This window comes from Phymastichus coffea, unplaced genomic scaffold, assembly GCF_024137745.1.
Source record: "Phymastichus coffea isolate CEN01 unplaced genomic scaffold, Cenicafe_Pcof_1.1 PCOF00042, whole genome shotgun sequence".
NCBI classification, from domain to species: domain Eukaryota; kingdom Metazoa; phylum Arthropoda; class Insecta; order Hymenoptera; family Eulophidae; genus Phymastichus; species Phymastichus coffea.
Window position 1 is genome coordinate 2,126,621 of NW_026706853.1, and position 72,089 is coordinate 2,198,709.

Sequence of the window (72,089 nt, forward strand, 5' to 3'; positions counted from 1 at the left end):
TGTTGCTGTTGTTGATGCTGCTGCTGTAACTGCTATCGCAGTTGCTGCTACTGCTATTGCTGCTGCTGCGGCTGCTGCTGCTGCTGCTGCACACCTCACCCACGCAAGTCACAATGTCAACGTCAAGCAAACGAAACAAAACTCGAACGGCTCGGAAACAGGTTAGGCGCACGAATTGACTGAGTGGCACAGTCATACTAGCGCTCGGAGCCTCCCCTCCCGGTCATTGCCCCTTACGCGCTCTCTCTCTCGCGAACCGAACGCGGCTCACCTCGCTTAGCCGCTCATTACCTCGCGCGAGTCCTACGATTTTCGGCAATCGTTGCAAATTTTAACCATGATAAGACATCAGAAGAAATCTGAGTATTGAAAATTCATTCATTTTATTATTATTTCAAAGTAATTTGTGTTTTCATATAAAACTGAATTTGTGCTGTAATTGCTATAGATTTATTATGTCAAAGAAATTAGTTTCATTAATGTATGAACATTTTATTATAAAGCAAAAAATATTTTGATGTACTTTTAGATAAATAATGTAATTTTGAAATATAATAACTGCTGAAATTCGAGATGTAAATTAAAAAAATATGTGAAAAAATAAATAAATTTATTAAAATAGAATGAATTAATACAATTTCAAAAAAATACTCTTCATTTTTTTTTCAAATTTTAGTTAAAAAATCGTCCAAACAATAACAAGTCCCCCGACCCCCACACCGCCCTGAAGCGTATTTCTTATTTAAAACAAAACAAAGCTCTCGCAGGATTCAACGAGTTTGTGTCGTCGAAAGCCACTAACGTTTGTTGATAAAAATCATGGAGGAAATTGACGAATTCCTAGGTATAAAGAATCGAGATCAAGAGCAGGATGTAGAAAGTAATTCATTTTAAAATTGATCATAAAAAATGTGTTTACTTTATGCAAGCATTTTTCCGTCTTCTAAGATTTGAACATGGAGATCGATGTAAACGATCTTTTGAGGAGGAATGGAATTTCTAGCGGCTCTGGTCAAAGGCAGCAAGTGCAAAATAATCCACCTCAAGGTATTCATGAAGTCTTTTTATTTTATTGTTATGTGAATGTTTACTTTTCTAATTACACGATATGGAAATGATGTGATATATATGTATATTTATTTTTGTGTCATAAGCACTTTTATTTTCTTAAAAGCAAACATGAATGGGAACTCTCGACAACCTTTTTTTCAAACTTTAATCTAAGAAAGTATCATTTTTTTAAACAGTAGGTCAATATCACAATAACCAGCAAGCCAATCTTCATGCTCAGCCACCAGGTAAATATGTTTTTCTTAATTTTTTATTTTAGCAAATCTTAATATAAAAAAGTATCATTTTTTCAATCCTAGGTCAGCGTAACAATAATAATCCCAACCAGCAAGCTAATCATCACGCTCAGCCACCAGGTAAATATGTTTCTCTTAAAATTTTTTGTTTTTGCAAATCTTAATCTAAAAAAGCATCATTTTTTAAAACCTATAGATCAGCATCACAATAAAAAGCCCAACCAGCAAGCTAATCATCACGCTCAACCACCAGGTAAATATAAGTTTCTCTTAACTTTTTGTTTTTGCAAATCTTAATCTAAGAAAGTATTATTTTTTTTAATTCTAGGTGAGCTTCTCAATAATTACAATCATGGAGCTGATGCTAATGCTCAAGCAGCAGGTAAATATGTTTCTTTCAATGCTTTTTTTCTTTTACTAATCTTGAAGTCCTGTCAATGTAGCAAATCAAAATCAAAATATTCAAAATGTTTTTCAAGTTCAAAATCCTTTAGTCTATGGGAACGCCCAGGAATTAGGACCTGGATATGTTTGAAAAGTTTTCAGTTTCCTAGTATTAAGTTACTTCTTATGTCAGTAGTACAATTATTATGAATGACATTTTCATGATTCAGTTATTTTCATTGAACTATGTCGACAATATAATTCACTTTTTTGTGTCTACATGTTAAAAATATATTAATGATGAACCTTGTGAGTATTAAAATGACTTATTAAATTGTTATATTTATTAGGAGTTGATGGAGATTAATCAAAACAATGCACTACGTTTTGGCAATATTGGATCAGAAGCTCGAAATCGTACTTCTAGGCGTAAGTTGCAATGTACTATTAATATATTGATTATAATTTAAGCTGATAAAAAAGGTGTTATTTATTTCAATTCAATATTCTATTTTATACAGGCAACAATCCGTACAACCGTATTGGAAAAATTAGGCAAAATTATTATAATATGGCATCATTTCTTTGGACTCTTGCTAAACAAGGTGCTCATATGCCCAGAAGATTTGACAACAACAGTGATGATGAAAATAGCTCAACTGTTTGAACCGTATTTAGTATTTGGTGTTACAAGAGAGGAATGAGGCTCTGAACTTTTTATATATAAATACACATGTCTGAAATTGGCATTTTCAAATAAATTAAAGGAAACCCTTTATCACACAATTGATTTTATTTCATTTTTTATTACACCATAAACACCATGTTATCAAAATCAACACTTGAAATTTTTTTTTTTAGAAATTGTAAATTTTGAAAAAGTATATTGCAACAAAAAGAAAGAGTTCTATTATTTGACCGTAAACGTTTTATTAAATGTAATTGTAACAAATTATTTTGCACTATTTTTTTTAATGCGTTACAATTTATTCTGGTGTTATAAAATCAGCTGTTCCACTGGACTGAACTTAGGTACACTATTGACTCTGATCCCCTTATAAAAAAGTGATGGAAGCCATGTTGAAGCATTTTATTCGTGATCTGATTGGTCAAGGCGAAAACAGGAGGGTGAATTCAAATTTCAAATTAAGTTTAGTTGAGATAAATTCAAATTAAGTTTAGTTGAGATTGCTAATTTTATTATTAATTAAATTTTAATTAAAGTTATATAATTTGAAATATTAAAGTCGTAAATTTCAGTAAATTAATTTGTATGTATACATTACATAGTTTTCATTCGATAGATGTCAGGAGATTAGAAAATTGCGATAGTGCGGTGTTTGTATGCGGTTTATCGTTCATAAGTGTCATAAGTGTCAAAAGGTTATGTAGTGCCCTGCAAGCGAGTCCTTAAGCCTAGAAGAGCTGGAGCTACTTTTTCGTAAGTAATAAATAATATCCATTTCAATCCGTGAGAGTTATTGTTAAATAATATATTCTAAACATCGGAAATCAACCAAATATTTATAATTATTTCATAATAATATGTATTTTTTAAGTTAATAATGAAATGTGTTAATCCTTTTTTATAAAAAAATGTCACGTGTTAAAGTCAAGGTTATGTCAGTATTATTACTACGTGTTAAAATCAAGATTATTTCAGTATCATAATTTCACGTTTTTACAATTAAAATTAAAACTATAATTTCCGTATAAAAAAATATTTTTTTAATAATAGACAAAAGTAGTACAAAAAATATTATTTAGTTTAGTATACTTTGAAGGTTGTGAACACATGCATAACTTTGAAGATGAGCATATTTTTTGTGATACTTAGTTGATCAAATTATACTCATTTAATTAAATCTATTATAGATTCTGGTGCAAAACACCTCTCTTACCAACATCTACTTTTATACAAAAAAAATGATGGATCTGGAAAAAGTTGAATATTCTCCTGATGAAGTTTTTACAAACTTCATCGACAAAGATAAAACAGTGTATGTATAGATTTTTTTTCATAACAAATATTTATATTATCAATATATAAATAATTATTATTTTGTGTTTTGCAGTGAACTAATTGGCTACGTTGATCAAATTTTTGCTCCAAGAGACGTGGGACGCAAATTAGAATTTAAATTATTCAAGTTTGTGCTCAGCAATGGTATTAAAAAAGTATCCTGTGTTGTGTGGAATGATGTAGTTGGAAAATATGAAGCTGAAATTAAAATCAATCGGGTAAGTGTTTTATTAATTTAATTAAAGAAGATAAATAATGTTTGTAACCGTATTATCACTGATATAATTTAATTATATATGTAATTCTTGTGTAGATTCTACACATTACTGGAGGCATGTCCAAAAATTGCCAAGTCTACGTGAAAAAAGAGGAGGGATTTGTCGCCTTTGAAATCACAATTATGGACAGCACTACAGTAGATTATATAGGTTACCATAATTTTCATGATGTAATCAGTACAGATAAAGCTGTAATTGTTGATTTCGATGACATTAGTAATTACCACGGTCAAATGATAAGTAAATTTTACTTTTCTTTATTTGAACTTTAATACATAAGGGGATAATACTTAAATTTGAATTTATATTTTTTTCCAGCTATAGCTGGCTATTTGAAACAGACTTTCCGAGTAATTGAAAGTCGGTTTGGTAATATGAGCTATGGGAGTGCGGCAATTACAAATTGTTTGAAATACTGTGCGCATGTGCGCGGGCGCTCACCGCGGCGCCTTCACGTTGCTGCGCTGCTCTGCTGGCTGGCGCTGCCATTCCAGCTATACCATTCCTACAACGCGGAGCTCTTCAACTGGACTTACTTATCCTTTTGCTATTTTTGAGTTGTATCTTAGTTAACATTAGATTAGAGTTTATAATATCTTTAGAGTAAATCATTTGTACAGTTTCACTTATATATATGTATTCAATTAAAAGGTGTTTGTTATTTCGATTTATCCTAATATTCCAACAGGTTATCGGCCCTGCCACGCTTCCACTGCGCAGCAAAAAAATTATATAGTAAATCATAGAGGTATGTTAAAAATTATTAATGTGAGCTGAAAAGAATCTACCTGAGCAACACGAGTTCGCGATAAATAACAAACAAAAGCAAAGTGAGCTAATAAGAACACGGAAAGTGTCGCATTCCGAGGACGCAAAGTATTCGAAGAACAAATATTTTTTATTTATCACTCAGTCAGCCGTAGACTAATAAAAATATCGAGCGCGCAGTCATTAGAAAAGAAACGGCATAATATATTAGAGCGAATTAATAAGAGAGGACTGGAACTCTAGAGTAAATTTACGATATGAATAAAATTACAGAATAGTGCGGTTGTTCTGTCGCGTTTTTCCTTTTATCATGCAGTGCCGTAAAGGCATAGCTCGGATCAAGGTTAAAAGTAACAGTAACATTAGATTTCTCGCGAGTGACATAGCTTTGTTCGTGATTGCTTTGACGTGATGCAACATCTAATAATAATAACACTAGAGCTCCTGAATTAACTGATCGAGACATTGTAACTAACCCTGATGCAACGTATCCAGAGATCAACCGAAACAACCTTACTACCGATATTAGTAACCAAATAAACCAGACCTTTGGTGCATTAGCCAAAACAATAGAGAGTACTAACTCCACATCCAAAGCATCTTTTAAAAGGGATTATACCCTTACGTCCAAGGCTAATATAAATGTATGGTTGGATCGATTGAACTCTGAATTATCGGCAAAAGAATTATTAGATGTCATAGATTCAAACACTAGACCCAAAAGAATCTTCGATGTTGACGAAGTTGATAAAAGAAATAGATTAGTTAGAGACATTATAATAAATCATCTAGATGAAAACTATCACAAAATAATTCTTAACATAAATGACCCTAAAGAAATATTAACGAAAATTAGAGAACACAGAAGAATAGAGGCAAACACAGACGATGCTAAAGTGAGAGAGGAGCTGTACAGTATTAAAATAAATAAACAGGATAAAGTTTCAGTATTCATAGATAAATTTGATTCAATTATTAGAGAATATGAACTATGCGATACAGCCATTCCTCTCACTGACGCAGAGAAAACGTCTGCCTTTATGAAAGCTGTGAAAGATACATATCCACGGATCAGAGAAATGGATATAATTACGAAACAGACCAAAGGTAGAGGAATGAACTTTGAAGAAATGAAAAATTTCATCCGACAGCTCGAAGCCGATCTGCGAAGTTCCGGCGTTGCGAAGGGAGCCTCCGCTAACGTGGCTAGACCGGGTGCTGCAGCCACGGCCGGTGCTGGTCCCAGCGGCAAGTGTTTTAGATATGATCGATTCAATGTCGATCACGTCTCTGACTCTTGCCCGCTGATCCAGTACAGGCTGTGGTTCTGCTATATATGCAGAGACTTTGCCCATCACACGGGCAGAACCTGTCCACGTGGAGACGGGTCGCACCGTGGTGGAGAGTATGTTGCAAATAATAATAATGATAACAATAGAGAGTCAAAAGAATCAAAAGGAAGAGTTAATTACAGAGGTAACAGGGGAAAATATAATAGAGGTAACGGTAATAGTAAAAGAGGCAAAGGTTATTACGTAATAATAGAGATAACAAAAGTCGTAACCCTAGAGGTCGCAATAACGGTAGAGTAGGCAAACGTGGCGCAAGCAGAACCTACTACCCAAGTGGAGACAAAAATAAACAGAAACTGGCGAACGCTGCAGTAGCACTTACTGAAGGTAAGAATATGGGACTCACATGAAACATGAAACATGGGATTGACATCCATATTGGACATAGTGAGGAAATAATAGCGATATAAATATTCATTAAAATAAAGATAACAATTAAGGACTGGATAAATACAAGTAAACATGATTTGCTACTGAAAGAGAATCGAATCACTCCCGGTAACTGAGAGAATTCGTTTATGAGAAGTTCGCAGCAATAACTTATTGTAAAATGCCGCAATTACAACGACGAGTTATTAATCAATTTTTCTGAAGTAATGGTAAACATTTACGTAAAGAATATCCTCATCTGTCTAGTTTGCTATTTTTACAGTACAAAAAAGCTGTAACGAGGTCGAGTCTTATTAAACTTTAAAGTCTTTAATACAAGATGAACTAAAAATACTTATTACCTCGACGAATGTACCATTTTATTCGATTAAAGAAATGAAAAAAAATTCAGTAGAACATACAACCAATAGAACCGTATTTGATATACGAATAAAGTATAACGCTAAGCGGTTGTATTTAACTCCAAACGTCCTATCTAAGTGTGGAAATATTTTTTTTTAACACTGAGGTTTTTTATTATACACATATTATCTAATTGGGTTGATGTAATAATATTTGATATTGACAACAAAGTAATTCAACTTCAATAAAATTCAATGTGAAAATTATAGACTGGATAAATACAAGTAAGCATCATCAGCCTCTGAATGATATATCTTTTAAGATCAATGAAACTGAATTTATAATGTACTGAAATTAGTTTACTTGATAGTAGTAAAAAAAGCAATGTAAGCGCTTCCTAGTGGTCAACGAAATCAATAAATCGTTCTCTCACAATACTCTGAAAAATATGTAGATGTTAATGAGATGCCAATATCTACTCGCCTGCCGGTTTTTTACCTTTCTGGAAAGGTGTGTGGAGTGAGGGCCAAAGGTATGCATTACGTAAATGTTACAGGAATATCCAGGATGTTAATGAAGCTTTGAATAATTGTGATTTGGATAAATTGGATGATATTGCAACGAAAGCCGCATCAACGTATTCAGTATTTCAATGCAAAAATACGGATGAAATGTCATTAGATGAAAGTGAAATATTAAAAAAACGTCATGAAGGCGTTAAAATTTATTATAACACTTTGAACAATCTTCCATTAAATATTTGTTTTTCTTGCGAACGATTATGTTGCAATAAAAGTATAGTCGATGTTAAAAATAATGAACCAAATGTTGCATGTGAATTATTAGGACTTACGAATGATGCTTGGACAAATTTAAAGCAATACTATCAAAACAATAATTTGATAGGAGCATTTAATAATGGTAAAATTTGCAAAACTTGTTTGGAAAAACTTAAAAAAAATACTATACCCCCTACGTGTCTTTTAAACAATCTTTATTTTAAACCTATTCCTGACGAAATAAAATGTTTGAATATGTATGAAAAGATTTTAATCCAGCGTGTAAAAGCATTCCAAGTTCTCCAGAAAAAAAGTACTGTTATGAAAAAAAATCTACCTCATTACGCTCGCCATGACAAACTCGTGGGGAAAGTGTTTCATTTACCTCTATCTTTAGATGAAACATTACGAAAATTGTGTAAAGAAACCGATCCGTTGAACACTGCTCATGAGTTATATATATTGGTTAGAAGTATTCCTACTAAAGGTAAGATTATTTAGGAAGAATACGTAGATGTAAAAAGAATATGGGATGCTTTGAAATGGCTCAAAGAAAACAATCAACTTTATTCTAAAATTAATCTTCCTACTAGTCCAGAAGATTTATTGACTGAACTCAAAGATACAGATTTAGAGTATGTTGAAGAAAATTCTGTTGACAAAGTCGATGAAGACAGTAAGAAAGCTGGTATTTCTAAAATGGAGCCAGAAGCATTATTGACAGCAAAATCGCAATCGGACACATTTTACGATGAATATAAAATACATGCTTTGCATGTAAAAAAACCGAATAAATCAGATACAAAATTATATCAAATGAAAAAAATTTATGAAACTCCTTTGGCTTACAATGAGAAGGACTTAGATTTGAAATGTTTTCCAGACATCTATCCCTATGGCGAATGTGGCCAACGTAGTCCCAGAGACATCAGATTACGAGATTCTGATTTTATTAAACATATATTAACATCTAAACATACGCTATTTAGAGAAAGCAAACAATTACTTTTTTATTATCTACATGATAGCAATATGAGAAATCTCAATGCAGGAATTTATCACATGTTACATGTTTTGGATACACGTTACAAATATACTGCAGGGAGTTTCAGGAATCAATTGGACGAAAATGTTTTAGAATCAAATCTTTATTCTATTTTTTCTCGCTTAAGAGGAACTGAAGCATACTGGCGAAGACCAAGAAGAGAACTGAATTGTATGACGCAAGAATATGGTCCAGTTACATTTTTCGTTACGTTAAGTCCGGCAGAATGGAACTGGCCCGATTTAGGGGAATTCATACGAAATTATCAATCGCTGGATAATGATTGTAGATCTAACAGTCAACTTATCGTGGACTATCCTGTTCCAGCTGCAATTTCCATCGAACAAAAATTTAAAGCTATAATGGCTTATTTGCTTTCTGACGCAAAACCTATAGGAAAAATTGAGCACTACTATTATGTTCGTGAGTATCAAGGTCGAGGATTACCTCATTTTCATTGTATTTTCTGGATAAAGGATGCTCCAGTATATGGCATATCTTCGAATGAAGATGTAAAAAAATTTATAATGCAAAACATTACATGCCGTATACCCAATAAATATACATCTCCAGATATATATCGTAGAGTTATGGAATATCAGCAACACAAACATAATGACTACTGCATGCGTAAAAATAAAACACGAAGTGGTTTTATAAGTACTTGCCGTTTCGAATTTCCGCGAAAGATAACAAAAGAGTTTATTTTACGTGCTGTTATCATGGCTATAACAAATCGTAGAAAGTTGAAGAATAATAGTAGGCTTTATGATTTGCCTCGAAATTTCAATGAACGATTTACAAATGATTATATACCTGCTATATTAGTTTTATGGGAAGGAAACACTGATGCTCAATTTATTGGTGAATCGACATTTCTTTTGACACATTACGTTACATGTTATGGGACAAAAGGTGAAAAAAGTAATATTGATCTTTCTGATATAGCATTGAATAGATCTCTTGCTAGTAGACTTTGGACCATAGGTTTACGCGGACTTACTCACAGAGAATGTGGAGCTATCGAAGCTGCTGATATTTTATTAGGCCATCCACTTCATGAAACTGATCCAAGTACTACTTTTCTATAGGTTGACGTTGGTTTTGAGAAAAAGAGAAAATTAAAACAAAAAGATGTATTGGAGCTATTGCCTGAAGATTCAACTGACATTTTTTGTGATAATTTAGTAGATACGTACTATCCAAAGCGTCCTAAAGAGTTAGAAACTATGTGTTTATACGATTTTGCTAGATTTTTTGATATATGGAAAAAAGAGCCAATTCGCAAAGCTGAATTTTATAAAATGGACGAACATTTATATTGTAGAAAAAGAAAACAAGCACGTTTAATTCTTCACATGAAATACAATCCTCAAACACAACCTGAACCTTATTATTTTTCTATACTAATATTATTCAAACCATGGAGAAAAACTGAGGAACTAAAAGGAAAACAAGACACATATCATAATGCTTTTATTGAAATAAAGGATGAATTATCTGCAGCACTTAAATATCATGATAAAATGCAAATGATTCAAAATGCCATGGATGAGGCTAATAAATTAATTGAGCAACAAGAATTAGCAAAGACGTTGACCCAAACGTCAGAACATCTGGAAAATACTGATCCTCTTGATGCATTACAAGTTATAAAAGATGTTCAAGATTTGATTGAAAAGGTTTGTGAAAAAGAAAATGATAGTGACTTAGATGACTTAGATGAATCTATCAAAAATTTCAATAATGATCAATTGAGAATATTTAATACAATTACATCTACAATATCATCCGGCAGTAAAGTAATGAGAATGTTCGTTAGCGGATTTGAAGGTACTGGTAAAAGTTATCTGATTGAAAACTTGGTTTTATGGAACAAACGAAAGAGAAACAAAAATACCGCTGTTGCGGCTCCAACAGGTATCGCAGCATTTAATATTGAGGGATTGACAATCCATAGATTATTACAATTACCTGTAGAGCAAGGAGGCACGGCAAAATATAAATCTCTATCCGTTAATACGTTGAAAAGAGTACGGCAAAGTTTTAAGGATGTAGACTTTATTATCATTGATGAGATTTCGATGATATCAAATATAACCCTTATATATATCCATTTACGTCTGGTAGAGATTTTTGGTACATCGGACAAAGAAGACGGTTGGTTTCGTAAAATACATATTATAGTATTTGGAGATTTACTGCAACTACCACCTGTGCGAGAAGATTTTGCTTTCATTACACTTACAAGATCGCAAATTGAAAAATATATTAAAGGAATGTCGTCATTTAATTTATGGGCCTTGTTCGAATGTGAAGAATTGACTATAAATATGAGACAGAAAAATGATAAAGATCACTCAGAAATTTTAGCTAAATTGAGACTAGGTTATTTAACCAACTCTGATATAGAAATATTACAAAAAAGAAAGATTTCTTTTTCCATTCATACTCCTTCAATTTCTCTTCATGAATTGTGCGAATATTTGAATAATTTACCTAATGATACAGTATGCTTGATGCCAACTAAAGATATGTGTACAATACTTAATAAAACCATGTTGGATAAGTTACAAGCAGAAGAGATAAAGTTAATTGCGAATGATTCTTACAAGTGCCCCAAAAGATTAGAAAAAAGGGTTTCGAAAATTTTAGATCAAGGCGATGACAATGCATGCGGTATTTCTCGAGTGATCGAAATAAAAATAGGCTGCAAAATTATGATACGAAGGAATATTGATGTTTCTATCGGATTAGTTAATGGAACGATAGCAACAGTTATTGCAGTGAGCAAAGGAAAAACAGGTATAGATAGCGTTACCATTAAACTTCAATCGAATCAAGAGTATTTTATCAAACGATTACAATACCCATTCCAAATAATGGATCAAGTATTCATTATTAGAGAACAGTTTCCTTTTTGTCTCAGTTATTGATCCATACAAAAATAATAAAATATTTGACAGTATATGGTCTGTTTCACGTCATGCAGATTCAAGCAGACAATCGTAATAGTATTCTTGAATGCCCATTGAATGACTTTATTATTAAAAGATAAAAATAGCTTATCTTATGCAAAATCATGTGTTGTGACGGTAAACGTCAAGTTAGCGCTAACTACGTGACCTTATCGTTGTCCGTGAGGGCAGCACCTTCCGGGGGGACAAAAATATGTAATAAAGGAATTCGGCACGCGAGCAGACGGAACGCGCGCGAACGAATTTGAACCAGTGAAGCATCGACTGTAGTTGAGCCCGCCCGCTTCTGTTGTTACCACCGCCGATTTACGTGCCCTAGCCGCCTGTACGCTTCGTGAACTAGCAGCCAGTGATCCAGGATTGTAGCCGCCGAGGAGCTGCCAAGCTGCGAGTCAGAGGCCCGATCGAGAGATCCAGGGAGAGTGTGTGAGGTTTCGCCATCGAGGGCGAAACCAGTGCGTGCGCGCGTTCGCGGCTCGCGAATATCAAAAACAATAAGCGACTGTTCCGTGCTGTGCGAGTTGCTGTGACTGTCTCCGATCACTCACGATTATAAGGTAAGCTGGCCAGCTTAATTACGCGATCGGAATTACATGTCGGATAAATAACTTTCGGTATTCGATGCGTGCGTGTGAGGCTCTAATATCAGAGAGCAGCGAGCGTACCGGCAAAGCGTGTTGCCGATGAGCGAGCGTGCGTGTAAACAAACTCGCGGGCCGACCTTTGTGAGTTAGAAAAATAATAAAGCATCCGATCTATAATACTAACAAGTGTTTTCGTTGATTCTCTCCTCACATAGCTTCCACTCAATTTAGCTAGGTTATAAACGATAATCGGTTGACCGGCGTATGCTTTCTCGTGCTCTCCCGTATTAGTAGTGAGCATTAACGATTCACGCGTGTCCCCTTAGCATAATCACGCGACGTAATTATTAAACGGTTTTAACCCGTTACATGGCGCCCAACGTCAAAGAACCTACGGTGTTTTTGATTGTGCAAAACACCGGTTCTTTATATTAACCTTGCGCTCGGTCAACCAATAGCTCAGGTGGCAGTCAAGTGTTGTTGTGCGCACTCGACACCGAAAGCCACCAGTGTAAACAATACCTGTTAGCTAGCTTGCGAAGGCCCGCCGCGGCGAAAATTTGTAAACAAAACCTGTGAACGCGTGCGAGTGCGACCGAAAGATTCTAGAACGTAAACACCAACGAATCTTGAAAATTGCCGCAAATAATATTATACCCGTTGGCCCCGGGAAAAACTAACACCGGCAATTTTCAAACGGGATTAATTCAATTGAATAATTTTGTTCGACATTGTATTGTGTTAGCATAGTTTTTTTAATATTATTGTCTGCGATTATTGGTGTTTACGCACAACGCTCATTACAATATTTTAGATACTAACTCACACAGCCGTGCTAACAAACAGTTAGTACGTCTGATAGGTAGGATCATTATATTGCGTATTTACGAGCAAAGAATCTTTCGGCAATTAATTCATTAAGCGCCCTTGATCAAGCCCAGTGTTGGCAAATAAAAATTTTTTTTATTCTTCAATTCGGCGCACGAATTTTAATATAACACTCGCACGCGCGTATAATACCTGCATTTTTACAAACAAATTCAACCGCAAGTAACCTAACAGCAAATCATGGACCGCACTCATACTGAAGTAGAGAATTGGGTATGGACGCTCCAGGAAGAGGAGATAGAAGAATACCTCGACCAGCTGGAGCTCAAGACTAGCGGGAGCAAGCTCTCGAGAGCTGCCCGACTGCATAACTGGCTACTCGGCGAATATTCCGCAGCAGATTTTGCGGAAGTCGAACACCAAAACAGCAGTCCAGCCAAAAGAGCCGCCCTACGCTCAGAGCTAATCGTGTCCCTATGCCAGGAACACACAGCATCCGAGCAGGAAGGAGAACACCCGCTAGCCCAATTACTACAGAGTGCGGACGTAATATCGCGGGTTCAGAAAACCGCGATAAACATCGCGAATGCCCTGGACAGCGGAGAAAAATCAAATAGCAATAAAGAAATTACTATAACAACTGACGAAGGATTCCAGTTTAAACTCCCGCCGGCATTCGCAATTATGATTCAAGACCTCATTTTCCGATGCAGGGAACATGAGAGGAAATGGGAGGTCCAAGAATCGCGAAATAGAAATGCGTCTGACCTTACCCAAGTTATGCAAGAAATCGTCCAGACTAACGTCAGGGCGCAGGAACACATGGACAACCTTGCGACCAGGATTACGGAACTGGAGAATGCCGCGAACAAAAGTACGCGGCAAGACGAATCAAACATTTCCAAGGAGGAACCGCAACCCGAAAACACGCGTAGGAGTGTCGCATTCCAGGACACTTTCACATGCCATTACGACGCAAAGCTACCCCAGAGCACTCCAGCCGGACCAGGCCTAAGGCCCACGGGGGCCCCCGACAGGACCCCCCGCCGAACGCCCCCTTTTGGAGAGGGTGGACAGCATCAACTCGGTGGAGTTAATGCTGAAGTGAGCAACCACCCGCCGAGCATGTGGTCATCCCAACAGACGTCGAGCCCGTTATCCACAATAAGGGACGTCGGCCGCATCGTCAGGGGATGGAAGCTCAGGTTCTCCGGAGAGGGCAACGCGAGCATCGACACCTTCTTAACGAGATTAGAAAACTCGAGGAGCAGCGCTGGACTCACGGAAGACGAGATGCTCACGGCTGTCTCCGAGTTGCTCACCGGTCCTGCCCTTGTATGGTTCGAGGCGATGAGGAATGAATGGTTCTCCTTCGCGGATTTCGAGGCAGACGCCAGAGTATGGTTTGGAACCAGCAGGCAACAGCAGCAGCGTCTAATCAAAGAGGTACAAGGCCGATATCAGGGCCCAGACGAACCCGCGAACGTGTATATCGCGAACCTGATGGGCCTAATGAGTCGGCTAAACCCCAGGATGACACACGAGAGTCAGCTAGACCTGCTTCATACCAACCTCCTACCGGAAATCCAAAGCCAAATACGGAGATCAGAAGCGGACTCCGTACGAACCCTAAACGTCCTGGCCATGACGGCCCAGCACAACTTGCATCAGCGGAGGATGGAGCGGACGATGCCAGACCCTCAGTCGACTTTGTATCCTGAGATGGCATATCATCCCCGCACCGACGCGAGCAAGGCTCGTAAAGGGAAAGTGGCTTCCATGTCCGGTGATAAACCGGAAGTCAGCGATCGATTGGAACGCATGGAAAAGGTACTCGAGAAGGTGACGCACCAGGTCGTCTACACACCGACGCCCCCGGGGGCAGCACCTAATCCGAGCCTGGAAGCCGTCGATGGTGAGAAGAAGGTTCCCCCCACCGACGTATTCAACCAAATGCTGTTATCCCTTAAGGAAATATCGGCGGAAATGAAGAATAACCGCACCGATAAAAGTTCGACTTCCGATGACCGAAGTAAAAGGCCGGAGACTCCCCGTAAACGAGGAAGAGAGTTCTCTGGGCCGATCAAATGTGCCGAGTGCGGCCTACTGGGTTATTATAGGAAGTTCTGTCCCCAGTGTAATAAGGGAAACGACCAAAGGAGTGGTTAGGTGGGGTTGATCCCACTCCTTCATCCAATAACCCAAACCCCGTCAAAGAGATCTCGCGGCCCCCGCCAACACAGCCTACGTCGTTAAGGGCGAGCGTGTTGGGCGTCGAGGACGAGAACTCCATTGCTGACGCCAAGGATAAGCGTGGCGAAAGAGTGCGCTCGGAGAAGAAAGGTTTCGACGCTGGTAAAGCCAAAGACCCTAGACCAGCCGAGGCGGTGACGTACGGATCGCACACGCCCTCGGGGGCACGGGCTAAGGCAAATAAACCGTCGAAGAAGAACCTCATGGAAACTCCGATCGTCCGAACCAAAGGGGCTCGGACGACAAGTAACGTCACTCGACCACGCAAGAGCACAATGGTTAGCGCTATAACAAATAAAGGGGAAAGCTGTGGAGCCGTCGAAACTGTTTCCCGATATTCCCCGGAACAGGAGACGCGTTGGTGGCTACCGGTGAAGATAGGGGACTTCCAAATACGGGCCCTCTACGATCCGGGAGCTTCTACCACAGCCATGGGTAGTAATGCTCTACAAATAGCGACTGTGCTAGGCGTCAGATTAGATACCACCCACGCGGGAACGGCAGGATTACCAGACGGTCGTAAGTTAACGATCGTCGGTCACGCCATGCTACCTTTTACCGTGGGAGGATTGACGATGCCGACGAGAGTAGCCATCCTCCCTACCCTCGTCGAAGAATGTATTTTAGGAGTGAACTTCGTCAGGTTGTTCAGAGCGGTACTTGATCCAGACGACAACACGTTGCTGTTCAAGGGATCGCAGGCCAAAATGGAGCTGGAAGTAGCTAGTTTGGAGGCTGGTCCGAGATTAGCCACAATCGGACTAGCCGAGGTTACGGCTACGCAACAGACCATGCTGCAGAAGACCATCAACGAGGCCCTATCCCGAGCCCCGACGGGCTTGGGATGTGCGGCAGGCATCGAGCACGAGATTCGGGTCGGTGATACGAAGCCGATTAAACAGCGTTACTATCCAGTATCGCACAAGGTCGAGCAAGAAATGCATAGACTGGTAAGGGAAATGTTGACCCAAGGGGTAATCGAACCAGCCGACAGTGGCTGGTCGAGCCCAGTGGTCATGATACGCAAGAAGGACGGCTCATACCGATTTTGTATTGACTTCCGAAAGGTCAATAAAGTCACAGAGCCGAATGCGTATCCCTTGCCGTTTATGCAAGATATACTAAGGCGTTTGCGAAATGCGCGCTATATATCTACGCTCGACCTCAGTAGCGCGTATCACCAGATCCCACTCAAGATCGAATCTCGGCCGATTACGGCCTTTACCGTACCTGGACTGGGACATTTCCAGTTCGTACGAATGCCGTTCGGCCTCTCGTACGCCGGTGCCACCTTCCAGCGGTTGATCGATAGTGTGATCGGTCCCGAACTAGGCGAATTCGCCTTCGCCTATTTGGACGATATCATAGTGGTATCGTCCAGTTTCGAGGATCACCTACGACACTTAAAAACCGTGTTGGACAGGGTGTGCGAAGCCGGCCTCTCGATCAATCGAGAGAAAAGCGTCTTCTGCAAGTCTGAAGCCAAATACCTCGGCCTGCTGATCAACCGCGAAGGGATCAGACCGGACCCTGAAAAAGTGCGCTCTATCATGGAGTACCCAAGACCAGGGAACGTGCGACAGCTGCGCACCTTCCTGGGGGTAGCTTCGTGGTACCGCAGATTCTTGACCGACTTCGCCACACACGCTCAACCGTTAATGAGGTTAACAGGAAAAAAGAGCGAATATGTGTGGGGAGAGGAACAGGAACAAGCCTTCGCCAAAATTAAGGCACTCATGATGTCCGCACCATGCCTGGGATTACCAGAACCAGATGGGCAGTACGTGCTGGAGACAGATGCTAGCGCTACCGGAATCGGGGCCGTCCTGTTACAAAAGGCAGGAGACGGCGACCGAATCATAGAGTACGCTAGCAGAGTCCTTAATCCGGCTGAGCAAAACTACTCAGCTACGGAGCGCGAATGCTTGGCGGTCGTGTGGGCCATCCAAAAGTTTCGCCCATACATAGAAGCGTACCCGTTCAGGGTGGTAACTGACCACAATAGCCTGAAATGGCTATACAACCTGAAGAATCCAATTGGACGTCTTGCCCGATGGGCCTTACAACTTCAAGGCCATACTTTCGAGATTGAATACCGAAAGGGGGCAGACAACGTATTGCCCGACGCCTTATCACGCGCTTTCGAGCCCACGAAGGCAGAGGTTGGCGCAATGGACCAGCCGAAGCCAAGGGACAGCGCCTGGTACACGGATCAATTCCGATGCGTCGAGGGTCAACCAGAGCAATACCCGGATTGGAAGGTGGTCGGCCGGGTGATGTATCACCGAAAGCCGAATTATGACCATCCAGGAGGAGATCAGTATGGCGATGAAGGGAAACTCGTCGTGCCCCCAGAAGAACGCAAAGCGGTGCTGTTCGAAAATCACGACCTAGAGACAGCAGGACACTTAGGACGCGAGAAGACCTTCGCCCGTGTCGCCCAGTCCTATTACTGGCCGGGAATGTACTCGGACGTGAAGGGATACGTCCAGAAGTGCCAGGTCTGCCAACAGTGCAAGGTCGAGCAACGGCCACCGCGCGGGCTCATGCAGGACCGAACATGGTCTATGCCTTGGCAAGTGGTTGCGGGCGACATCGCCGGACCCTTCCCAAAGAGCCCACGAGGGCACGAATACGTCTTGGTATTCATCGACGTATTCACACGATGGGTCGAATGCATACCCATACGTAGTGCTAACGGCAAGACGATCGTGAAGGAACTTCGGGAACGAATAATCCTACGTTTCGGCACACCCAAGATCTTCTTGTCTGACAACGGCACCGAGTTCCGCAATCAGTTGGTGGACGGATACCTGAGAGACCAGGGGATAAAACGGACCTTCACCTCAACCTATACCCCGCAGGCCAACCCTACGGAAAGGGTTAACCGCAGCCTGAAGACGATGATTACGTCGTATCTGCAGGGGAATCATAGGGAATGGGACCGAGCGCTACCTGAACTCATGTTCGCGCTGAATACGGCCGTCCATAGTTCTACCGGGGTTAGTCCGGCCATGCTCAATTACGGCAGACAACCGGGAGCCCCGAACACTCTCCGGAAACGGATGGACGAGCTCGCCGAACAGGAAGAGAGTTTGCTTCGAATCGGACAATGGAACGAGTACATGCAGAAGAGCCGTTCCGCCATTCAACAAGCTCACGAGAGCGCCTCGGATGAGTCCCGGAGGCAGTCTAAGTACTACAATGCCAAACACAGGGACCACAGGTTCAAAGAAGGTGATTGGGTGTGGAAAAAGAAGCGCATATTGTCCTGCGCGGCACAGGGCATCTCCGCGAAGTTAGCACCCAAGTTCATCGGCCCCTTTATCGTCACAAAGGTACTCGGCGCCAACTCATATCGCCTCGCCAATCAACAGGAAGAGGTCACAGAGCTAGTACATGCTAAGGACCTCAAACCCTATTATGGACGAGACGACGACATACCGGCAAATGGGCCTCGCACGCGAGATGACGACGGGACCTCTACCACCGAGGGAGCCGAGGCGATGAACGTCCCGCCTAATGCGAGCGATACATCGATACACGGAAACGGGAGCGCCAACACTTCAGATAATACACTTCGAAATGACGATGCGACAATCCCGAACTCACCTCGCCGTACTCGCCGTAATCCCCCCAGCCGAGTCCCGCTACATATCCCTCCTACTAACCCGACGAAGCGCCCACGAGGAAGACCTCGGAAGTCCGCGCTAACAACACACACCACACAACATCGACAAACGACACGAGCCCCTCCTCCCATCATCGTGAAGAGGAAGAGGGGCAGACCACCGAAAGCGACAACCGTAGATGCATGATGCACGGCGAACGAAGGACCTGGGAGACCGACGCCAAGGACCCCACCTTCGATTCCGGCGACGAAGGCCCTGGGCAGCCGAACAGGCGCCCACCTTCGATATTCAAAGTTGTTTTTAGGATACTAATTCGCCGGACATTTACAGGATGCAGATCACCCTCGATCAATTCGAGCAGGCGGCAGCCGCCCTCATCGGCCTGGACTTAGGTCCCGCCGTCGAGGGGGTGGTCCATGCCGCGCTCCACCTACTCGCCCAGAAAAAGGAGGAAGAGGAGCGAGCACGGGTGCGAGCTCACGAGAGCTCATCATCCGTGCTCATAGAAGAGCTCCCGGACGAGGAAACCCCCACAACGCCGGCAACGACACCCGGCATCACGCGCAGCGACGCCACACCACCATCCGGACCACCAAAGGGGCCCATCCCTATGAGGGTCCCCACGGTATCAGTGGGCACCCAAACGAAAGAGGGTGCCCCCGACGCGAGCTGGCCCCCCAGGTTCCCGAGCCAGGCACCACCCTCTGGCAAAAGGACCTGGGAGGACATTGTCGAGGGGTTGAGGGAGGTCGAGCGAGGATGGACGACCCTCAACGCCCTCCAGTGGGCTGTGTACGCGGAATATGATGCGTACACGGCCGCGGGACACCACCCAGCAGATCTTGACCACTGGGAGAGAGTGGTGTCCCGCCGTCGCCAGTTCGCGTCGGCCCTAAGGGAGGTGCAACAACGCCTCCGCCAGGCCATCGAGGGCCCGGCGAGCGGCCATCCTTCGAACCTCCCCCAGTCTCCAACCGCCGGGGCCAGAACAACGGCCCCGGAAACCAGGTCGGGGATCACGCCGCACCAGGGCTCGCAAGAAGGCGGGGTAACCCTGGTGGTCAATGTGGACGGGAGCCAAAGCGGTCAGGCAACGGGGCCCATCCACATTAATGTGGTCCTGGGCCCCTCGGGTGCGGATTCCACGGTCGAAAGACCATTGTGGTCCGCCCCGAACCGTAGGAACGGGTTGCCTCTGACCCCCCGTGAGCGAGGGCTCCCACGGGGCACCCTCTCCCGCGCTCAGTGGGAGGGGTGCAACGTGTGCCACTACCCCGGGGTGACCCGTACGGACCGCTGCCCACGCGTGCGACAACACGTCGACCTGGTCCAGGAGAGACTGGGGTGGGAGGCGCGCGGCCGACCTCCATTGGACGACCAGGGCCAGGAGTTACCACCAAGGCCAACCAGGTGATGATGTCCTGCCCCCGTGGGCAGGACCACCGATACAATACCCTGTCGTCCAATAAAACGTAAATTTAACAATACTCGGACTATAATCCTTTATTATCCTTCCTCATCTCCTCCTCGGAAAGTATAGCGCTAACTGAATCATCGTCGAGGACCCTATAGGCCCAGACTGGAAGGGGGCTGTGACGGTAAACGTCAAGTTAGCGCTAACTACGTGACCTTATCGTTGTCCGTGAGGGCAGCACCTTCCGGGGGGACAAAAATATGTAATAAAGGAATTCGGCACGCGAGCAGACGGAACGCGCGCGAACGAATTTGAACCAGTGAAGCATCGACTGTAGTTGAGCCCGCCCGCTTCTGTTGTTACCACCGCCGATTTACGTGCCCTAGCCGCCTGTACGCTTCGTGAACTAGCAGCCAGTGATCCAGGATTGTAGCCGCCGAGGAGCTGCCAAGCTGCGAGTCAGAGGCCCGATCGAGAGATCCAGGGAGAGTGTGTGAGGTTTCGCCATCGAGGGCGAAACCAGTGCGTGCGCGCGTTCGCGGCTCGCGAATATCAAAAACAATAAGCGACTGTTCCGTGCTGTGCGAGTTGCTGTGACTGTCTCCGATCACTCACGATTATAAGGTAAGCTGGCCAGCTTAATTACGCGATCGGAATTACATGTCGGATAAATAACTTTCGGTATTCGATGCGTGCGTGTGAGGCTCTAATATCAGAGAGCAGCGAGCGTACCGGCAAAGCGTGTTGCCGATGAGCGAGCGTGCGTGTAAACAAACTCGCGGGCCGACCTTTGTGAGTTAGAAAAATAATAAAGCATCCGATCTATAATACTAACAAGTGTTTTCGTTGATTCTCTCCTCACATAGCTTCCACTCAATTTAGCTAGGTTATAAACGATAATCGGTTGACCGGCGTATGCTTTCTCGTGCTCTCCCGTATTAGTAGTGAGCATTAACGATTCACGCGTGTCCCCTTAGCATAATCACGCGACGTAATTATTAAACGGTTTTAACCCGTTACAGTGTACAAAGTCTATTTCACTGTCAACTTATCAGAAAATGTTTGCTTGAATGTAAACATCAAGACATTCTTCTACAAATATTCAACAAATATATTTCTAAAACTTCAATTGATTTGGTTCCACTTGCAAATTATCTCAACACGGATTATTCACTGCTTATTCAAAAAGATGCTGCAGATTTTTTGTTGGATATGTGCACAAAATTTGAAATAATACGTAAACTTACTGAACATGAACTATCAATTGGAATTAGATCCCCGGGATGTGATTTTAGACCCGACCCTATTACAAAATCAAATTATATTTTAACTTTGTATTTAAACACCGAAATTAAGGGCGCTTATACATTGCAACAAATTATTGATGAGAATATTAATGTATGGCGTGATGTTCGAGAACATTGTGATGATAACTGTAAATATGAAAAACAACATAAATTATCTCTTTGTATTCAGCCCGAAAAAATTTTGATAATCAGACTATCATTATTTTCAAACAAGACAAAATTAACTGGATTTAAGATTAATGAAGTGCCAAAGACTAAACTTTCTATCGGTGATAAATATTTTAGAGTAATAACTGGTATTTTCCATAGTGGGAAAGATGTTGAACATGGACATTATTCAATGTATTACGCGAAGAGACAAACTGGTTTCATGTTTCTGATTCTTCATGTGTTAAAAAGCCATGGCCTAAAGGATCGAAAGACATTTATAAAATATTTTTAGAGCAGATTAAAGGCCCTAAAAAAAGATAATAATCTTTACCATCACATGATTGAAAAATCTCAATCAATAAAAAGTACTTGGATTGTAATCATTGAAAATAAATACAAAAATATACGCCAATTGATCACCTTATGCAATGCGTACGTAAGTACTTGCATTGAAAGAAGTGAAATATAAAAAAAAAAAACTTTTGACAAAGTAAAACGTTGCATGAATGCTTTTATAATTTTTATTTCTCAAAATCTCACAATTGGTTGATAGTGATTTATATAAAAATTATACGGGCAATGTATATGACCCTCCAATAACACATTTTTTCTCTTGGACGATTTCTTAATACTCACGCTCACAAGCAAGCTCAAACAACAAAAGCTTGATTTACATCCGTATTGTAAGGGTTATATGGCATCCCTTACAAAATGATTATCTAATTCGTTTTTAAACATTCGAAAGTAATGAAATCAACATAACAATAGCACGGATGCTCTCGATAAGTGTCACAAATATGTATTTAACCATCAAGAAAGGTTAAAAATTGCAGGCCAGTAGGCATTAAAATCTTATTCATTGACATGCATACATCTTTCAAAGTATTGTAAGACAAAAATTTTTGATTTACTTCGTTGACCACTAGGTGACGTTTACATTGATTTTTTTACTACTATCTAGTAAATTAATTTTTCAATATACTATAAATTCAGTTCCATTGATCTTAAAAGATATAATTCATTAACGAATAATTAATGGTTACTTGTATTTATCCCGTCTATAATTCAATTATACACTTTACAGCTCACTGTGTCTCAATCAAAAGTTTTCAATTGTTTCTGAACTTTTGAAAGTAGCGAAATCTAAATAACAGTAGCACGGATGCTGAAAACTATTATTTATACCTTAAAATTTTCTATTATTTCGATCAATTTTTAGCAACTTTTATTCTTGCTGGGCCTGTCGCCTGTAATTGTAATAAAATGAATATTCACAGCTAGATATTTTATTATGCGTATACATATCATTATGTAATACGTCAATATTTGTCTTGAGTAAAGCTATAATTAATTTGTATTCGTAAGAGTTCAATGAAATGATCAGATGACTTTTATAGTCAATTCATAAATATATAATACTTTTATATTAAGTATTGCATGGTTAAGCGACTTCTAAATTCAGTTTAAAATTGTTTACTATAAAAATTGTATCGAAATATTCTTTTTGAAACAGAGCGACTTATAATTTTTTTTATATTATGTAGACGTGTAAATTTCCTGGTAATTTTACAACGGTAAATGTTTCTCAATTGTACGCACCTAGGAAAAATCTATTTGTCTTATTTCATATTTTACCTGATAATACTACTATTGGCGGACAGGCCCAGCAAGAATAAAAGTTGCTAAAAATTGATCGAAATAATAGAAAATTTTAAGGTATAAATAATAGTTTTCAGCATCCGTGCTACTGTTATTTAGATTTCGCTACTTTCAAAAGTTCAGAAACAATTGAAAACTTTTGATTGAGACACAGTGAGCTGTAAAGTGTATAATTGAATTATAGACGGGATAAATACAAGTAACCATTAATTATTCGTTAATGAATTATATCTTTTAAGATCAATGGAACTGAATTTATAGTATATTGAAAAATTAATTTACTAGATAGTAGTAAAAAAATCAATGTAAACGTCACCTAGTGGTCAACGAAGTAAATCAAAAATTTTTGTCTTACAATACTTTGAAAGATGTATGCATGTCAATGAATAAGATTTTAATGCCTACTGGCCTGCAATTTTTAACCTTTCTTGATGGTTAAATACATATTTGTGACACTTATCGAGAGCATCCGTGCTATTGTTATGTTGATTTCATTACTTTCGAATGTTTAAAAACGAATTAGATAATCATTTTGTAAGGGATGCCATATAACCCTTACAATACGGATGTAAATCAAGCTTTTGTTGTTTGAGCTTGCTTGTGAGCGTGAGTATTAAGAAATCGTCCAAGAGAAAAAATGTGTTATTGGAGGGTCATATACATTGCCCGTATAATTTTTATATAAATCACTATCAACCAATTGTGAGATTTTGAGAAATAAAAATTATAAAAGCATTCATGCAACGTTTTACTTTGTCAAAAGTTTTTTTTTTTAGATATATTTACTCATTCAACGACATCATCACATCATGCAGACTCCTGGAACGCATACTGGTTTTTTCACTGAAGCTTGATGGCATTGATGGTGGTTTCTGAAAAACAACATATCAAACCCGTGTCAATAAGTGTCGCACTCAACATGTGCATCGTCAATTGTGATTTTAATAATTACCTGACTCGAATGTTGTTTAGTCTGGTGTAGTGTAAAGTCTTCGAGCAACGTTTGGATGTTGGTGCTAAGGCGTGGCGAAATGTTTTGTAAAGTTTGAAGATCTTGATTCACATCCTTCAATATCACGTTGCCATGGTGTTGTCTTCTTCTGTCCGCCATAGCAAGTGAGATGTAGTCGTACTGCTGGTAGAAACTGTACTGTGCCGATCCTGAATCCTGCCGTCTTTATATACCTAAGCCACCGACTATATCTTTTAAGGTCGCCGACTATATCCTTTATGGTCGCCGACTATATCCTTTATGGTCGCCGACTATATCCTATATGGTCGCCGACTATATCCTTTATGGTCACCGACTACGAGGTGTGATCAAAAAGTAAGGTGAATTTTTATTTTTCTCAAAAAATATTTATTTATTCATCAATTTTTATTATATCTCCTTCAAAGTAATCCCCCTCGGATATAATGCACTTGTGCCAACGCTTTATCCAATCCTCAAAGCATTTCAAAAAATCATTTATTGTGATCTTGTTTAGTTCATCCTTCGATGCCGTCTTTATCTCCTCAATCGTGGCAAAACGCCGTCCTTTCATGGGCCTCTTCAGTTTTGGGAACAAGAAGAAGTCACAGGGGGCCAGATCTGGGGAATACGGTGCCTGTGGCATCGTTACTGTGTTGGTTTTAGCCAAAAATTCGTGCACAAGCAACGATGTGTGAGCAGGGGCGTTATCATGGTGCAAAAGCCAATTTTTATTTTTCCACAAATTCGGACGTTTCTGGCGGATTGCTTCGCGCAAATTGCGCATAACTTTCAGGTAATATTCCTTATTTACTGTTCTACCCTGTGGCAAGAACTCATGATGCACCACGCCCCTGCAGTCAAAGAAAACTGTAAGCAAAACCTTTACATTTGATCGAACTTGGCGTGCTTTTTTTGGTCTTGGTGATCCAGAATGTCTCCACTGGGACGATTGAGTCTTAGTCTCGACGTCATAACCGTATACCCATGTTTCGTCACCTGTTATAACCCTGTTGAGTAAATCTGGATCATCGTTGACGTCATTCAGTAACTCTTGGGCGATGCTCATGCGACGTTTCTTTTGGTCGAAATTGAGCAATTTCGGAACAAACTTCGCTGACACACGTCTCATGTCTAAAACACTCGTCAAAATTGATTGGCACCAACCAAATGAGATGCCAATATCATCAGCAATTTCTCTAATGGTAATTCGACGATTTCCCAACACTATTTTCTTCACTTCTTCAACATTCTTATTAGTTGTTGATGTGCTGGGACGTCCAGAACGAGGTTCGTCGTCGGTGTCTTCTCGGCCTTCTTGGAAGAGTTTATACCACTTGTAAACATTTTTTTGGCTTAAAGTAGACTCACCGTATGCCACTTTCAGCGTTTCAAGTGTTTTGGAACATTTGATTCCATTTTTCACACAAAATTTAATGCAAACTCTTTGATCCATGTTTTTAGACAGCAGCAAATCGTGGAGCACGCAAAACACTTCTAACCTTGATGCCTCTCACAAACAAACCAAACATACTACAAAGCTGAAATTTGGAACTTATGTTCTAGACGAGTGTACCGACATAACCAAATAAAAAAGTCGAAGATCGAACGGACGTAGCCCGCTAAATTTCAAAATTGACCTTACTTTTTGATCACACCTCGTATATCCTTTGTGGTCGCCGACTATATCTTTTATAGTCGGTGGCTTAGGTATATAAAGACGACAGGATTCAGGATCGGCACAGTACAGTTCCTACGAGCAGTACGACTACATCTCACTTGCTATGGCGGACAGAAGGAGACAACACCATCGCAACTTGATATTCAATGATGTGAATCAAGATCTTCAAACTTTACAAAACATTTGGCCTCGTCTTAGCACCAACATCCAAACGTTGCTCGAGGACTTTACACTACACCAGACTGAACAACATTCGAGTCAGGTAATTATTAAAATCACAATTGACGATGCACATGTTGAGTGCGACACTTATTGACACTGGTGTGATCTTATTTTGTTTTTCAGAAACAACCATCAATGCCATCAACATCCTTCTCTCACGGTGGTAATCGACCTCATCAGTCGACATTACCGTTGGCGTTGGCTGACACATACTTAATCGACACCAGAGACGACGATGATGACGACGATTACGTAGCGCAACGAGAGCCAAAACGTCCACGCCTTATGGTAATTGAACTTTCTCTAGTTTTCTTCGCAACATTTGCATGGTATATATTTATATTTTTTTTCATCTACTTTGTAATTTCAGTCTCCCCATGCCAACAACCAATATAGTCGTCCAATCATTCCTCTTCAGCAACCTCGACAACAACAAAAACGAAGCAGTGCACTTCCGTCGTCTGTTCCGTCTATTCAACAGGGAGGTGGGAATATAGAAATGGTTTCCTACGAACCTGACATTGGTAAAGCACTTACGAGCACTCCTCCTGTAAACTATCATCCGCGCGACCGGCTGGAGATGAAATCTCTAACTACGCAACGACAATTGCCGATCTCATCGTCGTCAACCTACAATATTCATCAATACAGCATGATGCAAATTGAACATGTCCCAACCAAGAATGTAAATATATTTTTTTTATTGTAATTGAGATTTTACATATTCTGAGTATCAACATTTTGTGTTCGCTTTGCAGAGAAATCGCTCTTCTTCAGTAGCTGTCGATAGAGATGATTTAATGGGACAATCTATTCATCACCCAAACGTGAATGAACTAGATGAATATGTAGATAATTATGATGACGGCCGTAAACCAAATAAACATGAGTACAGCGGCAACAATGACAACAAGATGGTACAGCAACTCAATGACAAAGATAGCTACCACAACAGTCTTGACGAGCAGCAAGACCAGCCTGGAAACAACAGCTTCAAAGCAATAGTGAGTTGTAACATCTATTAATATTCATTCTATTGTGTGGGATGAAGTTGAGTAGTTAATAATTTATCCTTCTTGTAAAATGGATCAATCACATTTTTTATTCGCACATCCTCATCCCTCACAAATGTACGAAGAGAGTTAAACAAGCTGAATCTACTTGAGTATCTAAATTTTTTCTAGGTACGTAGTAAATTTACAATCGCCGAGATTCATGAGTTTATTTGAAAATCTTTCCTATGTTTTAACGAAAGGCAAATATTTCTCTCGGAAGATTTTAAATTGCCGAACAAATCTTATATGTCTTGCCGCAAACGCGCCCGTAGAAGTATCCAAAAAATGAACTCTCACGACTTGTCCAATCTTTTGAATTATAGCTTATCACATGCTCAAAACTTTCTGGATTATGTACAAACTTTGAAATTTCGTTGAAAATAAAAAAAGTAATTTAAGCATTGACTTACGTCAAAGATTCAATAAACTCTCCGCATTAGAATTTATTCACCACTTTTTTTTCCGACAGGAAACCAATGCCTGTCCCACAGATTTGGAAAATTTGCAATTTTCCGAATTGAAAGAAATCATTAACAATACACGTATAAGACGGTGTACTGCAGATCTGGATTCTATTGTAGTTATCGGTCACGATCTCAGCCTGTTCAATATTACGAGATCATTTTCTCTTAATACTGGACAAACATCTCCACGGGTTTCTAATCAGAATAAATCGTTAATAATTCTCGATCCTAAAAAAGAAAAAATTTGGCTCGAGTTCAAATTAGGTGGAAGATGTACTGAATCTATAAATATATTGATATCTGTTGACAAAAAATTTATAGCAAAAAAAAAGACGGTAATGGTGAAGGTGATACTAGTGATGATGATGATGATGATGATGATGATGATGATGATGATGATGATGATGATGTTATGTCGCGACTACGTAGCCGTGACGTGTATTTTTAAAATATGTATGATCATTCATTTATTAGTAAATATTATAGTGTCAGGAACTTACCTGGGTTATTATTTCGAGTTAAGTTGGCTGCTTAGCTTTATCTTGATAAAGTATATATGAGGTCGGTCGGTAATGATGCGCGAACACTCGATTCAAGTAATTATTTATTTATTCAATGACAGAAATGGTTTCTCAAAAATAACAGTAGGTGAATTATACGTTGTTCGGCTGTCGCGCGTCGCGAATCAGCCCGTAAGAACTTTAACAAATTTTAATGTTATTGAGTAGTCGCGCGTCGCGAGTCAACTGCCGAATAGTTGAGTCTTCTGTTTTTATATTGACTCTTCGGCCCATATTAATGTGTTAAGTAATCAAAAAATCAAAATGTCGGGCGCCCCAGATTTTCGGACTACTCATCTTTTAATTTCGCTGAGTTTGTATTTTGTAAAAATGCCGTTCGTTGTTTATACATTATTTCGTTTTTCAATTGATTGCTGATGAAATCAAAATGAAGAAATTGTTACGTCTCGGGACGTAACACCTCCGTGGCTAGATCGTTGTATATCGGTGTGATATCAACGCAAAATAAACAGAGAGAAATGAGAGAGAGAAATAAATAAATAAATAAATAAGTAAATAAATGTGCGTTACTCTTAGTTATTCGGCAATCGATTGATACACTTTAATTTTACCTTAATAGTACTTTTATTGTTACGCGGACAATAATACTCCGTATCACGGTATAGTAGAGCTTCATTTCAGGATTCGATATGTATATATATATAATGGATTTGTGTTTTTAACTAATGTGATTCTAATGTGAAAATTGGGATATGTTGCTTCTTTCTGGTGGAAATTTCTTTAGGAGTAGGGACGGGGGTTGTGGTGTTTAAGGTCTGATTCGTGAATGGAGTTATTGCTTGTGGGTTCTCATTTTTTTGTTTGTCTATTACTATTTCATCCAATGCATATTCTTCCTCTTTTGACGGAGTTTGGTTTCTCTGTTTGAGCAGCGGTTTGTTCAGTGCCACCAGTAATTGTGTTATTGAACTAAATATGGCTCCTAGCAAGTATGCAGAAATTCCATATATAGAGTGTAGAGTATAGCCTCTGATTATTACATTGATTAGACTTTTACCGCATTGAAATATAATGGCGGTCATTATGATGGCAGAACTTATAGAACCAAATTTAGTTAGTTTGATGATGAACTTATTCCATGTGCTTCCAGCGATGTTGGTTAATGTTTGTTCTGTCAGTATTAGATTTGATACTAATCCTCCCTCTACACTTTCGTCGCCTCGCATACTTCTCGCGATTACGTTGAGGAGTGATGCTTTCTCCATGGGAAAGAGGATGTGATTTTGTAGTTTTTGTAGGTCTTCTTGGGAGTAGATCCCACTGGTTGCCAATGATTCTAGTTCCGTCGGTTTCCATGTTATTTTGGTGGTCGGTTTCAAGGTTAGAACTGCGTTGGTTGTTCTTCTCGGAGTTGGTGTCAAATTTATCCATTCGTTTCCTATTTTGTAGTATTAGGGAATGATTGTGTTGCAGTTTATTTCTGTTCCTGTTTTCATTAAGATGTGTGTTTTTGGTGTGAGGTAAAATGTTTCGTTTCTTGAAATGACTGGAAGTTGCGAGAAACATTTGTCTGTATGAAGTAGTTGAACTTCTGTAGGCGTACATTGTATAATATGTACGGCTTCCCCTGCCAGGCGAGCTATGTACCCGGGCTTCTCCATGATGTTGTACGCAAATTCATCTGGTGAGAGGGATGCCAGGGATAAGGAGTTATATAGGACTTTCCTTTCCAATTCACATTTTTGTTGCAATATATCTATATAGAGGCTTTTTATTTCGACCCTGAAATGCTTTTCTACATACACAAATTTGCTATTAAAGTACGTGAATAGATCATAGCTAAGTATCCCTTGCTTCGTTTGAATATCATTGTCGTACAAAATATTGAATTGGGTTCGTTCATATATAAAAAGTTTTGGATGTTCAGTTGTTATTAAGATTCTGTTGCAAAAACTCATGTTCCCTCTAGTTGACAATGCAAAGGATACTTCGTTCGTACTTATGCTAAAAATGGTTTCATGATCGGGTGAGCTTATTTTAGTGACCGTTCCCCTACACAGTATATCGTATTGATTTTTGAAACAGTCTTCGTGCGGTAGTAATGACCAAAAGGTGTAACCTCCTTCCATATCGATACAATGTTGGTCCGAAAACTTACATACTGTACCCGAATTTAATCTTAATCTATCATTATTTAATTCGACTGCTGCATAGCTTTCTAACAAGGTTATTTTTATAAGTCCTTGTACGAGAACATCGCTCCACGTACCAAATCGGTCGGCGTAGGCTGCCCCTGAACAAGTTTTACCCTTAACGTTTCCTGCTAGATCTAAACCTACACTTTTTGTCGAGTTAATCCTTAGGTCGGCTATTGTGTGTTCGTTATCATATTTAAAAATACCCGTATCATGTATAGCTTTACAGTTGTCGTGTGATATTTCGTAAATGTATTCTTGGATTGCATTTTCGGTTGGGCCTAAATGACTAAACATACCGCAATGAAAAATTGTTCGCCTTATTTCTATTTTACATTGTATAATTTTCATTGATTTGAATTCCGTTTTTTGTAATAGTTCGATAGTGGCTTGTGTGTTATTTAGTTGAATTTCTTGAAAATTGCATTCCCCTGCATCCAAGAGTGAGTATGTTGTAATGGTAAGGTTCGTTGAGCCGCAATTGAAACCATAAATAAGTCCTTTGCTTGTTGAAAAGAAGGTGATTATGATAGTCATTGATTGTTGCGCCATTGTGTTTCCTGGAAATAGAATAAGATTACTATGCTTGTTTTGCTATGCTTAATTTATTGGCATGAATTGTTTTTGGTTTTCCATTGTAATCGATTACAACACTGCCTTTTTCAGTTATTTTTAATACTTCAAAAGGTCCTAAATATTTATTTTTCTCCGGTTAATTTTTTTTATATTATATATATTTATATTTTATAATTTAATTTCCCCGGTTTTGGTTCTTTCATGAACCATACTTTATCTCCAATTTTAAAATTTACTGGATTTGTAAATCGGTCATAATAATTTTTTGATTTTTGTTTTGAGATTATTAGATTTTCTCTAGCCATGTGTGATATTATATTCATGTTTTTTATTAAATTTTCTAGGTATCCATTAAAAGTTGGTAATTGTTCGGATTTTTTTTATGGTACGCTAGATGGTAATTTAGCTGGAAAAGCAAAAACTAATTCATGTGGTGTGAAATTGTGACTAGTGTGTATGCTGGTGTTGTAATTGAATTGGGCCAACTCTAGGAGTTCGTCCTAATCACATTTTTTTTATGTAAATTGTTTGATGTATTCGCAAAGCGGATGGTTAGCCCTTTCGACAGATCCATTAGATTGGGCTGAAAATGACGTTGTTTCAATTTTTTCGAAATGAAATCTTTTGGCAATTTGCTTTAACATTTTGCTTCTGAAGTTTTGTGCTCTGTCCGTTAGTACTATTTTTGGAGTTCCGAAAGTACAAATAAACCTTTTTATAAAAGCTTCGCTTACAGCTTCCGCTGTTTGGTCTTTTAATGCTACTAATGTGATAAATTTTGAAAGTTGGTCTTGAATTGAAAGTATGTACCGATTATTACTTTTTGTAATATCGAATGGCCCCATTATATCCATGGCAACTTTATCAAAAGTTTTGAAAGGTGTATCTGTTATAATCATTGGTTGTCGTGTAGGTTTACGTTTTAATTTGTTTCTTTGACATTCTATACACATGGAAATTCTTTTTTGTATGTCGTTCTTTAGGTTTTCCCAACAGTATTTTTCTTTAATTCTATTGTAAGTTCGATTCACTCCCGAATGACCTCCTAATCTCGAAGAATAATATATTTCAAAAATTTTATTTCTCTGGTCTGACTCACATATATATTCAACATGATTCATACAAACAATAGTCTTGATGTTAGTTCCTATAAAAGTATCATTTATGATTTCTCCTATTTCTGACCATTGTATGTTTCTTATGTCAATATTTTTTGAAATACTCAGCATAGAGATTTTATTTTGTAATAGAAGTCTTTTCAAATTTTTGAACAATTCGGCTAAATCTTGTTTTACTGTTTCCGTTGCTGCGGCAGTGTTCAGGCACAAAATAAATATTTTTCGTTTACCGTAGTTTAAAGTTTCTAAATTATTACTGGATAAATTTTTGTTTATTTTTAAATTTTTCTCTGCAAGTATGTTACTCGTATTTTTGTCTAGCCCTTCATGTTTTTCAGAGATTAAATGGATAATGTTATCACTACGAAGTTGTATGGAACTTTTGCTATAAATGACATGACCTCTATTATAATCATTATTAATGCTACTATTTTTTATACATTTTTTATCTATATTGTTGGATTTGTATGTATGTTTCTGTTTGCTCTTTTTTTGAATGCATGCGTGATTTGTAATTTGTTCCTTTTTGTTAACATTTAATGATTTTGTCTGTACTACCTCCTCTAAGTTCTCGGTTCTTTTTCTTTGTGCTCGTGTCATAACACAAATTTTTGGTTCTACCGCAATCCGCGATAAACAGTCAGCTGGACCGTTTTCTTTGCCCGGACGATAAATTATGTCAAACTCGTAATCAACTAGTTTTAATCGCCATTTTTGTACCCTACTATTATTATCAGCCGACTTTAATGAAAGTAAAGGTTTGTGGTCTGTTACTACCGTAAATTTATTTCCGAATAAGTATGTTCTAAATGTTTTAATAGCGAAAATTATTGCAACAGCCTCTCTTTCATAAGTCATATAATTTTGTTCTGTTTTGTTCAAAACCCTTGAAGCGTATGCGATGGGTCTATCGTACCCTAATTCTCCCTGGGAAAGGACCGCGCCCAAACTATGATTCGACGCGTCCGTTCTAACGATGTACGGTTTGTTAAATTGTGGATATTGTAGGATAGGTGCTTCGCATAGTAGTTTTTTTAATTTATTTAATGCTTCCTGTTGTTCGTTGTTCCAGAAAAATTTTGTGTTTTTATGTAAGAGTATAGTTAATGGTTTTGTTACTTCTGCAAAATTTGGAATAAAACGTCTATAATAATTGCATAGCCCTAAGAACTCTCTAACGTTTTTCGTAATTGTCGGTGTTGGAAAAGCTTCAACAGCTTGTACTTTTTTTTTATCTGGTTTAATCCCATATTCACTGATAATATGTCCTAAAAAGGATACTTCTGTTTTGAGCCAATCGCATTTTTGAGGTTCAAGTTTTAGGTTAGCTTCTCTTAGTTTTTGAGCTATTTCGGAAAAACGTTTATTGACCTCATCCACTGTTTCTCCAAAGATGATTATATCGTCAATAAAAACAAAGCATGTATTGGCGATTAAGTCCCCCAAAATTGTATTAAGAATTCTTTGAAATGTTCTAGGCGAGTTTACTAATCCGAATGGTAAAACGAGAAATTCAAATCTTCCTAATGGATGTATGCTAAAAGCTGTTTTGAAGATATCTTTCGGGTGCATTGCTACCTGATGGAAACCGGATTTTAGATCGACAACATGATAAAATTTGGCTTTCCCGAGTTGATCAAATATTTCTGTTATGTTTGGAATTAGATATGGGTCAGGAACAGTTTTTTCATTCAATTTCCTGTAGTCAATTACTAATCGCCATCTAGCTTTCCCGTCTGCTAAGCTCTTTTTCTTCACTACCCATGTTGGTGCATTGAAAGCACTTTTCGATTTCCTTATTAAATTATTAGATATCAATGATTTTACTTCTTCAATAGCAATGTCCCGTAATTTGTGTGGCAAGGGAAATTGTTTGACGTAAACCGGTTTGTTGTCTGTTAAATTAATTTCATGTTGTTCTATATTACATGTACCTAATCTGTCGCCATCGGCCCAAAATACATCTTCGTTTTCCTCAATAAGTTCTTTCATTATCTTATAGTTGTTTCCTACTAAATCTCTCAAATTTATTTTTTCTAATACTTTTTCCTTGTGGTATAATTGATTTCCTTCAATTTTTTCTTGTTCCTCTCCTAAAAAATTTATGCTCCCCGCGTATACAATTTCATTTTCATTGACGTTGAAATCTATATTTTCCGTTAGTTCAATACTGTTTGGAAAGTTTTCTAAGTCGAAAGATTGATATGTTTGGATTTCTTCTGAAACAGTATTTTCCAAAGGGAAATCTATTCCTATATTTTCTTTTATAACCGATATAAATTGTTTATAATCGTAATTGTCTGCATAATCATCCTTTGTGTTAGTCATTTCATCAGTACTCATTGCTACATTTATATCGGTAATCATGTGTTCTTTTGGAAGGGTCTTTCTCTAATTCAGCTTCCAAGTTCGTTATTCCGTTGGAAGAAAAAGGTATTAGTAATGAGTTTTTACAATTTTCGATCTCGCGTTCTACTTTTAAATCTTTGGCAGTCATTATTTCATTATTTATTTTATCCGTTGTTGTTGTGCAAGGAAATGTAACAGATTCGGGGTCCTCTAGTATATTTTCTCTTTCTAGTGGATGAAATTTGTTATTTTCCTCAAAGATTTTCGATTCTTCGTAGTGTTTTTCTTTTTCGTTTTTTGTTTTATTTTCCTTATTAATGCCATGTAAAATTTTACTTAAAAATCCCTTTTGTTCTTCTGTTATCCTTGATTCCTCTTTCTTTTTGTTTTTGGTAAAAACGATTGAGTTCATTTGAGTTAACGGTATTGATACAAGTTTTATTTTCCTACTATTTATTTCCAAATAACCTTCATCTAATCTTAACTTATTTTCTTTCAGAACAGGTATGCCAAGAATGCCATCATAAGGGATTGAAAATTCTCTTGGTACAATATGAAAATCAATTAACAACCCATTAATTGTTATTTTTATCAAACCTAATGTTTGAATTGTTTTATCATTAATACCGGATAATGAAATTTTTTCTGAGTCCAAAATAGCGTTTGATGGTATACAATCGCTTTTTATGATATTGATTTGAGCTCCGCTATCTATAAGTAAATTAAAATTAACACCCGAAAACGGATTAGTACCTGTATGTATTGTAACAAATTTTTTAACTTTAGGAAATACATTGGCATTTTAGTTTCAATGATACTTGTAAGTTCTATATTGCCATTACATTCATTATAGAGTTTCTTTTGTTTGTCATTTCGGAGGCATACTTTATTATTTTTTTCCGTTTTGGTTTGCGACTCATATTGTCTTGTTAAATTTAATGCGTGAGTTTCATTTTGATCATCAATGTCCATTTTTCGTGTTGTCGTTATTTCGTCTCTTAATTCTGCAGCGAGTGACTTTTTATTTGTTTCCTCCGTGCACTCATGTTCGGAAGAATCTATTCGTTTCCCTGATTATTACGTCTAAAACAAGTCGACTCTGTATGATCAGTACGTTTACAAATTGTACAAAATTGTTCTTGGTTATTTTCTAGTGATTTTATAATTGGACATGATTCGACTTTATGACCTGATTCCTTGCAATAAGTACAAATACTAGTGGTTTTTGCGTTTCTTTCTAAAGCTCTCAATTTCAAACAATTGTCAATTACATGATTATTCATGTGGCAATAATCACACTTAGTGTCATTATTTCTTTTCCCAAAATTATTGAATCGTGAAGGTCCGTTATCGTGATTAAAATTTCCATTTCTGAGTTTATTGTCACTAGAATTTGTATTTGAACTGATTTTATTATCGTTACTTCTATTGTTCTTACTATAGCTAACCAGGATTCTTGCCAATTCACAATTATTTGCTTCATGATCTTTTTCTTGACAGATTGTACATATTGCAAATCTACGTTCTTTCGTTTCGTCCGCGTTTGGGCAATATTTTACTGAGTGACCGATTTCATTGCAACGTCTGCATGTCACATTTGGGCAATTGCGTATCGTATGGTCGCTGCTGTCGCAAACAGCGCAAAAGTTCGTTGATTTGAAAGATTTTGAACAGTTGTGCGGGGCGTGTCCGCTTTCCTTACATTTCCAACATACTTCAAATTCTATAATAAATGGGCATTGTGTAACTGTATGACCCATCACCTGACAATATTGACAATGATTTCCTTTAACTCTGTTAAATTTGCAACCGTCTATAGAATGCCCCTGAGCATTACAGAATTTACATATCAATTCGATCTTTTTATTTACAATTTTACAATTGTTTGACAGGTGATCTTTGTTCTTACAATATACACAAGCTCCTTTGTAACAAAATAAAGCTTCATGGTTATAGTCCTGACAAATTTGACAATTATATATGTGAGTAACATTTGTTGAAGCAGTAACCGAGTCTACATTACTATGAAAGGGACTAGCGATATCACCCCTCAATAATCTTTGTTTTTTTAAATTTGTTTCAATTTCAATAGCGTCTTGTAAAGCAGTGCCCAAATTAATGTGATTTCCTAATTCCAGACGAATTTCTTGTTGTAAACCTTGTTTAAAAATTTTTAACGCGTCAGCATTTATTACTGTTTCATACGTTTTAAAATCTTCGTCAGTTACATCTGCTTCTAACTTTTTCATTTCTTTAATTTGCAAAACTATTTCCTGTAAACGGTTTGCATATGCTAAGACGGGTTCATTTGGTTTTTGGATGATTTCCGTAAATTTCCCATATAAACTATGAATATTGTCAAAGGAGGGAAATAGCTGCCTTATCACTTTGATATAATCATTTATCTTATCTATTTTGATGTTTACTAATGCTTTATAAACTTCTCCGCCCAATTTAATTTTCAGAATTGATATTAAACTTGGTTCATCTAACTCAGAAACAATTGTTTTTACGTGTTTCAATTTTTCAATATATTCATTAGTTGTCATATTTTTTCCATCGAACTTTGGAACTAAATCTGCAACGTATTTAAGTGGTAAACGTAACGGTTGCGTCATTTCGTTGCCTGTTTTTATACCGTCGTTATCGACTTATTCAAAGTTATTTGTTTGGATGATTGGATTAAAGAGTGCTATTTGTCTGGTCGTTTCGTTCGTATCTATTATACGTTTCGCGTCTTTGCAAATACTCTCTTCGTTACAAATACCACCAATGTCTGTGTATTCGTTATTATTAAATGAAAATTCGTAATTCTGATCAAGAGTAAAGTCCAAATCTAATAATGAATTTGAGTGTTCAAAATTTTGTGTTAATCGTTTAAGTGGATTTTCTACAGAGTTGTTTACGTCCAATGTATTAAATACTTGTACTTCTTGTACCGTGTTTTCGTTAGGTGTTACTATATTATTTAATGCTTTTTCTGTATTTTCCCTACTAATTCCTTTAGGAGGAGAGTGTACTAATTTCCTTGATCGTTTAAAAGGATCTATAACGGATGTGCTCGGTTGCACTATATCACTTTCCAACTCTGGTTTATTTTTTACCTGAAGCCGCGTCAGTCGTTTTGCTTCAATAGGGCTAGAGAGGTTTTTGTTACTCATTAAAATGTGATTTCATTTAGAATGTTATTTTATATAAAACAAACACCCATTTAGTACCGGAACCAATTTGTTATGTCGCGACTACGTAGCCGTGACGTGTATTTTTAAAATATGTATGATCATTCATTTATTAGTAAATATTATAGTGTCAGGAACTTACCTGGGTTATTATTTCGAGTTAAGTTGGCTGCTTAGCTTTATCTTGATAAAGTATATATGAGGTCGGTCGGTAATGATGCACGAACACTCGATTCAAGTAATTATTTATTTATTCAATGACAGAAATTTCTCAAAAATAACAGTAGGTGAATTATACGTTGTTTGGCTGTCGCGCGTCGCGAATCAGCCCGTAAGAACTTTAACAAATTTTAATGTTATTGAGTAGTCGCGCGTCGCGAATCAACTGCCGAATAGTCGAGTCTTCTGTTTTTATATTGACTCTTCGGCCCATATTAATGTGTTAAGTAATCAAAAAATCAAAATGTCGGTCGCCCCAGATTTTCGGACTACTCATCTTTTAATTTCGCTGAGTTTGTATTTTGTAAAAATGCCGTTCGTTGTTTATACATTATTTCGTTTTTCAATTGATTGCTGATGAAATCAAAATGAAGAAATAGTTACGTCTCGAGACGTAACAATGATGATGATGATGATGATGATGATGATGATGATGAGGAGGAGGAGGAGGAGGAGAAGGAGGAGAAGGTGGATGATAGCGAGGAGAGAGACAAGGAAGTGGAAGAGGAGAAGAATAACGATGAGAATGAGGATGATGATGAAGATGATAAAGATGATAAAATGGTTGGTCCAATTTACCAATATTTTATGAACGCAATTGTTAGGAAAGCGTGCTATTACTTGCCTGCTAAATGTCGAACATTACATTATGGCAATTTAAAGAATTTTATTCTGTACGACAAATGTAAAACTCCAACTATATATCCGGAAGATTGGCAGCACTTTTGTAATGGTATAAGTACGCTGTTGCGTGACCCAAAAAATGGAAAAGAAAATTGGTATCAGCGGCAATTATGTTATGAGGTACGATCATGGCATAAAGTTATCAGATATAGGGAGTATGCCAAATTTCATTCGTTTCATGACAGAAAACGTGAAAGTAGACCTGACGTCGAAAAGTGCAGATCTCGTTCAAGTACATGAGGCAAACACTCTAGAACCAGAAGACGATGTTGCTATTGTTGTGAATCATTCGAATTTGCATAAATCAATCTTTAAAAACATTAATCGTTACAACAAATTTTTCTTACATGGGTACGGTTATGGGACCACAAACAGGTACAGAAGATAATATAATATATTTATAACTATTACACGTCATTTGTTACTCTTAAACCACAGAATTATAATATTTCATATACTTTCTATACCTTAATAGCAAATCTTCGGAGCCATTGTGGGAAAACGTGACCTACGTTCAAGCGTACTTGCCTGAGATACACGCTTATATTTGTCGTCGCCCGAAAAGATGGGGTAGCGTAACAGGCTACGTGGTTGCTAGAGGCTACAGGTACGGCAAAATAAATAAATAAAGTAGTATATAAATAAGTCATTCAAAAACTATTGAATTGCAGTTATTTTCCAATGGTGCCGAAACAACAAAACAAGTCCGTAAAACGACTTATGTCGGATGCAGAAGGATTAATTTCAGATTATAAGTGTGGTATAGAGGTCCTGACATCGTCAGCTTCGTTAAGGATCGAACAAGTTAAAACTTTCATCGGATCCATGTGTTTCGTTGACGCACAAAATTCTTTGGAACAAAAAGTTCCTTTTTGACTTGCGGTACAAAAAAGTTTTTAGACCACGGTGCCTTATATTTAGCCAGCAATTGGACTCGTTACATGCTTCAGCGAACGAAAAAGGACTTTGATTTCCTTGAGAAAATCTTCATAATGGTTAAGACTACAGCTGGTAATTCAGTCACAAGATCTTTAATAGAAGAATGCTATGACTGTGAACAGCGTTTACGTTTTTTTTTGATGGATGACTGGAAGAATGTTCCTACTGCACGGTTAACTTGGCTATTGGAAAATCCACGAGAAGGTTGGCGAGGAAAAAATGTTGGAGAAGGTGATACATATTTGACCCATTCTCGCTTACGGCGAATGCCTCCAGACCTATATGTCATCGATTTTCATGAAACTTGGTAGGATGATTGTTTATATGAAGAACAATATCCGTACAAATTTTTAGGTCAATATATTAATTATTTAAAAAGTTATTAACATTTAAAAAATTTCAACGAATTTTTTTTTTCTATTCATATCTCGCTAACCGCAAAAGCTATCGACACGAATGTTTTTTTAAAATACGCACAAAACTACATACTTTTAAGATAATAACATAGAAACCCATTTTTTTTATTTTTTCAAATGTTATTAACTTTTGAATATAAAAAGTAAATTTTTTTCGATAACGGTAGTCTTGGATTTCAAAAATTCTTTTTCCTTGGCCCTTTTTCTATGAAAAACCGTTTTAACATTTTTGTAATCGGCACTTCCAGCCTCGTAATAAACAATAAACTAGTGACGGCGCCGACGCGCCGTTCGGACGGCCGCAGACGCTCGAGCGGCACACTAACCGATTGTAGCTTTCTTGTTGTATTTGTATTTTTTTTACTACAATTTGGTCTTTATTACCTCTATTTTATTATACTATTGTTAACCTAATATCAAATAAATTCAGCTTTTGTGTTAGTGATACAAATCCATAATAATTAAGGGCCCTAAGACGCGCCGGTTGGACAGCTTATTGGCGTCAGGCTTAAGCACCTGGCAATTAGCTGTGCCGCACTAATGACAGTTCTAATTTATGGCCTCATAGATAGTGTAGGTGAGAGTGACAATATTTATTATTAAGAAAATTTGTAGGTGTGAGGTAAGCTGGCCGAAATATAAGTCTCTGAGGTTCGTCCTCCAAATTTAGTTTTCTCGTGAACGTTCACGTAGAAGGTTGTGTCTGCCATTCCAGTGAAGTTTTGTGCTTTCAAAATGGTAAGAACGAGCCCCATAAGCATTAAATATTGCAAAAATATTTTTGATAAACATGAAAAAGCCCGTAGAGGGAATTTTAAAAAATTGTCAGATGGGATCTATGCTGCCTTTTCTTCATTTTTGCAAAGTGGTGAATTTTTGTGTGAAATTTGCCGAGTAGTATGTTATCGGATCATGAAAGAACGAAAAAATCTGATCAATAATAATCAGACTCCACGTTCGATAGAAGATTATGTGAGAAATATACAGCAAGAAAAGCAGAGCAAAATTGAATCAGAAATTAATAGATCTGTTTCTCCAGTAGGCCAGGAAGGTGAGCCGATGGAGATAGACTCGTGCGATTCGGAATCATTTCAAAATCCATTCATTGATACTGATGGCACTAGAGACGAAGATTTTAGTTTAAGTTTGTGTCAGCAACAAAATGAAGTGCTTGAAACAGTGAATAAATTGTGCAAACAATTGAACATAGATATTATAAGCACAGCCGATACGAAAAATTTTGAAGTTATACAGAAAAAGCTACATACTATCACATTAAGTCTCAGTAAGTTATTCCTCAAAGACTCCAAAAATGCCATTACAGATAATCAAAGTGATTTTGAAACAAAATTTACGCAGGATTTAAAATTAAAGTACCATAAAGCTGAAAATTATTCAGAAAAAATTAACATTTTGTTATTTGCACCTTCTACTTGGAATCTATCTGAAATGCAGAAAAAAATAAGTTGTACAATGTATGCTGCTCGTGAGTCAAAAAAAATTCGTGAAACTGAAACTATATTTTATCAGCCCGTGCAACGCAATAGGTCATCAGCTCTAACAGATGTTCAAATCAACATGGTAATAGATTTTTTCTTCAATTTTGAAATAAGTAGAGAATGTCCTGGTATGAGGGATACTAAAACTGTAAAACTAGGACAGTCATCAGAAAAGCTCCAAAAACGTTTACTGCTACACAGTATGAAAGAAATTTTTGCTCTTTTTACTGAGGAACACGGTAAGTTCCTTGGATTTTCTACATTTTGTCGATATCGCCCTCCGCAATGTATTTTAGTAGACGAATCAAAACGTTTTCATAATGTTTGTGTTTGCATCAGTCATCAAAATATTAAACTGCTACTAGAACCTATACTTAAAATATGTAGAAAATTCAAATTGCAAGACCACATTCCTTTCAATTATCGACAAATTTTAGATGAAGCATTATGTTCAGAGACAACGGAAGCATGTCACTATGATGAATGTTTTGACTGTCCTGGTGTAAATAATATACTATGTAAAATCCTCGATGTACTTCAATCACATTCAATAGAGACACTTGAATTTAAGCAATGGGCTACTACTGACAATAGATGTCAATTAATTGATGTGCAGTATACAAAAAATGAATTCATTCAACATTTCCGACAAAAATTTATGAAAGAGTTTAGACTGCACAATTATACCGCTAAAAGTCAGGGTGACTTTGTAAGAAAAACAATAGAAAATTTGAGTGAAGATGAAATAGTTGTGATGTCAGACTTTGCAGAAAAGTATGTTTGCACCCATCAAGATGAAGTCCAAGCTGCTCACTGGCGTTACACTCAAGTAACGGTACATCCATTTTTTATTTATAGAAAAGTAAATGGTAAGGTAGAGAAGGAATCATTTGTGATAATTTCCGAAAACCTTCAACACAACGTACAAGCAGTGTCGTTCTTTCGAGAAAAACTTATTAATTATATCAAAAGTAAGAACTACAATGTACACAAAATTTTTTATGTGTCTGATGCAGCTGCGGGTCAGTACAAGAATCGATACAATTTTTTTAATTTAGCCCATCATCATCAAAAGTATTGTATCCATGCAGAGTGGCACTTTTTTGCAAGTTACCACGGAAAAAGTCCGTGACGAAAACAATGAAGACGAGGAGGAATCTTTTTTGCAATCATCAGCAAAAAAAAAAACGAATAAGAAGGCGAATTATCGAATCGTCGTCATCATCATCGTCATCATCATCATAACTGTCGTCATGTCATCGTAATCGCATCGCGATCTATGTCGAAATATTATTATAATATTTGTGAACATAACATTTTTTTCTGTAAACAAATTGTCTTCCATACACTAACAATAAATCTTACTATCTGAACGCTTTGAGCGTATTTAATAGGTAGAAAAATGTGGATATATAAGCCTCATAGATTTAAGTATTGAATTCGTTATTATATTAGGAGAGTGTAGTTGTGCGAAATAATAATTCCAGTGTTTAATATAAGTAATCTTTAATTATAATCAAACAAAATTCAGCCGGCATAAAAAACCCCAGTCCTGAGTGGGGGAAAAGCCATTTGAATAGAAAGAAATTAATACAAATAGTTACAGATAAGTGACTCAATTAATGAAAATTATTAATATGAGCTAACTTGACGGTGAACAAATCAATGAAGTAAGTAAACTAAGAAAATCTGTAATACTGCTGACAATTATAGAACTAAATATGGATTAATACACACGCATACAATTATGAAGACTCACTTGCCTTTGTCGAAGCGCGGATTGAATGGCCATTCAATAGAAAAAACGTTTACCATAGCCGACAGCACACAGTGCTAGGAAGGTGTCACCTAGAACAATCGTAGTACCAACGTCTTGGTCCTGGGCACCGCCTACTACGTTGTTCCTGGTCGAAGGTGCGCGTATGCAGAAGATGGTAGAGTCGGGCTGAAGCCTAGGCAGTCGGTGACACCTCAGAGAACACGCCTGTGTCCTCAGCTAAAACCTTGATCGGTCTTAACCCTTCCGTCTGGCGCTGGGTCGTACACAAGCCGTGTAGTCAGATATATAGGCGGTCGGCGCGCTTTACACGCACTCCAAGGTCCAGTCCCCTTTTTAGCGGCTAAACAAAACTGTCGGGTCGGACGGAGAGAAACCAAAAACTGAGATGGTTGGAGAGCGAGAACTGTTCTTGGCGATTTCCCGAATCGCACTGTCGCTCCGTCCGCTGTTTCCCTGGAAGCCAAAGAGTGGAGCGAGTGCCAGGGTTCTGCTAAGGCCCACTCTACGAGGTTGCGGAGGCTGCCCCTAACGTGGCAGCAGCACGGCGACAGCGCAGCGGCGGCGTTGATGGTAGTGGCGACGCTACGATTATACCTGGAGGCAATCGGTCCTCTACTCTCTTTTTTTTTAATGGCCCTCCTGAGTTTGGCAACTAGCGAAAGTTGGGGAAATCCCGAGCTGGGAAAGTCCCGAAAATAATGTCCAGAACGTGCTTGTATGAATGAAAGAAAGTTTGGGCCATAAAGGGATGCCGGTTTTTTTGTGCTGTTTTTTCTCTCAACCTTTATAGTTGAGATGTTTTGTTGAGCTTCTAATCTCGCTGTTTGATCTCGTTGAGAGATTCGATCTTTTCCTTTCCTTCAAACACATGGAGCGCATATGGCGCGAACACTGTCTATAAAAAAATACATTTTTATTATTTCAAATGCAAACACTATCAAATCAATATTATCAGGACATATGAACATGTAACGAAAGCTCTGCTCGTTATCAATTTTAAAGGGGTGGGCAAGTGAGGCGCACTCGCTCATAGCAATCGAAAAGAGGAAAAGTAAAGAAATGAAATTAATCAAACATAACACTTCAAATCAAAATCACACTTCAAATACCATAAATGAACAAACTGTATAATTATGATCATAACCAGCTTTACAAACCCTTAACCTCTAATGAACACAACGATGTTACAAACACGTCTTAACTCTACAGAACACAACGGTGTTCTTTACACCTACTACAATAAAAGCACACATTAACTGATTTACCGTGCTTACAACAAATCCAACCGACATATAAACATGCCGCCCGGCAGGTGACCGCCTTGACGATAAACCGACTTAGCCTACTTATACTAAAAGAGGAAATCGCCCGGCGAGAGATCGTCTTGACAGTACGCTACCTTAACAAATTAATGATGCCAACCGACCGTAATTACGGCAGGTAGCGGGTGTGTTCACGCCTTGCTACCTACCTGACTCTTACAACTACTCGCTATGCCATACTGCTGAAGAGAGAGAGGAGAGAGAGAGAAACAAAGAGAGAGAGAGAGAGAGAGAGAGGGACAAAGACAAAGAGAGAAAGAGAGAGAAAGAGAGAGAGAGAGACAAAGAGAGAGAGAGATTACGAGCCTGACCTTACGAGCCTTGACCTTATCAGCCTTGACCTTATCAGCCTTGACCTTATCAATGCGTTGAAAATCGCATTTTCCATAAAAAAAAAAATAAATAAATAAAACTTTTATTTTGATACTTAAATCGTCTCTTTTATTTCATCACTATATTAACTGTAAATAATTTATAGTGATAAAATAATGTATTACAGAAAAGTATTGCATTATTTTCTTTTGTACTAACAATAAATGAAATCGTCCAAATAAGGAGGAAAAATTCAAAATCAATTATCTCGTTAAATAGCCCTAGAAAAAATTCGATAATCACAATATCAACTTATTTTTTTCGATCTTTATTAATTGTCGATGAGAATGAAAGCTTAGGGTGAATATTATAATTTAGTAAATTTTTTCATAAAAATTTTCAAGATACTAGGGCCCTAAGACAGACCGAACAAATCAGCGCATGAACTTACCACTATAATGTAAGGCCTATAGAGAGAGATTCAACTTAAAACAAAACTGCTTTTTTGACAAATTTGAGACCTATCTATTTTATAACGGAGAATCACGGTTCGACCGATATTCTTCCGTTAATATCTCGTCAACTTTGTTGCAAAATCTTATGCGGCTCGAGAGGAGGAAAAATTTAATGTAATATAGTAGGAGACAAAAAATACGCAAAAAAGGGTATTTGTAAAATTTTTCTTCAAAGAAATTCTTTCACGCCCGGTTGCATATTGTGTAACGGAGAATCACGTATCAACAAGAGAGAGTACGATTCCAGTCATAAACAATTATATTCTAAGTTGCAAACTTTCAGTCATGAGAACATAGTATTCACACAAATAATAAATACATTAAAGTAATTTATTTTAAATCGAGCTGGCTTACAAAAGAAAAACGGAACCATTTGGAGTGTCAAAACCAAGTTCAGTTACTGTAACGTCTTTGGTTTTGCAAAACTTGTTAATTGAAGAGATCCGCTGTAGAATTTATGTAGCATCCCTTGAATTTAAATACTTCATTCCATGAGAGATTTGTTATTGATCAACTTTTTGTAAAAACGAAGTTTACGCTTTCAAAGTTAAACCACTCAAGTCTTCTATAGGTCCACAGTAACCAAAATAGATAAAAGAAATTAAAATTAAATTTATAAAAGAATTAGTGCGGTTTTTTGTAAAGACTAATAATTAACATCTTTTTTTGCTCTTATTTAACAATACTTTGATTATATTTCATAAGCTTTCTTGAGGATATTATAGTTTATAATAAAATTTGAAGACTTAATAGCACTAACATACATAGATTAATAGTATTTTAAATATCTCATAAGCAAAGTGCGTCTTTGTTCAATAGACGAAAATGGAGGACGAGAGCTTGAAAAAAATAATAGAGCAGACAATGAACGTGCTGGAAAATGCCATCGAGAACGATGAGAAGGACGAGGCGAAGAAAAATTTGCATATGTTGAGGAAGCTGCTCAACACATATATGAGCACCAGCCGAGTTAACTCCGTCGAAATTATCGTTCCATCATCTGAGTCGGAATTCCGCTCATATCCTTCTGGTGGAGCGTCGACGATACTCGATGATTTTGATTTCGATTTAGATGAATTACTGGTAATAAAAGAGAGTGACCTTCTAAAAGTAACATAATGTCTTAATTCCCTTATAATTTTTTAAATGATAAATTTTGTAATGATGGAAAAGTAGGGATAATTTGACTGTGAGAGAAATCAGGTATACACATATACATATAATTATATACCATTAAAATTACTTTTGCAACTCTATTCTTAATAATTTGTTGTTTTTCTATTAATAAAGCCTGAAGAGGTCAGCAAATATGCTGAAGAAACGTTGCTGAATATAATTAAAATTAAGTGAATTTCCATCTCACTATTTCCCTTCTTTTCCATCATTACAAAATTTATCATTTAAGAGATTGACTTTCTTATTTATAACGTGTTAATGGTGAAGTTTGATATTAATTCATTTATTTTCCCTTTTTTTAATTTTTCAATGATTGTTTTTTAGTTTTTTAGTGAACAGTCGACAGGAGTCCAGTTAAAAGCGCAAGAAGGCTCAAGCAGCATCTCAGACCTCGATAATACCACCGAAAATGTAATTTTTTTTTTTTAAGATTTATTCTTTTTCTTCTGTTTCATTTTACGTTTTTTTTACGTTACCTTTCAGAATCAGCAGATTTCATTACATATGCCATCACTCTTGGTAAGGTTTGTTGAGTTGTTTTTCTTTTGTTCTTTTTATTAATTTTATATACTGTGACGGTAAACGTCAAATTAGCGCTGATAATATAACCTAATTGCTGCCTGCGGGGGCAGCACATACCGGGGAGACGAAAAACGTAACGAAGGAATTCGGCGCGCGAGCAGACGGAACGCGCGCGATTGAAATTGAACTAGTGAAGCATTGACGCCATCACGATCGTCCGCTTTTTCTCGCTAATACCGATCCTTGTGCCGCTAACGTCTTGACGATCAAAGAGGAACGCAGAGATCAACACCGATCGTGATTCACAAGACCGGCTGAGTGTGTGTGAGGTTTCGTCATCGATGGTGAAACCGCGTGTACGCGAGTTCGTGGTCTGTGACATAAACACAAAACGGTTCCCTCGCAGTGTGACTGGTTTAGTGTCATCTTCGCACGCCTACGATATTAAGGTAAGCTGGCCAGCTTAATCTCGCGGCCGCGATACGATTGCATGAGCGACGATTAATTTTCCGATATCTCAAGCGTGCATGTAATAGCTCTTCATGTTGTCGTCGATGTAAACAAACACGCGGGCCGACCTTATGTAGCATTTGATAGATAATAAAAGATTCCATTCGTGACATTAACAAGTGCTTTCGACTCGCTCATTCCGTATTGCTTCCACTCACTTTCTCATAGGTTAATAGATTTACTGGTTGACTGACACCTGTCTCCCCATGCTCTCCGGATTTCGTTTTGAGCATAGATGATTACATTCGTTCTCTAATGAATCCGCGCGAATAAAAATAATTAAACGGTATCTACCCCGTTACAATACTTATTTTTTTTTTTTTCAGGACGAAAATGAAGCGTCTGAAAATGCTTCTCAAGCAGCTGAGAATGAAATACAGCTTACGGTAATTTCTATAGTTTGAATTTTTTTTTTTTGTATAATTCTTAATTTTTTTGTTTTATTTTTCAGAATGTAGGTCAGTCGGAAAACGCTGGTAAGTCCATTACTCAAATGGCTCCTGCTCCGCGTAAAGGAAAACGGCAGCCCAGAATCGATCCATCGCCGATCTACAATGCAAACAACCTTAAAACGGTATATATGATACATAATAATAATAATAACAACAACAAAAACAATAATAATAATAGATAATAATTAAAAATAAAATAATTATTTTACAGTATGCCATTCCTCCACCATTTTATGAGAAGGAAAACAAAGGGTCCTTAAGCGATGAAATGCGGAACTACCTGGTAGAAAGGGCTGCATTAAACTTCTGTAACGGGGATTTAGTCCGCTACAATATTTTGTAACAAAACTTAATCCCTTGTTACCAATTCTTTTGCGGGGTAAGTGAGGCACTTTCGCTCATGACAATTGAGAGAGGAGAATGAGGGGAGGTTGATAAATAAATTATGCACAGACAAGAATCAAATCTCATTTACAACCTATTATTATTATTAATTATCACATAGAACAATCGCGCGCATAACATAATCTAAATTACCGACTAACAAACTGCAAATAGAACAATAAACTACTTAAAATAATCACAGATGAACACTTCGCATTTTATCCTAATACCAAATCGCATACTTAACCTATTACAAACTCACTTAAAAACTACGCGGACTAATACCGGGTAAATTGCCCGGCACGTGGGCGCCTAGACAATTCACCGGTCGCAACTTACGTCACTACAAATTAATCTTAGCGCGAACCTTCAGATAGCCGGCACGTGAGTGCCAGGCTATCTCTTTCACCGCGCACCGGTCGTCGTATCAACAGAGAGAGAGAGTGTAGAGAGAAAGAAGAAAAGGAAGGCTTGACCTTTGTTCTCCTGTTCCTCGCAACGTCGAGAATCCTGGGCGATGTGCTGCCGCAGGATGTACCGGCCGTCGTCGCTGGTCAGATCGTCGCTAACCGCTGTCGCTGACCAGGTCTCCGTCGGCGACGTTGACTCTCTTGACAGGTGGGCTGGCAGCTGTTGCTGGCAAGGCCGTTGCCGGTAGGGTTGATCGTGCTTCCTTCCGGCTATCCCAAACTGCTCTCTCTGCTGGGCTCGGACTTCCGCACTGGACTAGGCTTCTACTCCCTCACTCTAGTAAGGCTCGGCTGCGACTCTCTCACGCACGCATTCTTGCGCGCCTCTTGCAGTCGCTCTGCGGCGCTCGCTCCTCTCCCTACCTTGACCTATTAGTTAGGCGGCACGCGACGCGTCGCTTATCGGTCACGCGTTGCGCGCCTGCCAATCCCTGCATAGGCCTAATACTCTCTTTCTCTCTCTCTCTCTTTCTCACTCTCTCTCCGCGCTCTTCAACTTTTCTTGCGCTCAACTGCGCTGGCTCGTCCTTGGCGCTGAAACAAAAGACCAAGTGTTAGGCGCATACTTAAATGCGCCCAACGTTGGCCACCACGCTTAGCCGAGTGGGGGAGGGAGAAACGCGGACGAGAGACGGGCAAACGGCCTGCTCTCGTCACAATTTAATAACCGAGAGGTGCGTAATAGATGACGGAGCGAGCTCGTGCAACGGATTTGCAAGACCGGCCCAGTAGCACAGACTGCCGATGGATTCGCCGTGTGGCAACGGCCCGCGGAGAGCGTCGTAGGTCGCGTAGCTGAAATCGCAAAGGTGTAGGAAACGAAAGGAATGATAGAAGGCGCAGAGTGAAAGAGGCGATAGGTGTAATAGAAATATATATTCTACGTGTATTTGTACAGGGCGGTGCAGAGAGAGAAGCAAAGCAGATAATGCGAGAGAGACGCAAAGAACGAGTGGTACTTACATCAGCTGCCGCTGTCGGCGAGATTAGCCATAAGGCTCGACAATCAAAGTTCGGTCTATCGAACGCCGATACACGCCGCAACCGGTAGCACTCAATTTAGCACTCGATCTATCGCTCAAATTAGCCACGAGGCGACGCAGAATCACAAAACGAATCTAGTCGTCAATGGCACAGCCAAGCCATGAATTTCTAACGCAGTCGCACGCGTGTCACCAATTCGAGAGGCGTCAGCTAATTGCCTCTTTTCTCAAGCAGCACCTCTCTTTCGCGGCACCCCGGCTCGCCAGTCCTACCAACCTACGCGGTCTCTCTCTCTGCTAGCGCTCTCTCTCTTACCTTAGTTCAGCTGCTGTCGTCCACTGCGGCTGCTAGTATATAATATAAAAGTAGATACATGAGTATGAACATATATTATTGTTATATAATTAATGTGGAGAGAGAGACATAACGAGTTGTTGACAAACTCTTTATACTTCTCAAGAGACAATTGTCTTCTAAAAAAAAATAATATGATTCCGGGATACAACACAGATTCGCAGAGGCGTATACTGGCAAAAACAATTGCAAGGGCCTCAATGCCATATCTACTACAATTTTTTAAACAAAACTAAGATGATATTATACATAAATTAATAAAACATTGCCAAGATAGGGACACCAAAAAGAGAAGGCACCAAGAAGATAATAAGGGTCACATAGCGAGAAAAATACTTAAAAATTAATATCATTTTGGAATATATTTTTTTTTTATATTTTTTTTGCGAAATTAATTCATATGTATTTATAGTTTAAAATAAAAAAATTATTATAAACTAAACAAACGATCCAGCTTATTTATTTCTCACCACTCATTGCCTAAACCCAACGTATTTTTGAGCAATGAATGGGTTATTCGCGAGAATCCGCTTGGAAATGGCATAAAACGGCCTTTTAGTATTCATTACCCAAACGTTACCCAAATTACCCAAAGTATATTTGGGTAATGGATTTGTTATTCGCGAGAATCCGCTTGGAAATGGCGTGAATCGGCCTTTTAGCATTCATTACCCAAATTACCTAAAGTATATTTGGGTTATTTAGGTAATGGATGGGTAATGGATGGGTTATTTGCGAGAATCAGTTTGGAAATGGCGTGAAACGGCGTTTTAGCATTCGTTACCCAAACATTACCCAAATTACCCAAAGTATATTTGGGTAATGGATGGGTTTTTTGCGAGAATCCGTTTGGAAATGGCGTGAAACGGCCTTTTAGCATTCATTACCCAAACGTTACCCAAATTACCCAAAGTATATTTGGGTAATGGGTGGGTTACGAATGGGTTATACACCGGAATCCGCTTGGAAATGATGTAAAACGAATTTTTCTTATCGTTACCCAAAATCGAAATGGTTATTTTTATAAATCGGTAGATTTTCGCGCGCGGATGCCAAAAAAAACCAAAAAAAATCGATTTCTACCGATTTTTAACAAGGAATTCGTGGTGTTGTTGGATCACTTGGCCTCTTGGGTCACTTGGCCTATTGGGTTATAAAAAGTGAAATTCTAATTTGCATCTTGTGGATCTGGTTGACAATCTTCGAGGTTACATTCAGTTGATCCAATTCTTTCGGGTACATTACGTATAACATATTCGGGTCCACTCAAAGTATAACTTTTTAACGTTGATGACGAGTCGTGGGAACTTCAGGTAATTTGACTTTGGAGTAAAAAAAACGAAAAAAGTAGACGTTCTGGATAATGTTAACCATTTATTTACTGTGTCCTTCGGTACAAATACATTTCGTTTACAAACATTATAACAACACTATATACGATGAGTCTTACTGAAGATATCCAGTTAGGTCGGCCTGGTCTGGTTTGGTTCCGATTGGACTGGTAGACTCATTTAGAGATGACCAATTCTTTTTCAACGATTTTCAGACCCCTAAAATGCCCTAGGGACCCCAAAAAGTCGCATATAGTGACTTTCAGTTTTTTGACAATATCTTGGTCAATTTTTGAGCTAGGAAATTTTTTTTTTGCATTTTGTAGGGTTTTTGAAGTCCTACAAAATGATGCTATTCAAAAAAATTTTGGCGCGAAATTCAAAATTTTACAGCCGTTTGAAAATTTTGAAATTGAATAAAAAAAAAACAAAGACAGACGCATCGCTGAAAAAAATATATATTGTGTATTTTCAACTCAAAAATGCCTGTGAATTTTTTCAGATTTTTAGAAGTGGTGGAACGATCTTCAAAAAAATTGAAACCACAAAAAAACTCAGTTTTTTGCTCCTAGCCCTTTTAGGTTATGCTCTATCACATAATCGACAACATTTTTGAATTCTACGGGAAAAAATACATCGAAAACATGTATCCTACATTCAGAAATAATTTTTTTTTACCCGTCGATCGGGAAGGAATGAAGGTCTATACAGTGAACACGGCGAACCTGCGTAGGAAATCTTTTGTTTCGCTGAATTTTTGGTGAGCTTTGATGATTTCACAACATTTCAAGCTCATTTTCCATCCATTTTTTCCCCTGGAATACGATAGTGCTATCAGTTTCTTAATACTACATAACCTTTGAGTGGTACAAGCCGAAAACCGTATGTTACAGTGAATTTTTCAATCTAATAGAACTTGAGTAGGTTTTATAATGTGACCGATAGCACTGTCTCAATCTACGTGAAAAAATACATCGAAAACATATATCAAAAACATATACCAAGCTGTAAAGTAATTTTGAGCCGATCATGAACACCCAAGAAATATATAGGGGCAATCAGCCGGCGAGAGACTTATTCGTTTCACAAAATCTTGTAAGCTTTTTATACCGTCATTTATTGTAAAGCATAAGATTCTTACTGAGATTGGGAAAAAATGTAAGTACACACAAAATATGTATGCTGTAATTTATGATTTTTATAGAATCATCAATTTAATATCAACAAACTTGAGATCAACGAAAATTCACAATTCGTGCTGTTCGACAGTATATTAAACAAAATTATCTTACATTGCGCGATAATTATCCTAATCATAACTGGTTGCATAAAGATACTAAAATTGCAATGGAGTAACTGCTGCATACTTGAACCTTTCATGTGCGTCTGCATTCTATTCACTGTGCAGGCTGTAATTAATTACACGACGATGAAAAATCAATGGTACTCAATTTTTTGGCAAAAGATTTTTTTGAACTTTGAAGGCTTACCTGAGTTGGCTATCACCTTCATCACGGGTAAGTAAAGTGTCAATCCTACTCTTCATCACTGTCACCTTCAATGACAGGCTTACCTGTTCGCGTTCAAAAATCTTGGTAAGAATTTCGGCAGGTCTCAAAATTTTTGACAGGTATCTACCGTGCGACAGGTAGTAGATGACTGCAGCCACGTGAGAGCAGCAGCCGATGGTTCGCATGCCGTTGGAACATTCACAATAATGACGTGAAATTCCAGCGTAGCCGATTGAATCTGGCTTGTAGTCAATGTAACAATTGTAGTTTCGTCGAGAAATATGCCTAGATCTCACTTGTACCTTGATGATATTAATAGTTGCTTTGCAATAACTCAAATTCAACTCGTTTTGATCGTTCATCATTTCGGCTAGGTAAGAAATTGTTTGCTGAAGTTGGTACGTGCCTGTGAAAAACTTGATGAGATCCTGTTCTGTCATTTCAGGGAAATCAAGGACTTCAGAAGATTTCAATTGTATAAACTGACTCTTTCTTCGGCCCCAATGTGCTGTATGAGCTTCAACTGCCAAACTATTTTCATTTGAACTTTTCGAAAGAACATACTCTGCTAATTCTTCATCAAGAGATGCCCTTGACACTAATCGTTTTCCGAATTCATTGATTAGAAAGCAAACAATTTTACAATACAGTCCAGCTTTGGGTAAGTATCGATTATCCAGCTGTTGATGGAAAAACTTGTACTTCTGAGCAACAATACCATGCACAGCTTCGACAACCCAACGAAGCATAGTGACGAGTCGTGATTCGTTTGCTTCTTGAGCCGTCAATTGCTTGTCTTTTTTATTTTTCAACGATGGCATCAAAACCCGATATTTCTCATCTTCTAATCTACTCTGAATGTCACGGAATCCACGATCGAGCACAAAAACGTCATTTTCCTTGCACATCAATTTCTTCAAATCACTTTGATCTTCAGCTAATAGAGAACCCAAAATCGTAGCGTCATTCTCCGTAGCATAAAAAGGCCCTAACACGTCTACAACATAACCATCTAAAGCACAAAGCGTGAACGGTTTACACAAAGGAAGTTTTTTGTGCCCCGAATATGATTTCCTCTGATACTCATTATTAGAGCTCTTTTGATGTTTTATGTAAGTACCGTCACCAACGAGTCCAAGATTTAGATCGCTGACGTTGTGAAGTTTATTCAGACGAGGTATTGTATGATCACGAATCAGTTGGTCACGATTTGCAGCCTTTAGTCCGAAACGGGAGGGCAAGACATCTTTTTCAAAAGATTCGAGAATAGACGTCGAAAAATCTGAGACTTGTTGATGTCTTTCTAGTCCGAGGATGGAACAAATCATTTCATTCGAATTTCCGGTACGCAACCTGAATAAAAAAACAACAAGTGCTTGTGTGTTACAGTTCGATTGTCCGAATTTCTCAGAGAAGTCATCATATCCCGTAATTTGATTATTTGTTCCCAAGTAAGTCCAGTGAATGTGTAAATGCGTTCTTCAGGAATTGAAAAATCAGCAATTCTATCCATTAGTTCTCTATCCGAATCTATGCTCAACTTATTAAGCAATTTTGTTAAATCTGATGCTTTGATAGAGGACGAATGAGCAACAACTCTCAAGTCTTTTATTTCATCTGGATAAAGTCGATTTTTCAAAAGGTGTTGATGACAACATCGATTTCCCTGTGGGATAAAAATTCCCGTTTCTGAAAAAAGCTGCTTACGCGCTTCAAAAGGAATGTTAATGATGCTTGATTCTTTTTTACATATAAAGCAGTATGCGTGAGTAGAAACTACTCTCTTATAAGGTAGTTCAATTGATTCTTCCGCAAGGGGTTTTTGAACTTTGGGAGGTTCATAAACTGGATCTTTCTTTTCTACTACAGTTGGAGATTCAGAAGACAGCACTTGACTATCTGGCGGAGAAACTGTTGTCGTTTCTTTGCGTATTTTTGACAAAGAGAAACGAATCCCGGACCAACATTTGCTACACAAAATATTTCCAACATCAATCGGGATATCAAGAATATCCTTTATTTTATCAGCATCATCGACTGTACCCACTGTGTACTTGAGTCCAACCATTTTCTTTGTTGAAATAGAACATTCTATACATTTGTCATTCATTGCGGATATAATACTGAGAATCTAAAAAAAGAGAATGATATAAACATGTTGATGTAAGTTTTGATGATTCTTATTAAGGTTAAGGGTATAGGCGTGTCGAGATTTGTTGAAAAATTTTGCAATTATCAAAATTTTTTTCATTACGTATTTTCATTCCTCAACTACTAAACTTAAAGGAAAAAAAATCGGTAGCCCAAATGATTATTTTAGGTACCGCAATTAATCGACACAAGAAGTGTTTTTGAAAATGTCAATTTTCCATATTTCACTAATTTTATCTTATTTGAACGATTATAGGATGAAATACAACAGATTAGTATTAGAGTACTTTTTATATTACATTGTGAGTATAAAAAATAATCTTGACATTTCAAAAGTGCTTCAATTCTGTAAATATACTCGACTATAATACACGTATAATTCGTTTTTTACATTCAAGTTGAAGAGATTCATGTAGCTGGTAGGAAATAATTATCGAATGTTATCAAAATAAGAGGACCAAGTAAGCTTTTCGAATGCCATGATGGGCAGTAAAAGTTGGTCCGAATGCTATTGTGTTGTCGCTAAATAGTTGTAGAGTGAAAAACTCAAATCTAGAATTGGGTTCAGAAATAGTTATTCTTGAAAACTGTCATACGGTTTGGCATAAGAATGGGTTGTTATATTTTAAAAGTATGAAAAACATTGAAAATCAGTAAAAATTGATGGTTTTCTGGAGTTTTTCGATGACTAATGCTCCTACTTTTGATATTTTGAATACGAATAAAAATCATATGACAGATTTTTAGATTAAGTATTACTCTTTTAGAAAATCTTTAAAGGAAGAATCTTGGTCAAGTTATTCATTACAAACCCATTTCAATGATCGTCATTATATGACATACATGTAGACATTTGAGTTGTTTAACTCAACTTAAATAATTTTTGGACCATATTTTTGGAATGCTTTTGTACTAGAAATACAATGATGATAAAAGTAATGTTAAAAATTATTTAAGTTTGAAGTTGGTATCTCGACCTGCCTATACCCTTGAGTGTCTGTATCACCTATCAGTTAACATGTCAAAAAAAAGTTATTATAATAAGTGTGTTTAAAATCATCAAACTATAAAGAGTTTGACCGTTGAACCAATATTAGTTAACAGATAAGTGACTTATTGAATATTTTGATTTGCAATCGTAAAAATAGTGAACGCAAAGTGTTTACTTGAGAATAAATGTTGATAAAAATAATAAAATAATTTATCATTCGATAGTTATAGACTGATGTGTGTCAAGTCAAGCACAGAATACCCTACTTGAGAGTGTGCAGTTGTTCAGAAAACTTATTGCGATTATAGTTATCCGGTAAATTGATTTACTAGTAAGATTAAATTTCAAAACCAGCTGTTAATCAATATCAGTTTTGAATAGCAATATGAGTATGTAGCAAAATAAGTTTTCATTAAATTAAAATTTTCTAAATGACATTTATTTCTGACTGCAAGTTACATCTATTAAGTGTCATTACAAATCATTCAGTTTTCAGCAAGCCGCAAGAGCTGAGCAGAGGTGATGTAGTTTTTAGTCGTATCAGCAAGTACATATTGTACAAAATATATTTCATGGACCTTTTATTATAAAACTATTATCCAACTGAAAATGTAACAAGCCAGCTTTGCATCAACAAAATCAATGCGTGTATTCAAACATTTCTTTTCCAATCTAGGTTTAGTTGAACAGTACCCAAATAGTATTATAACTTTCAAATGCTAGCTAAAAATTCAATCAACTACTGTTAGAAAAAAACTTACTTTTTTCTACATACATACAATTTTTCTATTACATACATGGTTGGTTAGACTCATTGAACTTATTTTATCAATTAATCTCCAATATTTGTATACCAAGAGTAAATGTCTTATTTATTTATTTATATTAAGTATTTATACATGAACATTACATTTACAATGAAACATTACATTTTACATTTATTCATGAACACTGGTAAGCAGTATAACCAAGTTAATATAATCAAGTAGAAAGAAACCTTTCTATTATACTCACAGTAAAGAATAATACAATCCACTCAATATGCTTCTCAATGCTCTGCTTTAAAAATATGTAAATACAATAATTTTAAGGATGAAACGTCAACAATAACATCAGATACCGTTATTAGAAAGAAACAGCCGAGGTGTAAAAACTTTTTAAACAGCCGGTCACCATGTAATTGTTCAGGATGTATCAACATAAGGGCGCATACACGTTTTTCATAAATACTTGCAAACTGACGTTTGACAGCTTGGAAGATTGCTCTTGAATTCTTGAAATGCTCCTTCGGAAAAACGGTTTGCTCACTTCACAAATGTAGCTCAGCACAATTTATCAACTATTCTCAATTTTAATACCAACTCATCACGCAATTATAGAATACAACAATTACAACTCATACTTCGGTATTTGACGCACCGATGAATATTTATATTCATATGTAGGGTCTTATTGACAATTGAGATATGGCACATGCGCACTGGGCATTGCGCATATGCCATATCATACATTGTGTACTGATTTTCATTACTCTGTAATCAATTTTGATGGTCAAAATCGGCGCATATCGCACTGGGCAACGCCCTATTGCGTATGTGCTACATCTCATAAGTTTCATATAACGCTTCATAATTTTGAATAAGAATGAAAATAGAAAAGCTTCCATCTTGGTTGTTTATAATAGAGAAATATTTTATTACTAAACAATAGAACAAAGAGGTCGATCAGCGTAGAAAAATGGCTCATTTATTAAATTGATATTGGTATTTCGTTTGTACCACTTTGAGGTTGTGTAGTATTATGAAACTGATAGCACTATCGTATTCCAGGGGAAAAAATGGATGGAAAATGAGCTTGAAATGTTGTGAAATCATCAAAGCCCACCAAAAATTCAGCGAAAGATTTCCTACGCAGGTTCGCCGTGTTCACTGTATAGACCTTCATTCCTTCCCGATCGACGGGTAAAAAAAAATTATTTCTGAATCTAGGATACATGTTTTCGATGTATTTTTTCCCGTAGAATTCAAAAATGTTGTCGATTATGTGATAGAACATAACCTAAAAGGGCTAGGAGCAAAAAACTGAGTTTTTTTGTGGTTTCAATTTTTTTGAAGATCGTTCCACCACTTTTAAAAATCTGAAAAAATTCACAGGCATTTTTGAGTTGAAAATACACAATATATATTTTTTTCAGCGATGCGGCTGTCTTTGTTTTTTTTTATTCAATTTCAAAATTTTCAAACGGTTGTAAAATTTTGAATTTCGCGCCAAAATTTTTTTGAATAGCATCATTTTGTCGGGCTTCAAAAACCCTACAAAATGCAAAAAAAAAAAATTTCCTAGCTCAAAAATTGACCGAGATATCGTCAAAAAACTGAAAGTCACTATATGCGACTTTTTGGGGTCCCTAGGGCATTTTGGGGTCTGTAAATCTAGGGATATTCATCATTTTTCAAGACGAACACGATGGTGTAATCACTTTTCCGAAATCGTCAAGGGCACATTCGACCATCTTATCCGGCTAGACCCTTTACGAAAAATGTGAAAAATCTTGATATTTCGACAAAAGGACCGAAAAAGTGAAAAAAGTGCAAATTCATGAAAAAAGTTCGACAGATTCACGAAAAAATCTTGAAATTTCGAAAAATTTACGAAAAAAGTGAAAAATATTTTAATTTCGTCAAATTAATGAAGATGATCAAAGTCCATACGCATTGCTCCGTGGGTTGGGTTGTAATTCAATATCAAAGTCCATGCGCATTGCCTTTGAGAGGTTAAAAAAATCTATAAAAATGGAAGAGGTTTATTGGTTTATTCAGTCATCGAAATTTTTACAAGTCCCAAAAACGTTATTTATTGGTTTATTGAATTATATTTTATTATATACAATTTTTTTTTGCTTTCTTTTGTTTTTTATTTGTTTTTATTTATTAATCTACACAACATTTTACAACACTAGACAACTTGTTACAAAAAAGTGAAGAATCATTAAAGTTCGTCAAATTCACGAAAAAACTGAAAAATCTTGAAATTTCGAAAAATTGACGAACAAGGTGAAAAAAAAGTAACACAAATAATTATATATATGTCGTATGTAATATTAATCATAATTATATTTCATTGTATTAATTAATTTTAAAAAGGTAAAATAAAAATCTCAAGAATTCCTGAACAGAAGCTTGAATTTTATTCCGCGCCGGAATCTGGTTTTCCCCGCATTTTACGCAATATCGGCGCAACGCGCTTCCCTTTCCCCCACTAATGACAACCGTCCGGAAAATACACAACGTCTGCCGCCATCTTTCGTCGTTCAACTCACGAACCTATTGAATGGCCGTGGAAATATGTAATATTAATTAAGTCAATTAATTTTATAAATTAACACTGCCGGTCACGTAAGTTTGCCTCCTCCCTCGGGTAAAATCAATCGAAATCGCAGGTAACTCGATCTTACGCATAAAAAATGACATGCCATTGGATCACAATATAAAGTTTTGTCTCGAACGAAAAAAATTTTTTTTAATTTTAATTTTTTTAAATTTCAAAAAATTTTTTTTTTCAAAATTTCCCTATTTTTTTATAAAAAATCGGCCATATTTCATTCTGTAAGCAAAATTTTTGAATTTTGAGCCCGGATGTAGATTCAGCACACCCAAAAAAATAAGGTATGGTACCCTGGATCAATCACGAATTATATAAATCTTATATGGATGAGAGGAAATGATCTTACCAAGAGGTACCTTGTCGTCGAGTATGTCGGAGGAATGCTCACTGGTTATGGTGCGGTTTTGGAAAGATATGATTAAGTAAACTGATTCAATAAAGTAGCAGGGTAGGCGGAGCGCTTGACATAGTTCGTCTAAATAGCGGCCCGTGTTACGCGGGGCTTTTAAGAAGAATGTTGCTGCCCCGTATGAATGATCTGTGCTTCTTGCCTTTTGCAAGTGTTCGTGAGTTTCAAGATCATTGCTCCTGCTCGTTTGCTATGCTCTTCATGACCAAAGTCAGGCATGGGACCGACAGATTAAGATGTTTGAACGATTCCAAACTGAATTTTACGTTTTTGGCTTCTCAGAAGCCGAAAGATGCATTAGGTGCCAAATGCTTCGTCATTGCCCCTGCAAGTGGGGGCTTGACCAAGCTCTTGAAAAGAGCTTTCAATTAAGTCTTGGCTCATCTTTGTACGTTATTTCATACCAGAGATAAAAAACTGCAAATTCGATTGATTTTGCCGGGGGGTGGGGGGGGGGGGGGGGTAAAACTACGCGACCGGCAGGTCTAATTTTTATACATTGTAACGGGGTAAGACCGTTTAATTATTTTTATTCGCGCAATAACACTAAAAGGACGCGCGTAGTTAATTATGCTCAGTACGTAAATCGGGGAGCATGTGGAAACGTGCGTCAGTCAACCAGTAAGTCCTCTTATCTAAGGAAAGTGAGTGGAAGCTATGAGGTATAAGTGAATCGAAAAGCACTTGTTAGTAATACGAACTAGATCTTTTATTAATCCTCATAATCTACAGAAGGTCGGCCCGCGCGTTTGTTTACATTGACGCTCGCTCGTCGGCAACACGTATTGCCGGGACGCTCGCTGCTCTTTGTTGTTAGAGCCGTTACACGCACGCTTCGGATATCGGAAATTAGTTATCAATCATGCAATCGCGATCGCGAAATTAAGCTGGCCAGCTTACCTTATATTTGCAGGCGATCGGAGAAAACAGGGGCAAATCGCACAGCGCGGAACAGTTTTTATTGTTTAGTTCGCGGGTCGCGAATGCGCGCACACAATGGTTTCGCCCTCGATGGCGAAACCTCACACACTCTCTTCGTCCTGGTCTCGAGCTGGTGGATATCTAGCACCTCGGTGGCGGCTGTCACTGCTACCTGGCACTCAGCTGAATATCGCTGTTTTAGCGTGTAGTTGTCAAGGGCACGTGAATCGGCGGTGGCGATAGCGAAAAGCGGGCGGACACAACAATGGTCAATGCTTCACTGGTTCGAATTCTATCGCGCGCGTTCCGTCTGCTCGCGTGCCGAATTCCTTCGCTACGTATTTCGTCCCCCCGGCAGGTGCTGCCCTCACAGGCAGCAATTAAATTAGATAATCAGCGCTAATTTGACGTTTACCGTCACAACATATATATAAGTATAAATTATAGTGTTAATAAATTAATATAATATATATTATTAATATATATTGTAACGGGGTATGACCGTTTAATGATTATATCGCGTGGTTATATTACTGGGACATGCGTAAATCGTCAAAGCTCACTACTATTCCGGGAGAGCACGAGAAAATATGCGTCAGTCAACCGATAATCGTTTATAACCTAAGCTAAATTGAGTGGAAGCTATGTGAGATGAGAGAATCAATGAAAACACTTGTTAGTAAGGTAATTCGGATCTTTTATTTTCCCTCTAAACTCACAAAAGGTCGGCCCGCGCGTTTGTTTACATGCACGCTCGCTCATCGACAACACGCTTTGCCGGTACGCTCGCCGCTCTTTGTTACGAGAGCCATTGCATGCACGCATTAAATGTTAGGATCGAGTTATTATTTGTGTAATCGCGATCGCGAAATTAAGCTGGCCAGCTTACCTTTTACTCGCAGGCGATCGAAGAGAAACAACGAATACTTCGCACAGCACAGAACAGTTTTATTGTTGTTTTGATGTTCGCGAGTCGCGAACGCGCGCACGCACTGATACTCGATGGCGAAACCTCTCACACTCTCTCTCTTTCCCGTTCTGGCCTCCGGCTGATACTCGATGGCTCCTTGGCGGCTGCACTCCTGGATCACTAGTCGCTGTTATTATTAGAGCGTACGGACGTCAAGGGCACGTGAATCGAAGGGATGATAGCGTAAGCGGACGGACACTTTGATGGTCGATGCTTCACTGGTTCGAATTCTACCGCGTGCGTTCCGTCTGCTCGCGTGCCGAATTCCTTCGTTACGTATTTTTGTCCCCCCGGGAGGTGCTGCCCTCACGGACAACAATAAGGTTAAATAGATAGCGCTAACTTGACGTTTACCGTCACAGCCCCCTTCCAGTCTGGGCCTATAGGGTCCTTGACGATGATTCCGTTAGCGCTATACTTTCCGAGGAGGAGATGAGGAAGGATAATAAAGGATCATAGTCCGAGTGGTGTGAAAATTTTACTTTTTATTGGACGGCGGTGCAACGTATCGGTGGTCCTGCCCACGGGGGCAGGACATTATCACCTAGCTGGCCTCGGCGGTACCTCCTGGCCCTGGTCGTCCAACGAGGGTCGGCCGCGTGCCTCCCACCCCAGCCTCTCCTGGACCAGGTCGGCGTGTTGTCGCACGCGTGGGCAGCGGTCCGTGCGGGTCACCCCGGGGTAGTGGCATACGTTGCACCCCTCCCACTGAGCGCGGGATAGGGTGCCCCGTGGGAGCCCACGCTCTCGGGGGGTCAGAGGCAACCCGTTCCTACGGTTCGGGGCGGACCACAACGGTCTTTCGACCGTGGAGTCCGCACCCGCGGGGCCTAGGACCACATTAATGTGGATGGGCCCCGTTGCCTGACCGCCTTGGCTCCCGTCCACATTAACCACCAGGGTTACCCCGCCTTCTTGCGAGCCCTGGTGCGGCGTGATCCCCGACCTGGTTTCCGGGGCCGTTGTTCTGGCGCCGGCGGTCGGAGGCTGGGGGAGGCTTGAAGGATCGCTGCTCGCCGGGCCCTCGATGGCCTGGCGGAGGCGCTGCTGTACACCTCCCTTAGGGCCGACGCGAACTGGCGACGGCGGGACACCACTCTCTCCCAGTGGTCAAGGTCTGCTGGGTGGTGTCCCGCGGCTGTGTACGCATCATATTCGGCGTACACAGCCCGCTGGAGGGCGTTGAGGGTCGTCCAACCTCGTTCGACCTCCCTCAACCCCTCGACGATGTCCTCCCAGGTCCTTTTGCCAGAGGGTGGTGTCTGGCTCGGGAACCTGGGGGGCCAGGTCGCGTCGGGGGCACCCTCTTCCGTTTGGGTGCCCACTGATGCTGTCGGGACCCTCATGGGGATGGGTCCCTTTGGTGGTCCGGACGGTGGTGCAGCGTCGTCGCGCGTGATGCCGGGCGTCGTCGTCGGCGTTGTGGGGGTTTCCTCGTCCGGGAGCTCTTCTATGAGCACGGATGACGAGCTCTCGTGAGCTCGCACCCGTGCTCGCTCCTCTTCCTCCTTCTTCTCAGCGAGCAGGTGGAGTGCGGCATGAACCACCCCCTCGACGGCGGGACCTAAGTCCAGGCCGAGGAGGGCGGCTGCCGCTTGCTCGAACTGATCGAGGGTAATCTGCATCCTGTAAATGTCCGGCGAGTTAGTATCCTAAAAACAACTTTGGATATCGAAGGTGGGCGCCTGTTCGGCTGCCCAGGGCCTTCGTCGCCGGAATTGAAGGTGGGATCCTTGGCGTCGGTCTCCCAGGTCCTTCGTTCGCCGTGTATCATGCATCCCCGGTTGTCGCTTTCGGCGGTCTGCCCCTCTTCCTCTTCACGATGATGGGAGGAGGGGCTCGGATCGTTTGTCGATGTTGTGTAGTGTGTGTTGTTTGCGCGGACTTACGAGGTCTTCCTCGTGGGCGCTTCGTCGGGTTAGTAGGGGGGATATGTAGCGGAACTCGGCTAGGGGGACTACGGCGAGTACGGCGAGGTGGGTTCGGGATTGTTGCGTCGTCATTTCGGAGTGTATTATCTGAAGTGTTGGCGCTCCCGTTTCCGTGTACCGATGTATCGCTCGCGTTAGGCGGGACGTTCATCGCCTCGGTTCCCTCGGTGGTAGAGGTCTCGTCGTCATCTCGCGGTCGGGTCCCATTTTCCGGTATGTCGTCGTCTCGTCCGTAATATGGTTTGAAGTCCTTAGCGTGTATTAGCTCTGTGACCTCCTCCTGTTGGTTGGCGAGGCGATATGAGTTGGCACCAAGTACCTTCGTGACGATAAAGGGGCCGATGAACTTGGGTGCTAGTTTCGCGGAAATGCCCTGTGCCGCGCAGGACAGTATGCGATTCTTTTTCCACACCCAATCACCTTCTTTGAACCTGTGGTCCCTGTGTTTGGCATTGTAGTACTTGGACTGCCTCAGGGACTCATCCGAGGCGCTCTCGTGAGCTTGCTGAATGGTGGAACGGCTATTCTGCATGTGCTCGTTCCATTGCCCGATTCGAAGCAAACTCTCTTCTTGCTCGGCGAGCTCGTCCATCCGTTTCCGGAGAGTATTCGGGGCTCCCGGTTGTCTGCCGTAATTGAGCATGGCCGGACTAACCCCGGTGGAACTATGGACGGCCGTATTCAACGCGAACATGAGTTCGGGTAGCGCTCGGTCCCATTCCCGATGATTCCCCTGCAGATATGACGTTATCATCGTCTTCAAGGTGCGGTTAACCCTTTCCGTAGGGTTAGCCTGCGGGGTATAGGTTGGGGTGAAGGTCCGTTTTATCCCCTGATCTCTCAGGTACCCATCCACCAACTGATTGCGGAACTCGGTGCCGTTGTCAGACAAGAAGATCTTGGGTGTGCCGAAACGTAGGATTATTCGTTCCCGAAGTTCCTTCACGATCGTCTTGCCGTTAGCACTACGTATGGGTATGCATTCGACCCATCGTGTGAATACGTCGATGAATACCAGGACGTATTCGTGCCCTCGTGGGCTCTTCGGGAAGGGTCCGGCGATGTCGCCCGCGACCACTTGCCAAGGCATAGACCATGTTCGGTCCTGCATGAGCCCGCGCGGCGGTCGCTGCTCGACCTTGCACTGTTGGCAGATCTGGTACTTTTGGACGTATCCCTTCACATCCGTGTACATTCCCGGCCAGTAATAGGACTGGGCGACACGGGCGAAGGTCTTCTCGCGTCCTAAGTGTCCTACCGTCTCTAGGTCGTGACTTTCAAACAATACCGCTCTGCGTTCTTCCGGGGGCACGACGAGTTTCCATTCGTCGCCATACCGATCTCCTCCTGGATGATCATAATTCGGCTTTCGGTGATACATCACCCGGCCGACAACCTTCCAATTCGGGTATTGCTCTGGTTGGCTCTCGACGCGTCGGAATTGATCCGTGTACCAGGCGCTGTCCCTTGGCTTCGGCTGGTCCATTGCGCCAACCTCTGCCTTCGTGGGCTCGGAAGCGCGTGATAAGGCGTCGGGCAATACATTGTCTGCCCCCTTTCGGTATTCGATCTCGAAAGTATGGCCTTGAAGTTGTAAGGCCCATCGGGCGAGACGTCCAATTGGGTTCTTCAGGTTGTATAGCCATTTCAGGCTATTGTGATCAGTTACCACCCTGAACGGGTACGCTTCTATGTATGGGCGAAACTTTTGGATGGCCCACACGACCGCCAAGCATTCGCGCTCCGTAGCTGAGAAGTTTTGCTCAGCCGGATTAAGGACTCTGCTAGCGTACTCTATGATTCGGTCGCCTTCTCCTGCCTTTTGTAACAGGACGGCCCCGATTCCGGTAGCGCTAGCATCTGTCTCTAGCACGTACTGCCCATCTGGTTCTGGTAATCCCAGGCATGGTGCGGACATCATGACTGCCTTAATTTTGGCGAAGGCTTGTTCCTGTTCCTCTCCCCACACATATTCACTCTTTTTTCCTGTTAACCTCGTTAACGGTTGAGCGTGCGTGGCGAAGTCGGTCAAGAATCTGCGGTACCACGAAGCTACCCCCAAGAAGGTGCGCAGCTGTCGCACGTTTCCTGGTCTTGGGTACTCCATGATAGAGCGCACCTTTTCAGGATCTGGCCTGATCCCCTCGCGGTTGATCAGCAGCCCGAGGTATTTGGCTTCAGACTTGCAGAAGACGCTTTTCTCTCGATTGATCGAGAGGCCAGCTTCGCATACCCTGTCCAATACGGTTTTTAAGTGTCGTAGGTGATCCTCGAAACTGGACGATACCACTATGATATCGTCCAAATAGGCGAAGGCGAATTTGCCTAGTTCGGGACCGATCACACTATCGATCAACCGCTGGAAGGTGGCACCGGCGTACGAGAGACCGAACGGCTTTCGTACGAACTGGTAATGTCCCAGTCCAGGTACGGTAAAGGCCGTAATCGGCCGAGATTCGATCTTGAGTGGGATCTGGTGATACGCGCTACTGAGGTCGAGCGTCGATATATAGCGCGCATTTCGCAAACGTCTTAATATATCTTGCATAAACGGTAAGGGATACGCATTCGGCTCGGTGACTTTATTGACCTTTCGGAAGTCAATACAAAATCTGTATGAGCCGTCCTTCTTGCGTATCATGACCACCGGGCTCGACCAACCACTGTCGGCTGGTTCGATTACCCCTTGGGTCAACATTTCCCTTACCAGTCTATGCATTTCTTGCTCGACCTTGTGCGATACTGGGTAGTAACGCTGCTTAATTGGCTTCGTATCCCCGACCCGAATCTCGTGCTCGATGCCTGCCGCACATCCCAAGCCCGTCGGGGCTCGGGATAGAGCCTCGTTGATGGTCTTCTGCAGCATGGTCTGTTGCGTAGCCGTAACCTCGGCTAGTCCGATTGTGGCTAACCTCGGACCAGCCTCCAAACTAGCTACTTCTAGTTCCATTTTGGCCTGCGATCCCTTGAACAACAATGTGTTATCGTCTGGGTCAAGTACCGCTCTGAACAACCTGACGAAGTTCACTCCTAAAATACATTCTTCGACGAGGGTAGGGAGGATGGCTACTCTCGTCGGCATCGTTAATCCTCCCACGGTGAAAGGTAGCATAGCGTGACCGACGATCGTCAACTTACGACCGTCTGGTAATCCTGCTGTTCCCGCGTGGGTGGTGTCTAATCTGACGCCTAGCACAATCGCTATTTGTAGAGCATTACTACCCATGGCTGTGGTGGAAGCTCCCGGATCATAGAGGGTCCGTATTTGGAAGTCCCCTATTTTCACCGGTAGCCACCAGCGCGTCTCTTGTTCCGGGGAATATCGGGAAACAGTTGCGGCGGCCCACAGCTTTGCTCTTTATTCGTTATAGCGCTAACCATTGTACTCTTGGCGATTGGAGTTTCCATGAGGTTCTTCTTCGACGGTTTATTTGCCTTAGCCCGTGCCCCCGAGGGCGTGTGCGATCCGTACGTCACTGCCTCGGCTGGTCTAGGGTCTTTGGCTTTACTAGTGTCATAACCTTTCTTCTCCGAACGCACTCTTCCACCACGCTTATCTTTGGCGTCAGCAATGGAGTTCTCGTCCTCGACGCCCAACACGCTCGCTGTTAGCGGCGTGGGCTGTGTTGGCGGAGGCCGCGAGACCTCTTTGACGGGGTTTGGGTTATTGGATGAAGGAGTGGGATCAACCCCACCTATCCACTCCTTTGGTCGTTTCCCTTATTACACTGGGGACAGAACTTCCTATAATAACCCAGTAGGCCGCACTCGGCACATTTGATCGGCCCAGAGAATTCTCTTCCTCGTTTACGGGGAGTCTCCGGCCTTTTACTTCGGTCCTCGGAAGTCGAACTTTTATCGGTGCGGTTATTCTTCATTTCCGCCGATATTTCCTTAAGGGATAACAGCATTTGGTTGAATACGTCGGTGGGGGGAACCTTCTTCTCACCATCGACGGCTTCCAGACTCGGGTTAGGTGCTGCCCCCGGGGGCGTCGGTGTGTAGACGACCTGGTGCGTCACCTTCTCGAGTACCTTCTCCATGCGTTCCAACCTATCGCTGACTTCCGGTTTATCACCGGACATGGAAGCCACTTTCCCTTTACGAGCCTTGCTCGCGTCGGTGCGGGGATGATATGCCATCTCAGGATACAAAGTGGACTGAGGGTCTGGTATCGTCCGCTCCATCCTCCGCTGATGCAAGTTGTGCTGGGCCGTCATGGCCAGGACGTTTAGGGTTCGTACGGAGTCCACTTCTGATCTCCGTATTTGGCTTTGGATTTCCGGTAGGAGGTTGGTATGAAGCAGGTCTAGCTGGCTCTCGTGCGTCATCCTGGGGTTTAGCCGACTCATTAGGCCCATCAGGTTCGCGATGTACACGTTCGCGGGTTCGTCTGGACCCTGATATCGGCCTTGTACCTTTTTGGTTAGACGTTGCTGCTGTTGCCTGCTAGTTCCAAACCACGCTCTGGCGTCTGCCTCGAAATCCGCGTAGGAGAACCATTCATTCCGCATTGCCTCAAACCAGACGAGGGCAGGACCGGCGAGTAGCTCGGAGACAGCCGTGAGCATCTCGTCTTCCGTGAGTCCAGCGCTGCTCCTCGAGTTGTCTAATCTCGTTAAGAAGGTGTCGATGCTCGCGTTGCCTTCTCCGGAGAACCTGAGCTTCCATCCCCTGACGATGCGGCCGACGTCCCTTGTTGTGGATAACGGGCTTGACGTCTGTTGGGATGACCACATGCTCGGCGGGTGGTTGTTCACTTCAGCATTAACTCCACCGAGTTGATGCTGTCCACCCTCTCCAAAAGGGGGCGTTCGGCGGGGGGTCCTGTCGGGGGCCCCCGTGGGCCTCAGTCCGGGTCCGGCTGGAGTGCTCTGGGGTAGCCTGGCGTCGTAATGGCATGTAAATGTATCCTGGAATGCGACGCTCCTACGCGTGTTTTCCGGTTGTCGTTCCTCACTGGAACTGATTGACTCATCTTGCCGCATAATTTTGTTTACGGCACTCTCCAGTTCCGTGATCCTGGTTGCTAGGTTGTCCATGTGTTCCTGCACCCTGATGTTGGTCTGGACGATTTCTTGCATTACTTGGGTTAGGTCAGACGCATTTCTATTTCGTGAGTCTTGTACCTCCCATTTCCTCTCATGTTCCCTGCACCGGAAAATGAGGTCTTGAACCATTACCGCAAATACCGGCGGGAGTCTGAATTGGCTGCCATCATCAGCCGTAATAGTAATTTCCTTATTACTATTTGATTTTTCTCCGCTGTCCAGGGCATTAGCGATGTTTATCACGGTGTTTTGAACTCGCGATATTACGTCCGCACTCTGTAGTAGCTGGGCTAGCGGGTGTTCTCCTTCCTGCTCGGATGCTGTGTGTTCCTGGCATAGGGATGCAATTAGCTCCGAGCGTAGGGCGGCTCTTTTGGCTGGACTGCTGTTTTGGTGTTCGGCTTCCGCGAAATCTGTTGCGGAATAGTCGCCGAGTAGCCAGTTGTGCAGTCGTGCAGCTCTCGAGAGCTTGCTCCCGCTAGTTTTGAGCTCCAGCTGGTCGAGGTATTCTTCTATTTCCTCCTCCTGGAGCGTCCATACCCAATTTTCTACTTCAGTCTGAGTGCGGTCCATGATTTGTTGTTAGGTTACTTGCGGTTGACCTTTATGTAAATCTACAGGTATGTTACGCGCGTGCGAGTGTTATATTAAAATTCGTGCGCCGAATTGAAAAATAAAAAAAATTTTATTTGTCAGCACTGGGCTTGATCAAGGGTGCTTTACGGATTAATTGCCGAAAAATTCTTTGCTCGTCAATACGCAATATAATGATCCTACCTATCAGGCGTACTAACTGTTTGTTAGCACGGCTGTGTGAGTTAGTATCTAAAATATTGTAATGAGCGTTGTGCGTAAACACCAATAACCGCAGTTAATAATATTAAAAAAAAATTTTACGTTACGACAATGTCAAATAAAATTATTCAATTAAATTAATTTCGTTTGAAAATTGCCGGTGTTAGTTTTCCCCGGGCCAACGGGTATAATATTATTTACGGCAACTTTCAAAATTTGTTGGTGTTTACGCTCGAGAATCTTTCGGTCGCACTCGCACGCGTTCACAGTCAATGTTTACAATTTTTCGCCGCAGCGGGCCTTCGCAAGCTAGCTAACGGGCTTTGTTTACTATTGTGGCTTTCGGTGTCGAGTGCGCACAACAACACTTGACTGCCACCTGAGCTACTGGTTGACCGAGCGCAAGGTTAATATTAAGAACCGGTGTTTTGAACAATCAGAAACACCGTAGGTTCTTTAACGTTGGGCGCCATGTAACGGGGTATGACCGTTTAATGATTATATCACGTGGTTATATTACTGGGACACGCGTAAATCGTCAAAGCTCACTACTATTCCGGGAGAGCACGAGAAAATATGCGTCAGTCAACCGATAATCGTTTATAACCTAAGCTAAATTGAGTGGAAGCTATGTGAGATTAGAGAATCAATGAAAACACTTGTTAGTAAGGTAAATCGGATCTTTTATTTTCCCTCTAAACTCACAAAAGGTCGGCCCGCGCGTTTGTTTACATGCACGCTCGCTCATCGACAACACGCTTTGCCGGTACGCTCGCCGCTCTTTGTTACGAGAGCCATTGCATGCACGCATTAAATGTTAGGATCGAGTTATTATTTGTGTAATCGCGATCGCGAAATTAAGCTGGCCAGCTTACCTTTTACTCGCAGGCGATCGAAGAGAAACAACGAATACTTCGCACAGCACAGAACAGTTTTATTGTTGTTTTGATGTTCGCGAGTCGCGAACGCGCGCACGCACTGGTTTCGCCCTCGATGGCGAAACCTCTCACACTCTCTCTCTTTCCCGTTCTGGCCTCCGGCTGATACTCGATGGCTCCTTGGCGGCTGCACTCCTGGATCACTAGTCGCTGTTATTATTAGAGCGTACGGACGTCAAGGGCACGTGAATCGAAGGGATGATAGCGTAAGCGGACGGACACTTTGATGGTCGATGCTTCACTGGTTCGAATTCTACCGCGTGCGTTCCGTCTGCTCGCGTGCCGAATTCCTTCGTTACGTATTTTTGTCCCCCCGGGAGGTGCTGCCCTCACGGACAAGAATAAGGTTAAATAGATAGCGCTAACTTGACGTTTACCGTCACAATATATATATATAAATTTATTTAATTATAATATAGATATTACGCTACGTTGAAAAAATAAATGATTAAAATCAGACGCTAAACACAAGATGTAATTCTCGTTGTTTTTTTTTCTGACAGAGCGGAAAACGAAAAAAAAATTGAAAATAATTTCGACTTTTTGCGAAAAATCGGTACTATGTATTTTAGCATATTTTTTGCGAAAGTCTTGACCGTTATAAATAAGGGCATATTATTATTATTAGTTATTTTAAACTGATGCTACTATTAATTAATTAATAATTAATTAATCAATCTTTAGTTTGGTTAATTATGAGTAAAATGTACATTAAAGACGTTGTTACCGTTGGGCTGTGACTGAGAAGCGTTATTGGCTCGCGTTATTAATGACTATAGTTTAGGCGCTAGGGCTGGGCAACGCTCCCCGAGTTGAGACGGCTATATACTGCCGTTTCTAGAGAACGCGTCAGTAGTTTTGCCTCGTCTGTAGAGAGCGATGGCAAGTTTTACCGTACAAAGAAGGACGGTGAACGTATGGGCTATGCGCTCACGGCAGTTGACGCCGTGTGTGCTTCCAGAAGCTCTCGTCCTTTCTAGTGAAGTAGTTCCTTCGGGGTGCGCGGCTGTCATCGACACCATTGACGGCTAGGCCAGACGGGAAATCCTGCCTATCAATTATGATGTGGCAGCGACTACCTCTAGCCGCGGACGCCGAAGGACAGGCAAGTGCCGAAAAGGTGCGAAGCAGCGTTTGCGGCTTCGCACCTACCATGCAGCGCAGATTGCAGCTGCGACGAATGGCACAAGTTTCGTGGCCGAGCGAAAAAAGGTAAGTTTTTTTCTTATTAATATTAATATTAATATAAAAATTTTTTATAAAATAATTTTAAAATAATTATTTCTTTTATTTTTACAGCTCAGGCAAAGCAGCACAGCAGCCTCCAGCGAGGAAGCGAAGCGGCTTCATGGTGAAGCCGTTAGT

General features: G+C 39.9%; 2 protein-coding genes across 2 annotated transcripts; both read left to right on the forward strand.

The window, feature by feature from the left end:
- The first annotated feature begins 10,194 nt into the window (after positions 1 to 10,194).
- On the forward strand, positions 10,195 to 11,604 carry LOC131664180 (ATP-dependent DNA helicase PIF1-like). Its single transcript, XM_058935070.1, has one exon. It carries the CDS (start codon positions 10,195 to 10,197, stop codon positions 11,602 to 11,604), a length of 1,410 nt encoding a protein of 469 aa, XP_058791053.1.
- Positions 11,605 to 26,227: 14,623 nt separating this feature from the next.
- LOC131664181 (uncharacterized) lies at positions 26,228 to 38,654 on the forward strand. Its single transcript, XM_058935071.1, has 7 exons — positions 26,228 to 26,386; positions 26,470 to 26,634; positions 26,717 to 27,031; positions 27,105 to 27,350; positions 27,871 to 28,200; positions 38,464 to 38,586; positions 38,628 to 38,654. Exons 1-7 carry the CDS (start codon positions 26,228 to 26,230, stop codon positions 38,652 to 38,654), a joined length of 1,365 nt encoding a protein of 454 aa, XP_058791054.1.
- Positions 38,655 to 72,089: the final 33,435 nt, after the last annotated feature.

Bases quoted from the DNA above. Each gene is read 5' to 3' on its own strand.
- LOC131664180 (XM_058935070.1), top strand. From the start codon at position 10,195: ATGCAAATGATTCAAAATGCCATGGATGAGGCTAATAAATTAATTGAG.
- LOC131664181 (XM_058935071.1), top strand. From the start codon at position 26,228: ATGGCGGACAGAAGGAGACAACACCATCGCAACTTGATATTCAATGAT. The intron at 26,635-26,716 runs GTAATTGAACTT...TTGTAATTTCAG, and splicing joins CAAAACGTCCACGCCTTATG to TCTCCCCATGCCAACAACCA. The intron at 27,351-27,870 runs GTGAGTTGTAAC...TTTTTCCGACAG, and splicing joins ACAACAGCTTCAAAGCAATA to GAAACCAATGCCTGTCCCAC.